General features: G+C 46.4%; 1 protein-coding gene across 1 annotated transcript; it reads left to right on the top strand.

The window, feature by feature from the left end:
- The first annotated feature begins 23399 nt into the window (after nucleotides 1–23399).
- Nucleotides 23400–58048, top strand: KDR (kinase insert domain receptor). The gene is made up of 30 exons (XM_075421983.1): nucleotides 23400–23510; nucleotides 25307–25397; nucleotides 25910–26106; nucleotides 27251–27375; nucleotides 27710–27878; nucleotides 28809–28948; nucleotides 29145–29313; nucleotides 30888–30999; nucleotides 31093–31256; nucleotides 32057–32213; nucleotides 33384–33504; nucleotides 34199–34307; nucleotides 35885–36229; nucleotides 37146–37292; nucleotides 37449–37580; nucleotides 39225–39331; nucleotides 39742–39877; nucleotides 40136–40240; nucleotides 41488–41601; nucleotides 42841–42929; nucleotides 44633–44789; nucleotides 46634–46734; nucleotides 48070–48192; nucleotides 48332–48443; nucleotides 48818–48917; nucleotides 49034–49139; nucleotides 51005–51156; nucleotides 54623–54719; nucleotides 54829–54917; nucleotides 55768–58048. The coding sequence occupies exons 1-30, from the start codon at nucleotides 23459–23461 to the stop codon at nucleotides 55925–55927; spliced, it is 3978 nt and encodes a 1325-aa protein (XP_075278098.1). The 5' UTR covers nucleotides 23400–23458; the 3' UTR covers nucleotides 55928–58048.
- The last annotated feature ends 13132 nt before the right edge of the window (nucleotides 58049–71180 follow it).

Consider the following 71180-nt stretch of genomic DNA (forward strand, 5'->3'; position numbering starts at 1 on the left):
ACACGGATTATAGTCAGAAAACATTGACATTAAAGAATCAGAACCAAATGCTTTCTGCAGAGGAGATTTTTAATTTACAACAAGTAGAGATTCAGGAACTTCTGTTATCGAGAAGGAAGCCCAGGAACAATGGTCCTTTCCTGTAAGTATCAGTAAAGTGATGACTAAACAGGCGCTCAGTAGCCAGACAGTCAGCAAGGCTACCTCCAGCAGGCATGCACTGAAGTTAAGGATGGCTGCTGAGAAAGGTGGTGAAATTAGACACTATTTATTAAAATTTCCTGCCATATTCCAAGAAGGGGAAGGTGACCACGAGGCCAACAAGACACAACAATCACTGGTAAAGTGCAGCGAGGTTATCTGGCAATAAATTATACCCCTGCACGATCCAAGCCTCTCGTGCAGCTGTGTCACAGCTGCATTTCAGATTACGGTCGGGGAAAACAGCTGTTGCCTTCTGCACCGGTCTTGCGGACTGTTGGAGACACTGGTTATCTGGTTCACCCAGACCTGTCCTTGGCCCCGTAGGTCACCTTCTCTTGCTGGAAAGGCTGGCACTTGGGTTTGGCCGTGGCACCTCCCATCAGCTGTCGCCTCATCCCAGGCTTCAGGGACCTGGTGCCAGTCACCTTACCAGAGGTGACCCCGTACCATGAGTGTGAAAGCATCACTTGCTTTCACTTAGTGAAATAAATGCAAGATTACAAAGACTACACCTGGAGAATATCATTTTGCTAAGTGCTTAATGGGCCCACGCTGGCTCTTGAAGGCTCCATTCTCTCTAGGCGGGAGCAGATATGGGCTGTTACCGTGGGAAGGAGACAGCACCGTCCCGTCTCTGGTGAGGAAAGCAAGTCCCAAGGCCACGGGAGCTGCTCAGCGGGGTTCCAGCTAGTGCGAGAAGGAAAGCAGGACCTCCAGACTGGTGTGGGTGGTGTTTGTCAGAAGTGACACGAGATTAATTTGGGCAAGCCTGTGTTCATGCATGACTGGGGAGTATTTTAGTAGAATATGCATTAGGGTAACAGCCTAATTAGCATAACTACAGTTAGTTCGGTCAAGGTCAGCTGAATAAAATACTCTTTTGGTGTCAGAAAGTATGGGGTAGTTAAAATAAGAAAGCCCAAGTTCATTTCATGTCTCCAAGACTTGCATTCTCGTCATGACTTTTCTCGGTTTCTGGTGCTTTCAATGATGATTAAACCTTTTCTCGTCTTCAGATGATCTCCTTTGGACCCAGCCCGTGCTTCTGGCTCTGTCCAACCCAGTGTGCACACGCGTGCACCTGCTCCGGGCACTGCTCTGACGTTCCCACCATGACAGCAAGCAGCTTTTGTTCAGAAACAAAGCTACATGAATTTATTTGAAAGTCTTGTTGAACTGGGCCCATTATTTCCCACAGAAATGACCGGCAAACAGATTTATTTGTCATAAATTTTTAGCTGAGTGATTCCTGCAGGTAACTTCTGACTGCAGACCGTTTGAATGTAGTTTGTGGTTAATATTGGAGATTTGAGATGATTTGCTGTAGGTTGCATGAGAAATTTCTGCTCTCTTGGCTGCATGAATGTAAGTCCTAGCATCAGATTTCTTGTAGAAATTCCTGTGTGTATAAAATCCGTATTTGTTTTCTGCAGATTCTTTGTAGTGTATGGCCGATCCTGCCAGGGGCTTAGCACACTGTCACTGCTCCAAAAAACCACTTATACCTGTGCTTAACTTTAAGGACAAGATTAGTTCCCCAGAAGTCAAGCCAAAGTGAATTTGAGCACGTGTAAGAGAAAAAGCAGTAAAGTTGGTTTAGGATTATATGATCGTGAAAAAATGTGTGTCCCTCCTTTGTCCTGAAAATGATGCCACACGATGGTGATAAAAGCCCTCTGTTTGTCATAGGCTTTTCCAGATTTTTTTCTTCTCTTGGTGCAGGATCACACCAGCGAGCAGCTGTTTTTTCATAGGATGAAACATGACTTTATTTTTTCTGGAGCTGGTAGAAAAAATTACCGAAGCAATAACCTGTTCTGAAGGGGTCTGTGGTTTGTCTTAAGGACAGTGACATTATGAAGAGCCTAAGGTCCAAGGCACTCAAAGAGCCAAGGTTATCAATTTGAAATGCCAAATATTTACAAAACCTCAATGAGAGCTTCTGCAACTCTCCGGAATGAACAAGCCGTACATTTCAGAAATGCTTCTTGCTTTCCAAAACTCCTGTAGCAGAAGGGAACCTGTGTAGATGGGTCAGAGCTCTCTGGAGACTTGCTTCTCTCTGCAGACACCAGCCTTTCCTTCTCCTCTCTGTGTTATAGCATAGCTAGGGCCAAGGACAATGCTTGTCAGCACTGTCACCTTATGACATATTTCTCATTCATGTTTGAGAATTGCTGGGAGAATTTCATAAAGAATGGCCATCCCATAAACAGCAAAGTATTCTGCCTTCCACTTGTCAGCTCTTCTGGTTGAGCTGCCCACTGGCTAACCTCTTCTCTCATCCCTTAAAGGTCAGATCAGTTGGTGTAAATGGAGATGATTTCTGTGACTTTGAAGAAATTATGCCAGTTTATGCCAGCTCCAGCTTTCTCCCACAACATTTCCCTTCCTCCAGTAGAAGTGAAAACTTGCCCCTTTCTGAAACAGATTACCTCAGTACCATCATCTGATAATGGACATTATAAAGCCACATAGGAGCATGCTGTGCTCTGAAGGCCAGTACAGAAATACCCAGGCTAGGGATGACCAATCTGGGAATGAGGATGCCTCTGGAATCCAGCTAGAAGCCCTCTCCTGTGGCAGTACATGAAGACCTGCTCATCGGGGATGACCTGGAGCATTCTGCATCCTTCTTCATCCATCACACAGCCCCGAGATGCTGAATCGTGGTGGTGATGGGTTGACAGTTGGACTTGATGATCTTAGAGGTCTTTTCCAATCTTAATGATTAATTAATTCTGTGATTCTATGAATCTTGCCTAACTGCCACCTGTGTCTTCTAATTCCAGAGCTGTAGGCTAAACAGTTGCACACTTTTCCAGCAACTCAACTTTCTACTCCTGGGCAAAACTCCTTGCTCCAGTGAGTTGCTCATCCTCCAGCCATTCTGTGAGGGAATGATGGTGACGTGTGGTGAAGCCATACATTCATGGATCTGATTCCTGTTACAGCAGGATAGACAGCCACGAGCCCTGCTATAATGGCTGGTGTAGCAAGAGATCGTGTTGGCCCATTTAGTCTAAGTCTGGGAGACCAGACGTCCTGTGATGGTGTAGATAGTCCTGATGTGCAGAAGCTTTCCCAACCCTTCAGCAAAAGGTTTTGTGCTCCTGTCTGGCCTTCACGATTCACAGGGATGAAGGATTTTCCCAGTCTCTCCCTTTTGAGCCGCAGCCCTGGGAACTCATCAGTCATCACGCTGCGGCAGGGAGGTGGGGAAGGGGGGCTGCCCTGCTCCTGTCGGGTGCGGTGGGGTGGAACAACCCAGCAGGGACACGGCTTCGTGCGGGAGAGATCCCCCTTTCCTGTTTGTCCCCTTTTCAAAAGAAACTTGATCCAACAGCAAACAACAGTCCTCTTGCTAAGACCTTTAGGCTTGGGACTGACTTAACACTGAAGCAAAACTTTCCAAACTTTCCAAACTTCCCTTTCCAAACGTGGTCACCTGGATGACGACTCAAAATGCTGGTGTTGCAACAGGGCAAGGCTGCCCTTGTCTTTTCTCTGTTAGCAATCAGAGGGCTTCAGACTTCAGACTTCAAGAGTGTCAGCCTATCCCCCTCTGCAAAAGCTGTTTCTATTAATAAACACATAAAATTAAGGGAGAGCTTGGGGTCCCATCATTCCACCTCGGCATGCAACAACAGTTACGGGTAAGCCCCATGTGAGAAATAAGTCCTCCCAGCTGCTGTCCTGTTACCTTTAGCTATTTGGCTATTTTGGCTAGGTTGTCAAAACGTTCATTTCCTGATGTCTGGGAAACTGGCTGCGCAGCATCCACAGCGCCGGGCTCTGCGGCTCGCTCCTGAGATAGAGCGAGTCTGGGTGCGAGAGCTCAGGCCTTCAGCAAGCCGTAGTGCAGAGAAAGTTCCTCAGCAGCGGTTTTATCTTATCTGCACACATTGCTCTTTCCAAATCAAGACCAGCCTTTTCATTATTATAAACAACTGGAGAGTGGGAAAATATTCCCTGAGGCAAGAAGCAGCACTTGAAGTGCAGCGCTGTAATGGAAGCTGCAGCGCGCAGCAAAATCAATCACTCCTTGAGGCATATTCCTGCTCTTGGTGCAAAAGTCATTTTTCCACCAAATGATACGCAGCCAAATGTCAGCTCTGTGAGTCCAACGAGGCCACATTAGAAGGACAGCATGCCGAGTTGCAGCTTTTAGTCATGCGAGGCTCAATCTCAGGAGGTGCTGCAGCCGAGCGTCCCAGCTGCAGTCCCACAGTGAGTGTCAACACAGCGTGCGTCAGCCCCGAAACGCTCTCCCGGTTCGTGGAAGCCGTGGGAGACACGTATAAGCTTAAAACTGAGCACACATGCTCACACCTCTTCAGGAGTAGGCAGGGCAGGACCTTGCAAGACTCGGCTGAAACGAACCTCTAGTAACTGGATGTGCGTGGGGTCAGAGCACAGCTCTCGTTAGAGGTGATGTCCAAACTCAATTTAGGGAAGAAAGTTGCTATTTGAAAAACAAAGTTTTTTGTCCATAAAATTAAATTTTATCACCTCTCCCACCTCTTCTTCCTTCACTGTGGTGCTGCTGCTTTTACCAGTCGTTATGACCGTCGTTATTGTTACTCCTCATACAGTGGATCTGCTTGTTGCTGACTGTTACACGCAGAGTGCCCGGGTGTTTTGCAGTGCTGGTGCATCGTTTCACCCAGTATTTTCTCCAGCAAAGCGATGTCCTGGAATCGGAAGACGGTGTTTGTGAGAGTGTGGTCAAAGTGCACCGCACAGCACAGGATGGCAGCCCCAAAGTCAGCCCTGCAGCTGTTGTGCTTCTCTGAAAAAGGTCTCAGTCAGCTCTTACAAATTTGCTGATGTTATTTCATTCCCATCGAACAGGTCAGGAGACCCAGAGCTGTCTCTTTCCCCATCTGCTCTTGCCTTCCCTGCACACCTTGCTGAGAGCTTGCTGAAAAGCTTTCCCCTTCGTTTCAAAGCCTGCTGGCACTCCGAGCCAGGTCGCTGCAACGAGGTGCTTCCAAGCAGGCAAAACTACACACGGTCTTCAAATGGGATTGTATCAGATTGGGACTTTGGTTTTTTTTTTTGAACTTATTTTGATCAACAGCTTACGAAAAGGAGAAAGGAAAGCAAAACTTGTATGGAGTCAAGGTTGGTGTAAGCTGCTTGCAGAGCACTCGTCCAGACTCTTTGCCCTCAGGAAGGGCAAGGAGAGCACAAAGAGGGACTCTTTGGATGCGATTCAGTCTCCAAAGGCAAGGGACGCTGCTGCCTGTGCCAGTTCTGGAGAGGGTTTCTTGGAAAACAGGACGCTTTGCAAGGAACACGAACCACTAGACTCCGTTGAGACAGCAGCGTTACGGTGCAATTACAGGATTTACCAAATCTGACCTAGCTGCTCGCTGCCAAGGGGGTGATCTCTGCTTCCCAGTTTTTCTCATGTGTTCCCTACCCTCTAGCAATTGCATGATTATGGGGTGTGTTGGTCCGTTGAGCTGCTCTGATGCAAAACTCTTTCACAGAAGTGGGTTTTGCTCGCTGCCAGACGAGCTCAATGGACCAACTCACTCTAACTGTGCGAGTACGGCTCTAAAGAGAAGCGATGGCAGCTTATGCCTGGGGCTGTAGGAAAGGATTCACACCTTTCAGCGCAGCCTGGATTGTGCTGGAAAAGGTGAAATATTCAGCTTCATTTTCAGAGGCCGTGTCTGAGCCATCAACTGGACCAGTGGTGGTCGGATTAGCCCTAAAACCAGGACTGGGGAGACCAGTGCTGAGGGTGGGAGGGAGCTGTGTTTCTTCTTGCGCTGTAGCACAAACGCTGGCCCTGAAAAAACCACAGGGATGCAAGGCTGAGGCTGGGGGAGAGGCTGGGACCGTCCTTCTCAGAAGCAGACTCAGCTCACCCGGCTTGTGAAGCCACAACATCAGGGCCTGAACCTGCTGCTGTTTGTGGGTAGCGCACGTAAGAGCTGCTGTGTCTAGTGGAGAAAAACAATACTGGTAAAACTAAAATCCTAAACTAATGTTGTTCCATCGGTGTCAGCACGTGAATGTCATGGTGAGTGATACAAGCACAAGATTTTGAAAGCTGACCATCTAGCAGAGTCGGCTGTTTGCCACAGCTATGTGGTCAAAAACCTGTTTAGCTGCCAAAAGACATTAGTTTGTGTTCACTTGCAGTTCCCTTTCGATGGCAGGGAGCACAGTGGCACTTATGGCTCACAAGAAAGACGAGGGACCAAGCCACAGCATCGACAGCACACCTCTGAGTGAACGCAGAGGTCTCTTGCCCGTGTTGGCACCGACTGATCGTTGAGTGTTTTTTTGTTAGCTAATGGTGAGCGTAGCCTGGTATTGGCAACATGTGAGAAAGTGGAAGGGGAAGCACCAAAACATCTTCTGTGTTTGGTGATGCTTCATCTTCCTCTAGATGTGTTTATCTGGATGTGACTGTCCTATGGCTGGAAGGTCTCTGGCCTCAGGAGCAGGACACGTACCTGGTGAGACATGGTGGATTGAGGTGTCCAGGTCCCTATCTGCTCAGTCTTCTCCTTTTCCAAAGGCTCTTGCCCTGCAAGCTGCTGCAGCTTATAGTCTTTTCATGAAACAGGCACAGTCACATTTCTTGTAAAACCAGAGACTGTGCAGAACATTTTGGATCTCTGTGGACTGATTTCCCCAAAATACAGGTACTGAAAGAAACTTGTTGAAAAGGAATTAGATAAATGTTTAGATATATACAGATATATATATAGATATATTCCTCAAATGTTTTTTTCCTCAGATAGTGAGTACTTGGGCAGTAGACAAAATGAAGGAAGGAATAACTCCAAAATGTGGGAAAAAAATACCAAAGCTTTGTGCATAGTTTCTGCCTGGACTGAGCATTAGGGATGTATAGAACCGTTGAAATCAAAGGCAAGATTTCAGCTTGTTCCACCATCGAAAGAATCGAGCCCCAAATGCGTGTAACTGGTTCACAAAATTTAGCCGGTACAGTTGTTCAGGGTGCTGGGTTGTCTGTGCAGAGCCTGATATTTGCTGTAAGTCTAGCTCCACTTCGGACCCTTGAGACACTTTAAATTACGTTATGCCATACTAATTCATTGCTCTCTGATGACTACAAATAGAACGGCAACTCTTAATGAAAATCCAGCTGAAGGAAAATTATATGAGTCTTCCTGGATTTTTCTTTCTTTACTTTTACTCAGAGTTGATAAGTTCAGAAATTTCACCATAAATTATGTTTTCGCTTTCCCCTTACTTAATCTTTAGTCTTGAAAGCACAGCCTGCTTTAGATGATAATGGAGAGGTGTATTATAATCTCTGTGGAGCTGGGATATTGAGCAGCCCCTTCTCTAGAATGCACTGTAGGAAGCGGGAAGGGGTGGAACTCTGCGTACAGAAGAAGGGCTCTGCTTCCAGGCAGTTTATTTTCCATCATTTTATTTTATCTTGGTCTGGGCGTGCTTGCCACTTTCACTGGAAATCCATGTTTGGCTCCGAGTTTTAAGAAGGTATTGAAGAAGTGAAAATCAAATGGAAATATCCCCCATAATTCAGGGGGCTATCAGAGCCTTTTGCTACAGGATCCCTTTTATGTGTGAAATATTTATTAGTCCTTGCCTGTCCATTATTTGAAAGGATATCTGAACCAGTGTATCCTTAGGGAATCATGAGGGGAGCAGAGGGAATGTTTACAGTGAAAATGGTGCTTAATCTCCACGAATGACAGGAAAAGATTAAGCAAACTACAGATAAACCATCTTATCATTCAAAAGTATACACGCTGAATGCATTGTAAAATAAATACACAGCCGCTCGTTAAATCCTTTCTGCATCAAAGGACCAGGAGCACAAAAAGGACTTCTTCACCTCAAACAGGATTTACGTGGACTCTCCATCTGAAGATTTAAAAGAACTTCCACAACACAGAGCCTTTACTTTAGGAAAGGCTGCCCATGGTAGCCTGTTTTATACATGACACCGTGCTCAACTCACACATCCAAGAAGTGGGTGGCTTGGGTTTTGCGCCCTTTCTGGTTAATGGTAGTTCAAAACTGTAGTTGCTAACATTGGGTGATGACTATCAGGCTCTAACTGAACCTATGAAAAACCTAAATACTTAGAGAAAATGACCTCTTGATTGACAAATGGTATATTGAGAAGTGTTTCATAGCTGGAAAATTTTCTGTGCCTATAAAACTTTTATCAATAAGGTGAGAGCTCATGAAGTATTTTTCTCACTAATGTGTTTAGAAGATCATCTAACTGTTCAGATACTGTGTCATTTTCCCACTAAAACATCCTCTCTCACGACTAGAGCATTTTTCTACACTAAAGTTAACGTACCAAACCCAGAGACTTCCAGCCTTCATAAAAGTTCATTTTGTGAAGCCTTTCCTGGCATTTCACACTGAGATGAAAGTTCTTCCTCACGCAGTCCATCACAATTCCTCCGAGGCTTAAAGGCTGCGTTTCCAGAGTGCCGTATGGCAGCAACTAAAGATGATTGCAGAGACTGGGCTAAAGACAGGGGCTGTTTCATCCACCCCTGGAAGAGGATGATGTACAAAACCCTCACTGGGATGGGTAAAGTGTGCTTGATGTGCTGCTGTGCCACGTCACATCTCCCAGAATAAATCTCTTCCAGGTTAAGAGTGTCCCAAATGTCATCTCCAAAACTTGAGAAAAGGATTTTCCTGTGTCAGAAACTCACCTGTCTATCACTGGGTGTTGATGTTCACCTGGAAATGATCTCTGCTCCTGCTGCATACAAAGCCCTGCCACACTTACAGTGGGGGATTAAATGTTTCTCAATTCCAATTGATAAAAGTAATGACTTCAGGTAGGTACTTGATGAAAGCCAACCGTTAAATATGAAATCTAACCTGTTTGTTTTGAAGAAATCTAGATTAACTCCATGGATGGAAATAACCTTACCGCATATTCAAACCAATTGTAGCTGAATTCTACCCTGCAAACACAACGTTTTAAGCTCTGGTTCTTCTTTTTATAAAAGCAACAGATTTGTACAGACTGTGCAAACACTTCGTGATAGACGAAAGTCAGTGTCCTTCTTTGCATAGGTCCTTTCTCACATGTAACACTGACCATTGCTTTTAAGAAAATAGATCTGACACCAGCTCAAGGGCGAAATTCTTTTTACTAGTTGGTGGAAGTGTCCGTGTGAGGACTCTAGATGCTGCAAAGAGAAGATCGTATTTCAGATGAAGAATTGGCTGGCATTTCTTCTTTCATCACATTATTGACTTCAGAGAACTCGAGAGCTGCTGAATTTGGGTTGCTGTCAAAAGGATATACAGCAGAATAAGTTTATCAGAAATGCTGGGGATTTTTTCTCTGTCTTTTGGCACTCTCAGAGTTGGTTAATTTTAAGTGGCATTTTAGACACACTAACATTAACCAGTGAAGGATGTTCATGTGGCGTTTCCCAGTCCACACCAGTGAAAAGGAGGTTGGAACTGGACTGACAGAAGCATAGTTCCTCTGGACGCACTGTGGTTTCTTTTTGGAAGGCACTGGCCTTTCGTTTGGCTATGACGTGCGACAAATAAATCCAAGGTGCTTTGGCATGTGGCACCTGAAGTGCATCTGAACACAATGACACATGAAGACATCGGGTTTTTGAGCAGCAGAGCTTGGTTTCCCATGGACTGCTGTCCTCTCAGCAGTGCCTGCAGTGTCACCCCAGCTCCCCTGCCTATTTCCATGCCCATGGGGCTGGAGCTGTACCTGTACTTGTGGTGTGGCCACTCTGGAGCTAGGAACACGTTGGCTGGCAGGCTGATATGTGTATGGCCTTTTGCTCTCTGGCTGCTGTCAAAGAGATTACCTGTTCACTAGAGGGACAGCGAACTGAGTCTTTCTTCTCAGTCTAGCTGCCAGTTTCCACAAACATAACTATCTGTGCTGTTTCTAACCCCCTTTCATCTTCAACAGAAATTGGCCAATGAATTCAAAAACTCATAAGGACAGTAGGACTTAAAGACGGACAAAAAACCGTGATGGCACAGTTTGTTCCCTTGGGACAACAGGCTAAATCTCTGTAAGCACGGAAATCCCTCCAAAGATGTTGAGCTAGTGTGTTTGTTTCCCAGTTTGAACTGGGTGTGGAAGAGCCACCAAGTCAGCACATATTAATCCGCTTCCAGTCCTGCCAAGGGGAGAGATCCAGCTGTGAGCAGTAGGATTGCTCAGTCAGAGCGCTGAGGTTTGCTTAGAAGTTCCTTGTTCCCATCTGGCCCAAAGGAGACACAGAATGATCTCTGATTTGAAAACCTTCTTGATGCTCAATTTGGGTTCCTTCTGAGTTCAGGTGCTTCATTTATAAAAGTCATTTTGTCCATGTGTGGCCACAAGTATACAAAAGACGTTCTCAGCGTTGAGGGAGACGCAGTCCTAGTCCTCGTGCCTTGGTGATAGGGTTGGAGGGGCTGGAATTAGTAACAGCTTCTATACAAAGGTGCGTTTTGTGGTAAAGCCCTCATTAATGTGTTCTGTGCTCCTATGGCTTTCCAAAGTCACCGTGCAGCTGGAGGCCATTGTGCTACTCCTTGGATTTTTGTGTCCTCTTGGGGAACCCAGCACTGGGGACTCATCTGGGAGGACCCATCTCCAGTGCTATGCCACCGACCATCAACGGTGCAGCCCGAACAGCAGCGAATGGACACTCATTTCGTTTGTTGTAGCACCAGGAGAGCAGCCATCAATCAAGGCAAGAAAAGATCATGTTGAACTTTAATGGGACTGAAGAGGGTTTTTTTCTTCCAAGCCTGACCATCTGAGGATAGATACATTTCTCTTCTTGTATCTGCCTTTGTAGGCGAATTTATTTCTCTGTCGAGCTACCTCTGTGATGATGGCTCCTGCTCACCCTCCAGCTGTGGCTATTCTTTTCTGCTTTCTCAGAAGTATCAACTCATAAGAGAGATGCTTATCCTGGAAAACTTACCAGGGAAAAAAAATGGGAAAAGAAAATGTGATTTGGAATATAGAATGAAGTGCAAATGACTTTTTTTTTGGTTTTTTTCTGTCACTCACGGCAGCATGTCCCTTGAAAGCAGAGGACAGAAGCACATTGCGGTGGAAAGACCGCCTTGTTTTCCAATCCCGAGGATGGTTTTGAACCAGAACGAATTCCTTTCGCACAGCTATCACACGGAGCAATGCAAACAACGAACCCCGGACCCGGGGACGGTGCAGGACGTGGTTGTGCTAGCAGAGCTGGCGTGCAGGTGGCAAGCCCTCTCAGCAGAGCAGCCAAGGGTCAGGAAACATGTGGAGTTAAAGGAGCGGAAGAGAAAGTAGCGAGGCCGGACTCCGTTTTCCTGATGACATGCACATCCAAGAGGAAGGCTGGAGGCGACAGAAAGTGGCTTTCGCTGACAGCACCAGGCCAGCATGGTAAAGCTCCCTGCTTATCTCTGCTCGCCTGGCTGGCTGGGGCCATGCTTGGTGGGTCAAATGGGTAAAGGAAGGGAAGCAGAATGCAAAGTCCTTTAAGAGCTTTTAATCAGGACCTGTCATTTTTTGCCCCCTACTAGTTAGAAACCATATACTTATATTTTCCCACTTGCTTCCTTTAATAACTGGGTAATGTTTTTATATATCGGTAGGCTTGTTACTCCCTTAGCATATTTTGACATCCGTAGCTTGGGTTTGCCTGAAATATTTTTGCACCAGTTCAATCAGAATATTTTCACAGGTTCAGAAGAAAAATATACCTAGTGACTGAAATGATGACAAGAAGGTAGCAAATCCGGAGTTAAATTGGGTGGATAAAGTAAATGGCATTATGGATGAGTCAGAGGGAAAGGAATGAGAAGACAGAGAGGATTATTCAGTGTACTGAATGTTCATATATCTGTGGATGTTAGGAAGATTTGTTCTTCACTGACTCCAGGTTCTACATTTTCTGAGTTAAAAAAAAATTATTGTGATTTTTAAGAATTTAGAAATGGCAGTTCTATGCTTAGATTCTCACCCTTTATAAGACAAATATTCCTGTACTTCTAAGTCATCTTAAAGAAAATAAGTCTGGCTGGCAGGTAGCAGTGACCCTGAGCTCAATGTCTTCCTTCCCTGAACTGCTCAGTTGCCTTTTTCTTGGCACAAGCCAGGCAGCAGATGCCAAAGAATAAGAGGGAGTGTGGTGCCAACGCTTCCATGCTGGCACAATATTTCCTGCAATAAAGGGTCTAATCTGAGGCTTATGGAGAACTCCTGCTGACTCTCATCCTGTGGCATTTTATGGACAAAAGTCCAAAACCAGATCATGTGAGGTCCACGAGATTCCTACAAGGTTTTCACCCTGACCAGTTGCTTGTACCACTCATTTCTGAGTAGCGATAGCTGTGCCTTCAGGAGAAAGTCCTTCCTACTAGTTTAAGCCTGGAGATTTGGCATCCCTGTCTCCTTTTGCATCCATGTAGCTTTCACCCTCTGCATCTGAGTGTCATTCTTGGACTCCCAATTCCCCGCCTCACCTCTTCTCCATTGCCCGGTGCTACTCTGCTGGTCCCAGCTTGAAGAGCTACGGCTGAAGCACAGCGTCTGCAGAGACTGCAGCACCCCAGAGGCCAGCCTGGCCGCGTTCCACCACGTGGCCTCCTCTGCATCACTTTTCCTGGTCTGCGGTGTTTTGTATCCAGGGCTCGCCTGGAAAATGTGATGCCGAGGATGGGAAGGAACAGAGCTGGGACCTCTCCCAGGCTGCTCCCGTGGCTGCAGGATGGGTCTCTAGGAAACCCTCCAGCCCCTCCCAAGGGTCTGGGCTTTGCTTAGAGCTTCCTTGGCTTTCATCAGCTCCCTGTGAGTCCAAGCAGGAGGAGAGGAGCATCCTCACTGCTTCCTACTACTGGTACAGGGAAGGGTCACCTTGCTTACTCCCACAGCCGAAAGTGCGGGGACAGTAATGCATTTATTGCAAATGCTGAATCAGCAATTCAGTGAAATGAAACAATTTCAGAATGCTTATCAGCTGTGTTTACTGCGTAGTTAATGAATGCTGTGCTAGCAGAATTCCAGAAATATTCCTGACCTCCCACAAAGTGCAGATATATATGTATATTATATATACATGCATGTTTATGTATATATCATATATGTGAGCGTAGAGTTATGTTTGTCTTTCTAGAATAACCTCAACACAGCGCTGAGGCTGCTATTATTTATGATCCTAAAATCCTCCTGGATAACGTGCAGGCTCTGAGCCCTTCACAACCTCTTCACTGTCTGGCTCTAACTTCAGTCAGGCTGAGGCTGCTAGTAAATACTCCTTTTCTCTTCTAGCAGAATTCCCACTTAAATAATGACGAATGGTGTCCCAGAGGGCTCCCTGTATTGCCTGCGGTTTTCAAAGGTCAGACTACATGGTCTAATATTTCCTCTTGGCTTTAATGACAATTCTACGGATTTTGTGCATGGCTTGTTCGGGCGTCCCCCTCCAGAAAACAAAGTGCAATGTATTTTTTAACCTTTAGTTGGCTGGCGGATGAGATAAACCCGTCGGGGAATAGAGCGAGTGTCTGGTCACTTCCTTTCCTTTCCTGTTGATGCTTTTCTTCTTGGAGCCACACCGCCGCACAGCAGCGACTAAATGATCAGAGGATTCGTTTAGCTACAGCCCAAGCAGAAAAGAGTGAGGAGGTGGCATAATATTCGTGATGATGTTTCTGCATGGGTGAGAGGTGTGAGGTAACAGTCAGATGTTAGAAAAGAAAAAGTGCAATCAATCTGTTAACTTGTTCATAAAGGCAAAATAGGTAGAAAACAGAGGTTTGGGTTAGGGTTTCTGGTTTTTTGGGGCGAAGACTTTGGTTGCAAGAACTGAAGTAGTTTGCTTTCCCAGGTTGTAGAAAGGGGATTTGCATCCCTCTAAATTGAAACATTCTCCTTGTTCCTTTTCAAACCTGATTAATTTCTGTGCTGGAAGGGGATTCTGAACAGAAGCTGAACTTGCCACTAGTGGAACAGTTCTTTTCTGTGGGACAAATGGTGGCCAATATCTCATAAAAGCATGTATGAAGTAAAACAAGGAAAAACGGTTAACAAGAAAATAATTAGTTGTGATGGCTTTTATACTTTCTAAGAAAAAGGCTTTGGGATTAAAAATCATGTTAAAATCATGTTGTGTATTACAACTTCAAAGTGATTCATCACTTTTAAGGTATCAGCTGTGCAAATAAATTTTGACTGTAGCAAACTTCAAACTAGGCTTCCTCAGGGCTGAGATAAAAATAGTTCTTCAGAAGGACTGTGAGAGCCAGGTGTGCTGGTAGTCCAAAAAGTCTTTAGGAGAAGGGTCTACAGAATAAGTCTTAAGGGTCTAGAGAACAAGTCTTATGAGGAGCAACTGAGGGAAGTGGGGTTGTTCAGTCTGGAGAAGAGGAGACTGAGGGGAGACCTTATCGCTCTCAACAACTACCTGAAAGGAGGGTGTAGTGAGGTGGGTGTCTGTCTCTTCTCCGAAGTATCCAGCGATAGGACGAGAGGAAATGGCCTCAAGTTGCATCATGGGAGGTTAGACTGGATATTAGGAAAAATTTCATTACTGAAAGAGTGGTCAGGCATTGGAACAGGCTGCCCAGGGCAGTGGTGGAGTCCCTATCCCTGGCGGGGTTCAAAGACTGTGTAGATGTTGCACTTCAGGATATGGTTTAGCAGGCATGGGGGTGTTGGGTTGATGGTTGGACTTCATGATCTTAGAGTCTCTTCCAACCTTAATGATTCTGTGATTCTATGATTCTATAAGAATGGACAAGTGATGGAGATCCCACCTGTGTCTGTAGCAGCCCTTGCTGTGCCCTTTTCTGGATCTTATGTTTTGTTATGTTCTGAAGTCCCTACATTGTGGGTACCCTACGTTCTGTCCCACAAGACTATTCCATTGCCATCCAGTTCTCCTGGGTGTGAAAACATTTGCGAAGAAAGTTAATTACCTGAAAGGAACCAGTTTGGACATTTCCCCAAATGCTGTTTGAACGGACTGGCAAGCGTTAGCTGAGAAAGAAGTCATAGACTAATGACACACGCACTGTAAACTGCCGTTGGCACTGGTCTGGCATCATTTCGAACCATCACTACAAAGCGCTGCTGGTACTTTGACAACTATCGACACGTTTCAGACGTCCCCATCAACTTGTGCCCTGAGGTGTCTCTCGGGAGTTCCTAGCTGGAACCAGGGCTATGTGAATAAGGGTTTGGAGACTGGGTGGGGTTTTTTTTCAGTTTTGTTGCTGAGCACAAAAAAATGACAACAAATTGACTCACTCCAAGATACCTTCCAAAGAAAGAAGTAGCAGAGGTGTCAGCTCAGACTGATCGTATTAGTTCTCCCAGCTGAAAAGAAATACTGAAATGTTGTTGTAGGCTGGATGAAATGTTACAGTCGACCCAATAAAGAAGTGCTTCATTTTTGGCCTGTTTTATTAAAGAACAGGAAACCACAAATTGTATTCCCATCAATCATGAATAGGTGGGACTTGAATAAACCTGAGAAGACTATCTAATGCCTACTTCTATTGTAAACCAGAATTAAATTTCACCCCTGATGGAGGTCTGTCAGACCCAGTCTTTTACACAACTCAACTCATGCCAGTCCCAGACTCCCCAGACAACCTTATTCAGTGCTTAACTGCCCTGAAAGTCAGAAAATCTTCCACATTATCTGAGCCAAATCTGCTGTCCAGAAAATTAGACTGATTATTTCCTCTTTACCCTTGGTGGCTATGAGGATAATTGATCAGGGACCTCCAGCCTTTCCCCACTTGCAGGCTGTTATCACACCCGTCTGTCTGATCTCCTCTTCTTCTACACTGAACAGTCTTGAATCTTTCAGTTTTTCCTCGTAGGCTGGGTTTTCATGATTCCTGACAGCACTTTTCTCTCCTCTGAGTTGCCTCCAGTTTCAATTTCTAATCCTGTCCTACGAAGTGCTGGCAGTTTTTTCCAGTTTATGTGACCTGTAAATTTTAAGCTGTTTTCCTAGGGAAATAAGACTTACCTAATCATGATTTATGTCTCTCTCTTTATTTTTTCTATCTACTTGACTCATAATTTTTTAACCCTTTGCCATTTTCAAGCAAACGTGACAGTGGCCAAATATCTCTAAGATATTAAGTCCATATATATTTCCTCTTAAGCGGTAGGATGTAGGAAAAATATCTCATTAGAGCCCTCACCAGCGAAAAGCTTCAACATGATAAAATCCTTAGCAGACATCGAGGCACCTCCATGGCAGAAAGGTGCTGCAGACAACCCAAAAACCTTTAGTTGGAGATCGTTCCTGTTGTGATATGGGAGGGACAAACCCCCTGGGAGCTGGGGTTCATTGCTTCTACTTCTAGTGCAATGACTTGTAAGAATATGCTGGATAGCCTGTCTCCCTGTCAGATACATTCATAATTCTTCTTTATTTCATAACAAACCAATAACATATATTTTTGGCAGGCTCTTTCCCAAGCAGTTGGACTTCCACCACTGTGGAAATTCATCTGTGGGCGGCCTGGCTTCATGTCAGTAGAAAGTCTCAGGCACCATGCTACAGCAGATGGGCATTTCAGGTTTCCTGATGGAGCTGCTCCACATCAAACAAAATCCTTCAATATTTGCAGGCACGAGGGCCAGAATCCAGGTATCTCCTCCAGGACGCTCTGTGTGAATAGTATCATGCTTGCTTTCCTGCTCCTTCAGTGAATATTAAGGGAATTGGCATAAAAACTCAGCTGTGTGGACAAAACAGCAGAGGATGCTGCTCTCCATTCCATGGAGGTGAGGGTACTCTTGTGAAATGCAAATCTCTTCCCAGGAAGGGATGCAGTGAGAGCATGCTGCACCAGTGGGCTACTGGAAAAAAAAAAAGTTTTTATTCTTCTCCAGCAGTTTTGTCTTTGAGACTTTTTTCACAGACCTGTCAGCTTTAAGGCTCCTTTAGAAAAAGGGAAAAAGGACAAAAAGACAAAAAAGAAAAGAAAAAAAGAAAAGAAAAAAAGAAAAAAAAGAAAGGAAAAAATACCACACGTCACTTACTTCTGTCTAAGAATCTGTAGCTTGTCCCTGTCACCAGCTGCCCATCCACTAGCCTGACCATGCGTCCAGGGCTCCAGATGCTGAATTACCTCTGCTTCCTGCTCAGAAAGGGATGCTTCGGAGCTGCTTCCTGCTGCAAGCGGGAGAGATATTTCCAAGCGGGAGAGATATTTCCACATAAGCAAAAAAAGGCGTTTGTCTCTTCCCCACAAAGCCTTTGCCCCACAAAGGATTTGATGGGGAAAACCAGCTTGGAGGGGAAAAAAAGTGAACAGCCTTGATTGAAGGGTGCGTAGGACCCTGTAGTCCTGGCATGAACAGCTATACAGAGTTTTAGGACATGACAAGAAAATAAACAGTGAAAGAAATTTAATTTTTCAAAGATATGTCCCTAAAATTCCACGTGCCTCCAACCATAGTTAGGTGGCCAGGAGTGGAGAGACCTATCCAAGTTAGACGAGTCTGGGCCTTGACAGCAATGAACTTGCTCCTCCAGTTCTGTTACCGTCAGCATCCAGCAGAGGTGTCAACATTTATGGCGTACTCTGAAAACAGGCTAAAGGATCATTCAAATCTCTACCTTTGGGCAACTCTGAGAACGAATGGTTTTACACTTTCTCATTTCTACTTCCATGCCTCTTCTCATCTGGGGCAGTTACTATTTTATTTCTATCTGGAAGGATAGATTTTGTCCTTTGCAATGCCACTTGCAAACCAACTGATTTTCTGCAGCTTGCACGTGGTGCATGTGTCATTGTAAATGTATTTCATAGAATCATAAAATCGTAGAACCTGAAAGGTGTACTTGTGCAGGCTCCCGTGAAGCTGTTCATAGATTAAAAATCAAGATGCTATTTGCTTTCATAGAATCATTAATGTTGGAAAAGACCTCTGAGATCATGAAGTCCAACCGTCAACCCAACACCCCCATGCCTGCTAAACCATGTCCTGAAGTGCCACATCCACACGGTTTTTGAACCCCTCTAGGGATGAGGACTCCACCACCTCCCTGGGCAGCCTGTTCCAATGCCTGACCACTCTTCCAGTACAGAAATTATTCCTAATATCCAATCTAACCCTCCCGTGATGCAACGTGAGGTCATTTCTTCTTTTGCATGTGGTTTATATGAAAAGTGATGGCATTCACAACAAAATTCAATACTGAATGAGTTCCTTCACATTTTCTGCTTGTAGTGGCATCTTGAATGTGCGTCCACACCTGCCTTAGCAAGGTTTATCAGCGTACCAGTGAAGCACAGCTGACAAAAGCCGCGTTAAGGCCATACTGCGTGGCTCCAGTGGTTGTTGCGAGGACGGAGCTGAAGGGAGCTCCCACCCTTGCCTGAGATGCTGAGGTTCTCGCGGCCCCAGATGTGGCACAGAGGTGGGACCGCTAGCTGGTCTGGCTGCTGGTGGCCGCACCCCAGATGCATCCCACATGGGACGCTGACCGCTTGCGAACTTACTGCGCTGCGTGAGCGAGGAAGCACGTAATCAACATTCCCAGAGCCAGCCCTTATCTCCCCCCAGGTTGTTGTTTGAATAATTAAGCAAACAAAAGGCGGCCTGGCTGCTCCTACGGCCGCCGAGTCGTGACAGGTCGGGGAGGAGAGGGGAGGGGGGGTTGTCCAGTTCCTCCGCTGCTTCTTTGTGTCTTGTTTTTAATGAGCTTTTGGTGACCGGAGAAGCAGATGGATAAACAAAAGCTTGCTGGCCCTGTTTGGCCAAGGCGAGTCTTCGTGACCCCCCTCGCACAGACCAGTCCTAGGGACTGTCCGTGGACACAGAGTTTCTCCTGCATGGGGGCTGCAGCAGAAAAAGGCTGTGGGGAAGGAGGAAAATAACCCAGGTGCTGGGAACACTCTGATTTCGGGATGGGAGGTGCTCTCCAAGGGGCTCTGGGAGATGCTGTGCGAGCAGAAAATCGGTCTGCTGAAAGACGAAGTGATGGACGTGGTCTGGTCGCATCCTGCCTCTCCTGGCCATCCCCAGCTCCAGTCCCACACTGGGCAGAGATCTGCTTAGTGTGGCAGGAGGGTTTGTGGAGCTCCTTCCAGTCCCCCATTTCTTTACTGGTATTGCCTGGGCAAGGCAGGGGCAGACTTTTCTGAACTAAGCCAGATTTGAAATGTCTTGAGGAGATCACCTGTATTTAAGGCAGGTGAGGGTGCTGAGGCGGAGGGTGGGGGAAGTTTTGGAAGCCATTGCATGGCTTTTGGGATCCCGGGAAGTTTCCCAGATTAAAACTGTCCCTGGTCACTCAATACCATGAATATATTTGGCGTCTCTCAGTAGCTCCCCATGGTTCTCTGGTGCAAGCTGGCTGTGCTAGATGCTCAACACATCTAAAGGACGGCACAAGGGCTGTGCAGAGATCACACCCTAAAAGGCTGGAGAAGAAAGCTGCTGTCACTTGAGTTACTGGCGTTCTGGTTTTGTAACCAGGCATCTGTTGTCCCATAGCTACCACGGTAGCGATGTATTTAGGTTAATCTTTCTTTTGGAGTTTAGGTGACTGACTGTCTTCTGTGCTCAGGTTGATTTCTCTCTCAGAGGTTCCCCATGGCATCTTCCAGTGACGATCTGCTTGAGGAAGCCCCATCAAAGCTCAAAGTAGAAAAATATCAGTGTAGCAACGCACATGTGATACCATACGTTCTGTCTCGGTAAGGTCACCTCACATCTTTGCTAGCTCTCACCTTCCCCAGATACCTACTATTTCCAAAGGTTCTTGGCTATAGTTTTTACTGGATCTTACCAGAGGATTAGTCCCACCAACGCCATGTGTATAGGTAACTTGATTCAGATGAAAAGCCCTGCATCTACAGAATGACTCTCCAGAGTAAAGTTATTCTTGTGGTTAAATGTTTACGGGGTCGGGGGCCTCGTTCAGGTATCTGGAGTGTAAAGAAGTGATCTTCTAGTTTGCTCATCGGTATCACAGATGTCCCTGCTGCCACAGGGATGGCAACTCATGCAGTGAAGCAGCGGTTCCTGCAGCTTTATCCTAGTTAACAAGATTATACTGATAGCCAGGCAAAGTACTGAAGGATTTTGTCCCGTTCAGGAAGCACAGTGTGAAAACTGAGAGGATTTTGTCCCGTTCAGGAAGCACAGTGTGAAAACTGAGATCTCATTGGGATCACTCGGGGAGGTAAAAACACTTTGTGCTTTCGAACTGTGCATTTCCCGGTGGATGCCCAGCATCCAGAACGTGCAACCTCCTTGCTGCTGGCTGCTCGGTTCGCTGTGTGCACTGACCAGCCGGGAGGTTTGGGAGTTTGAGGGGTCAGCCCCTCTCCTTCCTTTCCCTTCCCTTCCTCAGGACACTGCAGGAGAGAAGGAGGCAAACACCAAAGGGCCTGGGGAGGGCTAGCACTCATCTATCTTTGCTCAGATATGCTTAGAGCCAACAGTGGGTATTTGTTCCCATCAAGCTCAGGCACCAAAATAATTTTCAACACGGAAACCAACTACCCACCTCCAGACCTCTCACTTAATAGCAATGACTGTGCATGAAAATAGAGCCTGAAGTGGTATTGCAGTAAGCTCTAATTGCACATCATTTTGGAAAAGTCACTAGTTAAAATCAATGTAGTGGCATAGTTTCTACAGATTGTGTTTTTGGAAGCTCATGTAGGAATGCAGAAAGCTCTAAAGTAAGCCACCAGTGATGTTACTGTGTTCCCTGGATCTTGTAATAATTTCATGTGAATATTTTTTGACTTACCCTTATAATTTCATTTTCTTTGTTGTCTAGCTAAACTGCTTTGGAGGCAAACAGTTCTGGCAGGTCATCCATCCCCCATCAAAATTTTTCTCTTTGTAGTCAAACCCGACAAAACCAGCATCACCACGAATAAAGTTACCAAAGCTGGGGCTTTAGCAGCAGGTACCCTTGGTTCTCACCAAGTATTTATCACTACCACATAAACCCTACGTGCAGCCTGGTCTCAGCAAGGGTCGGTTGTTTAGTAACCACTGCCAGAATTCCCAAAATCACTTAGAAACACCAAGGACCTGACCTGCAGCCTGATAGAGGTGGGGATATTAAAGAGGGCTGCAGATTTTCTGGTTTAAGAGCTCATGAGAATAGCAAGAACACATTTTACTTGCACATTGCTGACTTGAACCACATGAGTCTTTGACTTTTCGTGGATTTTACTGGATCCCTGGGAAAAATCAGTACAGAAATTTGGCTTCTCCCACTCCCTATATCTTTCTGTGAGCAACAGGGGTGTGATTTCAAAGGAAATTGCACTCATCCCCCAGTACAGTAAAACAGCTGGAATTGCATAGCATGCAAAATAAAAATCACTGCTTCGTTAACTTAGTCATTTGCGGACAAGCTCACATGTGGCTTTGCAAGGGAAGAGAAAAAAGTAGCTTGTAGAAGTACGTGTCTCCATATGCATGCATAGCTGTGTACATATCTGTGTGTTTCTGGCTACCTGGGTATCTCCCTATTTCTCTGTGTATCCATCCACGCAGATGTATTTCTTTCCCCCAGGGGCCTTATGGTTACGTGCATGAGTAAAGCATGAGTAGCCATGTGTTTACTTTCCCCAAAGGACTGCCTCACGAACTTCTCTTTCAACAGCCACTGGTTAATAATTTTGATTAAAAGACACGTTACTAGTTGGGGGTTCATTCTGGGAAAAAATCAATCCTGTGGTGTGAGAGGGGAATGGTTACTGCCACCGGGGAGCATCCCGCAGAGAGCGGGATGGGGATCTGAAGAAACCCCAAACGCCAACGACGAAGGGCCAGGCGATGCTGAATTTCAGTGCTGGCAGCTGCCGGGCAGGGAGGAGAGGTCCTGGGGCCCCCCTCCAAACTAGGGTACACCCTCCAAACCCAGGCATCCCCCCCCAACCTGGGTGCCCCGCTCCAAACCTGGGCACCCCTGTCCAAACCCGAGCATCCTCCCCCAAACCCGAGCATCCCCCCCCAAATCCGGGCCCCCCCTCCAAACATGGGCGCCCCCTTCCAAACCCAGGCATCCCCCCAAACCTGGGTGCCCCACTCCAAACCCAGGCACCCCCTCCAAACCCGGGCACCCCCCTCCAAACCCAAGCATCCCCCCAAAACCCGGCACCCCCCTCCAAACCCGAGCATCCCCCCCCCCAAAACCCAGGCACCCCCCTCCAAACCCAAGCATCCCCCTTCAAATCCAGGCATCCCTCTCCAAACTAGAGCACCCCCCCAAACCCAGGCACCCCCTCCAAACCTGAGCATTCCCCCCCCAAACCGGGGCATCCCCCTCAAACCCGGGCATCCCCCCAAACCTGGGCATCCCTCCCCCAAACCTGGGAAACCTCCCCAAACCTGGGCACCCCCCACAAACTCGGGCACCCCCCTCCAAAACCAGGCATCCCCCCAAACCTGGGCGCCTCGCTCCAAACCCGGGCACCCCTCTCCAAACCTGGGCATCCCCCCCAACCCGGGCACCCTCCCCCAAACCCGGTCATCCCCCCCAAATCCGGGCACCCCCCCCAAACCTGGGAACCCCCCTCCAAACCCAGGCATCCCCCCAAACCTGGGAGCCTCGCTCCAAACCCGGGCACCCCCTCCAAACCTGGGCGCCTCGCTCCAAACCCGGGCACCCCTCTCCAAACCTGGGCATCCCCCCCAACCCGGGCACCCTCCCCCAAACCCGGTCATCCCCCCCAAATCCGGGCACCCTCCCCAAACCTGGGAACCCCCCTCCAAACCCGGGCACCCGCCTCCAAACCCGGGCACCCCCCTCCAAACCCGAGCATCCCCCTCCAAATCCGGGCACCGCCCCCAAACCTGGGAACCCCCCTCCAAACCCAGGCATCCCCCCAAACCTGGGAGCCTCGCTCCAAACCCGGGCACCCCCTCCAAACCCGGGCACCCCCCTCCAAACCCGGGCACCCCCCTCCAAACCCGAGCATCCCCCTCCAAATCCGGGCACCGCCCCCAAACCTGGGAACCCCCCTCCAAACCCGGGCACCCCCCTCCAAACCCAGGCATCCCCCCAAACCTGGGCGCCTCGCTCCAAACCCTGGCACCCCCCCCAAACCCGGGCATCCCCGGCGGGCTCGGCCGCGGGGGCGGGGCCTCGGCGGGGTGGGCGGGGCCTAGGCGACAAGCCCCGCCCCGGGCTCAAGAGGGGCGGCGCTGCTCGCCGGGGTCCCGCATCCCCGCCGTGCGGTGCGGCTGGGATCGGCTCGTCTGGGCTCGGCTCGGCTCCCCGGGATGGAGCTCGGCGCGGCGCGGCTGCTGGCAGTCCTGCTGTGCCTGGGTCCCGGTAAGGCCCCCCGGGGAGCAACGGGACCCCCCGGGTCCGGGGAGGGTCGGGTGCCGGGCACGGCGCGGTGCGGGTTTGCCTCGGGGTTGTCGGGGCTGGTAGAGCGGGTGGGACCGGGCTCCCGGCGCTGCGGGCTTGCTCTGCTCTCCTGCCCTGTGCTCTCCAGTCCTCTGCTCTCCAGTCCTCTTCCCTCCAGTTCTTTCCAGTCCTCTCTTCTCCAGTTCTCTCCAGTTCTCTCCCGTCCAGTCCTGTCCCGTCCAGTCCTGTCCTCTCCAGTCCTTCCCTCTCCAGTCCTCTCCTCTCCAGTTCTCTCTTCTCCAGTTCTCTCTTCTCCAGTCCTCTCCTCTCCAGTCCTCTCCTCTCCAGTTCTCTCCCGTCCAGTTCTCTCCCGTCCAGTTCTCTCTTCTCCAGTCCTCTCCTCTCCAGTCCTCTCCTCTCCAGTTCTCTCTTCTCCAGTTCTCTCCAGTCCTCTCCTCTGCAGTTTTCTCCAGTCCTCCCTTCTCCAGTCCTCCCTTCTCCAGTCCTCTCCAGTCCTCTCCTCTCCAGTCCTCTCCTCTCCAGTCCTCTCTTCTCCAGTTCTCTCCAGTCCTCTCCTCTCCAGTTCTCTCCAGTCCTCCCTTCTCCAGTCCTCCCTTCTCCAGTCCTCCCTTCTCCAGTCCTGTCCTCTCCAGTTCTCTCCAGTCCTCTCTTCTCCAGTCCTCTCTTCTCCAGTCCTCTCTTCTCCAGTCCTTCCCTCTCCAATTGTCTCCAGTTCTCTCCTCTCCTGTCCTCTCGCCCTCTCCTGTCTGTCTGGCCGGTGTTGGCCCATCGGACGGGGCTTGCCCGCCATGGTGTAGCGTCCTGCTCGCTTGGCTCCAGCATCAGCCGTCATTTCCGAGAGCAAAATGTCCCCGGAGCCAAATGTGGGAAACCCATCACCGGCAAAGAGCCTGCTCGGGCTGCCAGTGATTAAAGCGTGGGGAAATACTAGGGAAACAGGGAAGGTCCCGCTCTGGCCGTGCTTGCTTGTTGCCCGTCGTAGCTGGCTGACCTGTCCTGGCTGGGGTGGCTGGCTCGCCCCGGCGAGGTGGGATTCCTGACGGCGATGGGAGCAGCCGGAGCGGGCGGAAAATCTCTCCCCGTGGTCCTCGCAAACATGGTGCAAGCTGGGCTTGTTGCCTGAGAGCGAGCACTGGCACCCAGGTCGCAGCCCTCGCCAGCGCGGGTGGCTCGGGGTGGTCGTGATGCAAGCCCTTGCGTGAATAAACTCTGGGAGAAATAGATTTCTGCCTAACTGCTGAGGAGGAAAGATCTAACCTTAGAAAGTCGTGGGAGAAAATAAATTCATGGGATCTTGAATTGGTGACAAACCGTAAAATAGTTTCTTCATGTAATTCATTGATTAGCAGTCTCGGAGAACCTAAGTATATTCAGTTTATTATAAGAAAAGTTGGTAATCCCTTTCCCCGGGGAGTGAGATCATCAGATGAAGGTTCAGTTCGTTTCAATGTCCCACATCCTCTCGTTAGACCTTGAAGTTGGCAACGCAAGGAAACAGGAACTCCACCCTGGCTGGCTGAATTGTAGTGCTCCGCAGCTAGCTCCTGACCATCTGCCTTGGCTTCCTGTTATGACAGAGTTTTTGAACTTTCTGGGATGTGTGAAAAGTCATTATTTACCCTTCACTGTTGAGTAGGTGATGTGAAAGTGTCCGCTTAAAACATGCCGCGTATTCTTGTGTATGAGGTTTTTCTGCTTGGGTAGCATTTACTTTGCTTATCGCGTTGATTTGAGGGGTTTTTAACATGTTTTTTCAGGTTTATTTATTTCTCTGGATCAGCCAACCCTTAGCATCCAAAAAGATGTCCTCACGATAACTGCAAACGACACTCTAAATATTACGTGCAGGTAAGGGCAGATCTGGTCCACGTGATGTTGGTGGGGCTAATTTACGTCCTGAGTTTTCGTACAGAGTCGCAGGGGATTCGGTCTCTCTCCCGCCATCGCTCCCGTTTCTCCCCGCTGCCTTTGTGCCCCGCAGCTCGCTTTGCCCTGGCAGGCTGTAGGAACGGTGCGGGAAGGTTGCAGGAGGGAGAGGTGGGAAGCGCGGGGTGGCCTGGGGGAGGAAGCATCAGCCGGGTCCTCGTGGAACCCGCTGGTGAGCCGTGCTCTGGACGCTCCCTTTCGGGTACCACGTCCCTTAGATTCAGCACAACGTGAATCTCAAGTAGCTTCCTAAGAGGTATTAACGGTAGGTAGATTGATGTGAGTTTATCCTACGTGGCTTGATGCTCCACGTGACGGGATGAAGCCTGTTCTTCTCCATAGCTGTAGAGACTATCATGGCTGGGGTTCCCCACCTTGGCACCAGTACCGGCGCTCGTCGCATGCTCACGCTCCTCTAACATTTGCTTTCCCAGCGGTCAGAGACCACTGGAGTGGTCCTGGCCAAGCAACCAGAGCAGTGCAGAGAAGCGTATCTCGGTGACGGACTGCAGCGATGGCCCCTACTGCAAGACGCTGACTCTCCTCAAGGTCATCGGCAACGACACAGGGGACTACAGGTGCCTTTACAGGGACAACCAGGCAGCTACAACCATTTACATCTATGTTCAAGGTAAGGGCTTGCATGGTTCTTCGGCGACTCTTCCCTGAAGCATCAAGAGAAAAAAGGGATATCAAGTATCCCAAAACAGGTTTGACCTAAAACTTACCAATCCTAGAATTTCTGATCCTGTGAAATGGTTATTTTTCCTGTTTTTGTGTTGAGTAATTACGTGACAGCGCACTAGCTGCCATCAAGAGAAGAGCCTTTGGAATTTCATACGAGGGAGGGTTACGGAGATTGTATATTTGTTAAAAAAAACAGATCCAATCCCTTTCATGATTTGTACTCTCTGATACCATTAAAAATAAAAAAACAACCCCAAAACATAAACTTCCATGCATTCGCTGCCTGTGATGGTAGAGTCCACTTCTGCAAGAGGTTTCAAACTGGGGCTGTCGGGCACGGCAGCTGAGCATCGCCGGCACCGCAAAGCGCCCAGGTACGCGCTGGGCTTAGGTACGCGCGTTCCTTGAGGCATTGCCTCCTCGCACCGGTGGCTTCGCGCTCGTTTTCTGGTGCGCCCCGTTCCCTTTGTGTTGTTAGCTTCTAGTGACCATTTTGAAAAAACGAGATGTCATTATGTACCTGGGTTAGCTTGTTTTGTAAGATCATGAACTTACTATATTTTTTTTTTTGCTCTGACTTTGGAAAGGACGCTGCCATTGGGGAGCCGATGTAGCATGTCACTACTTTTAACTGATATTTCCTGCAGTGCTTAAGCAAGGCAAGTCATGCTAGGGTAAATCAGAATTTTGTCAGCAGAAAGGCTGCGGCGGCAGGAAGCTGCTCTCCCAAGTGCACCCGTTTTGAGAATGATAACTTTGTGAAGCTAGGGAGGGGACCTGTCAAAATATGTCTCCCCCTACTTAGTCTCATCATTTAAGAACAAAACTTATTTGAGAAGACATAGGTAGGGAAGGAACCAAATTGGAAAAGTTTCCTCCGTGATCCCAGGGAGGTTGTGGAGTCTCCTTCTCTGGAGATATTCCAGCCCCGCCTGGACGCGGTGCTGTGCAGCCTGCTCTGGGTGACCCTGCTTGGGCAGGGGGGTTGGACTGGGTGACCCACAGAGGTCCCTGCCAACCCCGACCATTCTGTGATTCTGTGATCACGTGACGAATAATATCCATTTACCAGCTGAATATTCTTTTAGATTACAGATCTCCGTTTGTGACTTCAGTCAGCGATCAGCTTGGCATCGTGTACATCACCAAGAACAAAACCGTGGTGGTGCCGTGCCTTGGAACCGTATCAAATCTCAACGTATCTCTGCACGCGGTAAGGAATAAAACCCCTGATTATTATAAGAGTTAGTCGAAATCACAGTGAAACAAATACATCGCATATATAAATATATATATATATATATAAATGCATTAGTTAAAAACTTCTGCCCATCCTTGGGAATTTTACAGCCCATGATGGGAAGGTGAGTGCAGTAGCTGTACTCGCCCGTGATCCCGCGCTCTCAGATTGCCCGCGGAAGGGAGATTGCCTGACCTAGGATGTTAAAACTGGGACCCCGCAGCTATGGAAAATGGTGGACTGGAAAGTTCAGAGTTGTCTGATTTTTTTGAAACCTGACTGTGTATTTTATCAATATTTCAAACAGAAATACCCGGAAAAGATATTTGTTCCTGATGGCAAATCGATTTCGTGGGATAACAAGAAAGGCTTCACTATACCCAGTCATTTAATCAACTACGCGGGCATGGTCTTCTGCGAAGCTAAAATAGACGACGAGAGCTACCAGTCTGTGATATACATAGTCGCAGTTGTAGGTAAGCCAAAGGGTTTTGTTTTTTTGCTCTATAGCCAATGTTATTTTCCTTGCTACAACATACTGAACCAATTACATTTGGTTGGACTCTGGGTTATTCAATACTGACAGTGCAGCTAATGCAAAATGGATGTTGTGATATCTATTACTTTTCTTTTAAATGCAACGTATTGTATTCTTGCTGGTTGATCGTTGGGATAAGTGCTTCTATTTTTAGTATTACAGAGATGCCAGGGATTTTTCTTTTTTTCCCTGACAATGCAAGCCTTTTTCCGAAAATCACTGGGTTCTGTCCTTTGTTCACTTACCCAGGGCCCAAGTCGTAGCTGAGGGGAACTAGAGGCAGGCATCGCTCGGCAGCAGACGGGAGGGAATTGCTCTGAGGGGGTACCAAGGGAAAGGGGGAGCTGAAGGTCACGCTGGGAGCTACGTCGCCTCCTCTCCTTCAGACCTATGTCCCAACTCTGACGAGGGTTTATGCTCTCCTGGCGTTATTTTGTCAGTTGTTCAGCGAAACCCAGAAGTAACATGATGATTCTGTGGAGGCTCAAGCCTGAGCTGAAGCTGCAGCTATTTCCCTTTTGGCTCTGAGGATGCAACAGCCTCTTCAAGCAGCTGGTTGGCACCAAGGGGGTCTCGCCTTGCTTGGCAGGAAGGCGTAGCAGCCCTCCACCCTTTACTCTTTGCAGCAGGCTCTTGGTTCTCCACCAAATTCATCAGTCTCCGCTCTGATTTGGAGCAGATTCAGAATTTATGCAGAATTTCTGCATTCAGCATATTCTGCTTTGGAATATTTAAAATATTTTCTTGCACAAAGTAAACTTTGGATAATTTTACCAACGCCAGACTGTCATTCTAAATAAAGTCCCCACTTATTGCTAGGGGTGGGGATGTGTCTCCATGATTTGTGTGTACCTTTTCCTTCCTCTAGGATACCGAATTTATGACCTGACGATGAACCCGCACTACCAAGTAGAGCTGGCAGTAGGAGAAAAACTTGTACTCAATTGCACCGTAAGAACGGAGCTGAATGTAGGGATTGATTTTAAATGGGACTACCCTTCCATCAAGGTAAAGCTGTAATAACTTAAAGGTGCCAGTATCACAATGAAATTTGATTTGGTTCCAATGTCACTGCCCCCCTTTATCATATTGACGAAGCAGATGATAATACACAAAGAAATTGCTAGTAGGTACGGATGTGCAGAGTGTGACAGGAGGAGCACCGATAAAATTCCCAAACACCTCTGTCTTCTATCTGTTACAGGAAAAACGTGCGACCATCAGGGATTTAAAAACCACTGCAGGAGAAGTAAAGAAGTTTGTGAGCACCCTGACCATCGACAGCGTGTCCTTAAGTGACAAAGGTCGATATACTTGCGCAGCATCCAGTGGCCGGATGAACATGAAAAACAGCAGTTACTTCATTATCCATGGTATGGCATCTTCTGCTTCGGTTTTGTTGGTTGCTTGAGATTTGGGATTAATTACTGGGATGCATTGTCAAATCCAATGACAGAAATGAACCAAACTGCAGCTGCAGTATTTCTCTTGCACCAACCATAGGATTATTTTTACACCACAAGCTTAGCTAGTGACAAGATTTTAAAGGGTGCTGTATCTTACTGGAAGCTGTAGAATCCTGTAGGAAAATGAGCAGTGAAATAGACTGAGGTGAGCCTCTGGTCCTCTTCTGTGTTGACCACAGCATTGGAACAGGCTGCCCAGAGAAGTGATTGAGTCCTCATCCCTGGAGGTGCTCAAAAAATGTATAGATATTTCAGGACGTGGTTTAGCAGGCATGGTGGTGTTGGGTTGATGGTTGGACTTGATGATCTGCGAGGTTTTCCCCAACCTTAATGCTTCCATGATTCTATGAGCTCCTTGAAGTCCTGTCAATCTGAATTTGTGTAGATGCCTTTGGAGAAGGGCTGCCTGTTGTCCCTCGAGGTGAACTTACGCTAGATTCTAGTGGCTCTGTGAGACAAGAGTCTGGGTCAGCATGAATGAAGCTAGGAGAATAAAAATTCCAGCTTTTCCATTATGAACAGATGAATCAAATGGAGTTTCGGTCATACGGAAATGATGCAAAGGAAACAACTTTAGCTGAGTGCATGGATAAGTACGGGGCCACATCCTACAGCCTTTTCTCAAGCCGCTGTTGGGCACAGCCCCAGCGGCTCCATTGGCTTACCACTAGAAAAAAATCGCTGGCATGAGAACAGCCCATTTTTAGTCCCTGAGGCAGACAAGGTGTTGTATTTTGAAGGAGGCTGGTTTGCCTGAAATATGATTTCAGGGGCCAGAATATTAATGGCTTTTTTTTAAAAAAAACATTAAGACTTATGATGTGGCACAGTGATTAAAGATAGACTCAATTTTCTACTGGGTTCTTTCTCTTCAGAAGCCAAAATAAGATAGTGAGTGTGCCAGATATTAAGTCCATACCACCCTAAATCTTAGTCAAAAGGCTAATCACTGTCTTAGTCTGAATGCAAGTTTATAACTCATAACAAGTAAAGTAAATCATTTTAAAGTATTCTCTGGCTGCAATGGTTCAAATACATACTTGGGAAGAGACTGAAAGTATCTAACTTTGTCACGTTGTAGTTTTGAATGCTATTTTTTCCTGGAATGTGCAGATTGAGCCAGTTTTATGATATGTATTTATATATATGTGTGTGTGTATATATATGTATATACACACACACAGATCTGACACTAGGTCTGACAGCTGGCACACCATCCTGAGAGCTGGGTCTCGTCTCTGATTTCAACAGCTCCTCGGTGGGGGAACTGGCCTGTTCCTCTATGCAAGGGGCTGGATTTTCATGGTGGGTCCATCTCTCCAGAGTCCAGTTTGGAGCCAACTGTGCTTTACCAGTGACGTCCTGTCACTGGCCTCTATTTGTCATCTGCTGTTAAGTGCTAACCCAAATGGAGACCACTTACACTTTGGTCCACTTGGAAAGACCATTTAGGTTGCTGTTTTTTGGTTTTTTTTTTTCAGAAAGTCCTTTTATTCATCTGGAGAGAATGGAGAATATGGTTGAGACGAGGCTAGGTGATACAGTCAGAATTCCTGTAAAGTTTAAAGGATACCCTCCGCCAGAGGTGAAATGGTAAGAGCCAGGACACAACGTGTTTGAGAAACGGAGCTATTCTTACTCAAGGAGAACCTCTAAAGTATTCAGAGCACTCTGTATTGCCTTCAGGTATAAAAACGGAAAAGCCATCAATGCAAATCATACGGTTAAACTTGGCTACACGTTAGTGATCACTGAAGCGGCTGAAAAGGACGCTGGGAATTACACCGTTGTCCTTACGAACCCTACCAACAAGATGCAGAAGAGACACACGTTTACCCTGCTTGTGAACGGTAAGTGGTGTACCAAAGGGGTACCTTTCTTTCGTGTGTGGATGTGGTCTTTTACCATTCTTAGGATTAAATTAATCCCACAGCTATGAAGATCGGGGGTGGAGACCAGGAGGAGAGTGCTTGAACCTCAGCCCAGCAAGGGCAGAGGTGGCCCATCTCTCTTGGTTCCAGGACGTGCTGCTCAAGAGGCTGCACGCTCCCGGTCTTGTTGTTATGATGATGTTGTGTGTGAGTTTTTTTGTTTTCTGTATATTATTTCTTTGCCTCTGTGTCCTGCTCTTTTCCTGCCCTCCTTGCTGGCTGTACTTCCAGGGTCCTCCCCCACCCCGCTCCATCCTGGCCCTGTCCCACCTCGCTCATCCTTCCTGCCCCACGCTGGCTGTCCCTCCTCTTCTGCCCTGCCCTGTGCAACCCTCCTCTTCCTCCTACTCCTCCTCTCTGCTCCCCAGGAAACAGCCTAGCCCCCACGCTTTGAAGACCACAGGTCCTGGAAAGGGCAGTAAGGCTACACACGGTGGGATCAGAGCTGGGGAATAATATGCATTTAATGGTTGGGCATGGTGCTGGGAGTCCAAGAGCTGTGTTTTAAACCGGGGGGTAGTGAACGGGTATTTTATAGGAGATCCTAAGCATTGCATCGTGAGGGCCTGATCCTCAAGGTTCACCTCTTCCCAACATGTCCTTGGGCATGCTCTGTGTTGCACTCGGACACGGTGCCTGGCATGAATTGGTCGCCGTGGGTCTTGCGTGTGGATGCGGAACCATTGGCAGGAGGTGTCACTTGCTGCTCTCCCCTCCAGTCCCCCCCCAGATCGGCGAGAACGCACTGCTGGCCCCCGTTGACTCCTACAAGTATGGCTCGACGCAGGCGCTCACCTGCACCGTCTACGCCGTCCCGCCGCCCGCCGCCATCCTCTGGCACTGGCAGCTGGAGGAGGAGTGCACGTTCAGCCCCCAGTGAGTCCCAAACCCATGCCATCTTCTACACATTTCATAGCTCTTGAGTTTGGGTTGGGTTGAGTTGGGTTGGGTTGGGTTGGGTTGGGTTGGGTGCATCCCTTGTCCAGGCTCGTTACTGAGCACAAACCCAATGGCCAATGAAGAAAAGATTGTTGTGCTCAATAGGCAGATTGTTGCAGGTAGGATCTGCCAAGGTCATGGTTCTGGGCAGAGGCAAGGGCTGCCCACAGCGAGGAGCCGGCAGCCCCTGCGTGTTGCCACGGTGCCTTCATGGAGGGCATCTTGGCCTCTTGGCTACCTGCGTGCCCTCTCCTCAGATCCCCCCGTAGGCTGCAGGCCCAAAGCTCCATCCTAAACAAAGGAATCTTGCTGGTTTTGCTAATTACGGGTCTCGGTGGTGGGTTTTTTTCCTTGCACTCAAGTGCTGAGTGTGACGGTGCTTTTTATCTGTGTGAAAGTGTATCTCGGAGGAAGTGCACTGATTGATGTTGGGGGATGATAGAGAGAGTGCCTGACTGAGATTCACGCAGCTTCCCTTATCTGGGCCTGCCATAAGCCCAGATTTCCTTTAAAAAAAAAAAAAAGCCAGAAAAAAAAAAAGCATTCTTCTTTCCTGTTGTTGTTTTTAAAATGATTTCCACTAGTTTCTTCCTTTGGTGCCTGGTTGCTTCCTACACAATGGCTACTGTCCTCAAGAAATTCTTGTGGGGAGTTCAGCGATTTCTATGTCTCTCTGTCTTCCTTTGAACTAAATTAACTTGAATCATCCATTTATGAATGGAGGTTTGTTCCCAGAATAGCTGCTTCCCTGCAAGCATCCTGACTGAGCTGACACTGGCAGATTAATTAGGAAATTCACCTTTAGGCTTGGAGGTTCCTTATTTTACAGAGCACAAAGGTCTCGGAAGGTTATAGCGTGCGATTTATTAGAAATGTTTCCAGAAACGTACTCTTCCCTCCCAGATGCAGGCTGTGGCCAGTGGTGCGTCTGATCTATAGATAAATATATGCGTATTATAAAGAGAACACAAAACCTCTCTGTTGAAGGGTGAATATTCATCTTATCTAATGCATACGTTGAAGGGTGAATATTCATCTTATCTAATGCATATGTTGAAGGGTGAATATTTGTCTTATCTAATGCATATGTCTCTACTTATATCTCAGGAAAGTTCGCTCAGGAGCCAATCCGTATGCGTGCAGGAAATGGAAAGTGATCTCGGAGAGAAAGGGTGGGAATCAGGTTGAAATTAAGCACCGCGTCGTTACTATTGCCGGGAAAACAAAGGTGAGCAAATTTTCTTTTCTGTTGGCTGGGGATGACTAACCCTGTTCAGCCGTCCACATATCTGGAAATACATCACTAGAGATGAGACTCTTTTCACCTAGCATTAAACTTGGGGATATACTAGCAGCTAGCCATGAAAGCTTCTGCTGAAGCCAATAGGCAGACGTGGACACTTTCAGGTCCTTTAGACACCGACCCAAAGTGAGTTTCCATTGAGGAACACAACTTATTTAGATTTCAGCGCTTAACCTTTTAGCAGTCTGAAGTTAGGTGAGTTAATCTTGCCAGTTAACTGCAACAGGGAGAAGCCGCAGTGACTGAAGAGCGGAAAAAGTTGTGGGTGTAAGTTTTATCAACACATATACCAAAGTCTGCCTGCTGTGGTCACAGTCAGACTGTGGTCCCACCATGCTGTGGTCACAGTCAGACTGTGGTCCCACCACGCTGTGGATTTGTGGTCACAGACTGTGATCCCACCACGCTGTGGATTTGTGGTCACAGACTGTGGTCCCACCACGCTGTGGATTTGAGCTTTGGAGGGTTTTCTGGTCATGCAGATACCTGAAGAACACTTTGCTGAGCTGTTGGGTGGTCAGGCTCATGTAGATACTTTAGCAGTGACGTTGGTTATTTGTATATCTATGTGTATGTAATCAAGACAGCAGGATGAAATTGCTCGATCGTTCCTTTGTAGACTGTGAGCACCCTTGTGATTCAAGCAGCGAATGTATCTGCTTTGTATAGATGTATGGCTACGAACAGAGCTGGGTCAAGCGAGAGAGTCATCTCCTTTCATGTCACCAGTAAGTATACCCTATCGAGGACAGCCATGTTAAATTAATGTTATTTCGTCTGTTTTGCTAACAATAGACGCCTCAACACCATCATCTGATGCCTGTCCTTTATAAAATCGTTTAATCCTTTAGTGTTTTAGGTTTACCTAAAGTTTTCCTAAGGCAGCTGTTAAAATCGCCGTCTAACATCACAGAATCACCAAACGGTCAGGGTTGGAAGAGACCTCTGTGGGTCACCCAGTCCAACCCCCTGTCAAAGCAGGGTCACCCAGAGCAGGCTGCACAGGACCACGTCCAGGCGGGTCTTGAATATCTCCAGAGAAGGAGACTCCACAGCCTCCCTGGGCAGCCTGTTCCAGTGCTCCGTCACCCTCAGAGTGATGAAGTTCTTCCTCCTGTTCAGCTGGAACTTCCTCTGCTTCAGTATGTGCCCGTTGCCCCTTGTCCTGTCGCTGGGCACCACTGGAAAGAGTCTGGCCCTGTCCTCCTGACACCCACCCTGCAGATATTTATAGGCATTGATAAGGTCCCCTCTCAGCCTTCTCTCCTCCAGGCTGAACAAGCCCATCTCCCTCAGCCTCTCCTTGTAGAAGAGATGCTCCAGTCCCCTCACCATGCTCGTAGCCCTCCACTGGACTCTCTCCAGCAGCTCCTCATCTTTCTTGAACTGGGGAGCCCAGAACTGGACACACTACTCCAGATGGGGCCTCACCAGGGCAGAGCAGAGGGGGAGGAGAACCTCCCTCGACCTGCTGCCCACACTCCTCCTAATGCACCCCAGGATGCCATTGGCCTTGGCAGCCAGGGCGCGCTGCTGGCTCATGGTTAACCTGTTGTCCCCCAGGACACCCAGGTCCCTCTCCACAGAGCTGCTCTTCAGCAGGTCAGCCCCAGCCTGTACTGGTGCATGGGGTTGTTGCTCCCCAGGTGCAGGACCCTGCACTCGCCCTTGCTGAACTTCATCAGGTTCTTCTGTGCCCAGCTCTCCAGCCTGTCCAGGTCTCGCTGAATGGCAGCACAGCCTTCAGCCAAGCGATTAGTTCTGCTGGCATTGGTGGAGTGGCAGACCCCTGAAAATGATGCAAAATGGGCACTTGTTGTCCCGAGAGTGATTGCTGGTGGGCTTTGGCAGTCCCTGAAAAGACCTGCAGAGAAATTAATGTGGTGTCACAAAATGAGTAAAGATGTACTGTAATAGCATTTTTGAAACCAGTAGCAAAGAGCTTCTGTCTTCTGGAAAATCCATCCCCATATGCACATGGCTGAAGTGGTATTTTAATCCAGATCTAGAAGTGAACCAGAAGATAATGCTTAAAATCACTTAGGTTGCTGTTAGTTTCTACAGGAAGGGGAACTATATTCATTACACGGGCCTGCCTTTGATCCATTTTGAATGTATTCCTTTTAATGAGATTGTACTCTTTAGATGATTAACTGATTGATTGATTTTTTCAGTCTTTTTTTTCCTTATTTAAAACCAGATAAGATGAGGATAAGGCTCTATTTTTAAAATGGCTTTTCCAAGTTAATTTTGGCAACAAAATACACAACCTAATAGGAATTTCGTCTATTTTTTCAACTCGTAGGGGGTCTTGAAATTAATCTCCAGCCTCGCAATCAGCTCACAGAGAAGGATAACATGTCCTTGCAATGCACAGCAGACAAATTCACCTTTGAGAAGCTAGCGTGGTACAAACTCAGCGCTCACGCCTCGCAGGCTCCCTTTGGAGGGCTGCCCATGCCCGTCTGCAAGAACCTCAATGCTCTCCAGAAGCTGAACGCGACGGTTTCAAATATGAATGGTGAAAACGTCACCTTGGAGCTCATCCTTCGTAACATCTCCCTCCAGGATGGAGGGGACTATGTGTGCATCGCTCAGGACAAAAAGGCTAAAACCCAGCACTGCCTGGTGAAGCACCTCACCGTCCAAGGTATGGATCTTTTACCGTGAACCAAAATGGGTGGTTGTGTGTGAAAATAATTGCAATAGTGTCAGGTTTTGGTATCTTCAGGCCTTACATCTGTTGGCTGAGTGGTGCACACAGTTTGTTAAATAGATTTAGAGAATTTGTTGTCAAATGCGAGTCTGGGGCTTGTCCGGACAGCAGGGACTTACTACTTCATCAGAACCAGTGAGGAAACACTGACCGAGCCACTGTGCTGTGCACGGTGATGAGTTTGACTTTTGCACAAACAACGGCACGTGTGTGGCTGAACAACTTCTCAATTTTACTTTTCAAAGCATGTTTTTCCCTCCACCTGTAGATGCACATGTGTATTCACAGCATTAACACATAGCTTTGTGTCACTGACTCTGGAGTTTGGAGTGGTGCCTATAATTTAAAACTGTCGTGAAGTGGTGCTGGTATTCAGGTGCAAGCAATGCAAGCTGATAATCAATCAGCTTTTCACACCGATAGTGATGACTTTTCTTTGGGACCTGGATGTCTGGGCTGATTAGGCAGATTCAGGAAAATACCTACGCACATTCACGGGCTGTCCTGAGTGGATGTTTGATGGAGCAGCAGTATCAGACAAATGTGAGGGAAGCAATTTCTCACCTATTCCCTCTTCCCTCAGCAGCCTGAGCAATTACAATTACAGGTTAAACCATCTAGAGCAGGTTACATCAATACCGTTATAATTTTCTTGGCTATTAGGTTTTTTCTCATGTCATGTGGAGGTTTAATTATGATCTTAACATCAACACTGTGGCTGTTGGCGTTATAAAAGGGTTTGAGACTTTATTACTGGGCCAAGCGTGTAGAGTGTCATCAAGTGCTGTTACTGCAAAAATGGATGTTTTCTTCAATGGTCAGTAATTTTGCCATATTGTCAAACCAACAGAGCCCATGGCACCCACACTCATACGAAATCTGGAAAATCAAACGACAAACGTTGGTGAAACCATAGAAGTGTCATGCACGGCGGACGGCATTCCTCCTCCAAACATCATGTGGTTTAAAAATAACGAAACCCTGATTGAAGATTCAGGTGAGGATTGCTCCTTTGCTATGAATTTGCTGTCACCTAAGGGCTTTCTTTCATGGGACTCGCGGCTGATTGTCACCATGGAAAGTTTCATTGTGAATTTGTAACACAAAAAGTGGCATAAAAATATCAGAACTGAGAATCATGATTTTTTTCCAGGTATTGTTTTGAAAGATGGAAACAAAACACTAACCATACGTCGAGTGAGGAAAGAAGATGGAGGTCTGTACACCTGCCTTGCCTGCAACATCCTTGGATGCAGGAAAGTGGTGGCTTTTTTCTCAGTGGAAGGTTAGTGTTAGCTGCTTTCCAGATTGTGCAAGAAATCTTTATAATTACTAAAAGGAAAATCTACTGGTTAACCTGATCGGAGATCTGAAAATACACCGTGAGGTTGGTGACCATTCCTATCAAGCTCAAATTGGGTGCTGTCGTAGCCATCATAATCCCAGCTGTTGAGGCTGATGCTTGCTTCTTCACAATGTTGTTTAGCGCTTTTCAGCAAAAGCTGAATTTATCTTACTTGTGGTGAGAAAGAAAACTCTGCCAGTCTATCTTGCCTGCGAACCTGTACAACAGAGCCTACCTAAACCTGCGGGTATCCTGGGGTATCTCTGTTGTCTTGGTAACATAATTGTCATACCGTGTTTTTTAACAGTGGTAACTTTTTAAATGATGGCATTGCTGTCACAGCATCTGAGGAAAACAGAGTGAAGACTTGGTGCAGTCTCTTGTGATTGCCATCCCATTCCAGTGATAGGAACAGTAGCAATTTTGGGTTAGGGGACTCCAAGCTCTGAAAGCAGCGTTTGTGAGACCCATCTCTCACTTGTTCCAGTCCTATTGCGGCACACTGAAATGCAATTTGTAATAATAAACAACAAATCCTAACAAGAGGTTAGTCTGCAGTCTGAGTAGCTGGAACCATGATGGACTTTCCACCAAGAGTTGCAATGAGAAGTCTGGAATTAAAACATCCTTGCCCTCAATATTTCTACATTTGCAAAGTTTGGCCACTGAATCCTTCACAAACCTCGGTCTTACAAGTCAGGGTGATTGTCCAATCCGTTCCGTTAAGGTAATTAAAGCAGCATCCTGTTACTCTTATAGGTCCCATTAGGATATGAAGATGTTGGGCAATACGTTTACATGGGGTGGAAATGATCTGCAGCTGACATCAATGCAGATTTCAGCTGATGTGGTAAATAGGGCTGGGGCATGCCTGTAAAAGTTGGATATCTGTGTAGGACATACTGTTTCGCTCCAAGAAATTTATAGTGCAGGTCCTTGGGGCCGTGCAACGGAGTGGGCTACTGTGTAGGAAAATCTGCGTGGTCGAAGGGTGAAATACAGGAGCATGATGTGGAGCTGAAGAGGAGAGCTGCTCCTGGGCATTAATAGGTGTTCAGGTGGTATCTGCTGGAGACTGTTTTACTGGAAAAGGGATGTTGTAAAGAAGATCTTATTTTTATGTGTTCTTGCAGAACTGTGTTTTTTCGTGTCACAGTTAAAGCACGTAAAGAGACAAGAGAGAGGTTGTTCTCTGGGTCGTTCTCACAGAACTTTATCTATTGTATGACAGGGTTTTTTTTGGTTTATGGAGAAAGAGTCATTCATTTTGAGTATTGTAAAACAATTATTTCTTTTTAAAATGTGGAATTTTACTTTTTTGTATTTGCCAGATGTCCAGATACTGTCCTTGGAACAAAGCTGATGCTAAGAAATTGGGTGGTGTGTAAAATAGCACGAAACTTAAGCACAATATTCCAACATAAAACCCCAAGTTTTTTTGTTTGTTTTGCTTTCGTTTCCTTGACCCATGTTGCACTTTTAAAATGAACCTTCAGAACAAGGAACTCCATTCTCTACTTTAATGAATGAACAAACCCAATACGCTTCCAACTATCACTCAGATATTCATTTATTTCTTCCCAGGCGCTGAAGAGAAAACAAATCTGGAGCTCATTATCCTCGTTGGCACTGCGGTGATTGCCATGTTCTTCTGGTTGCTTCTCGTAATCATCCTCCGGACCGTTAAGCGGGTAATGAAAAAATGCTCGTACTGTCCTATCAGCGCTGGTCTTGCATGACAAATGAGAGCTGACTTGAGGCCTTTTGTGTTGTTGCTTTCCATTGTTCCTAAATCAACAGACGCATTTTTTCTCTCCATGCCGTAGCATTCTGGCTTGGAACCGGGGCGCGGAAATTTGTTTTTAATTGAGCAGGCCCTCGCACGAGAAAAAAAAGAAATGTTTCAGCTCGTTTTGCTTATTAAAAAACAAAAAAAAGTGCAAGTAATTAACGATGATCACACTCATGATGACATGGTGTAGGGAATTGGTAGCCTGTCTGGCATTTCTGGGAACTAGCGAAACAAAGTGAGAAAATGGCACTTTGCCTGCATGTCACCAGCAAAAAAATCTGTGCAACTACAACCAATGCCATTTTCCAGGCCAATGGAGGGGACATGAAGACTGGCTACTTGTCCATCATCATGGATCCCGATGAAGTCCCTATAGACGAGCACTGCGAACGGCTCCCGTATGATGCCAGCAAGTGGGAGTTCCCCAGAGACCGGCTGAAACTGGGTGCGTGTTCCCTGCACGAGCCCTTCCGTGATGCTGCAGCCAGCCTGGTGCCGGGGTGGGGGGTTCAGACCCTGCTCCTGACGCAGGACCCCCGGGTGGGCTCTGTGGTCCCGTGGGATATACTGCATCCTCTCCCCGTTGTCAGCCCTCTGCTGATTTCTGATGTATAAATCCAGTTTACATTTGCTGTTTGTTTGGCACCTTTTGCCCACTGTGCCAGGTGAATAAATCCGAGTCTGTTCATCTTCTCCCTTCAAGGTAAACCTCTGGGGCGTGGAGCTTTTGGCCAGGTCATAGAAGCAGACGCCTTCGGGATCGACAAAACGGCTACCTGCAAAACGGTGGCAGTCAAGATGCTTAAAGGTAAAAATGGTGACTAAAACTTCCCCTTGAATGCACAATATAGGGATAACTGCCGATCCTATAGCTGGTGGATGGAAAATAATCAAAATGATTTTACTGGTGGTGCATACAAGTTTAGCTGAGCGGTTGGTGTCATGCAGCAATGATTAGGGAAAGCACATGCCTTTACCTCATCGATAATTGGAGCAGTTATTATAAAAAATATTATAAATTAACAAACTGTGGTTTCTTAGCCATTGTTTTATAGATCTACTCAGGTTCATAATATTAATTTCCTCCTGCAAGCAATTTGTGCGTGTCTGTTTTTGCCTTATGCAGCCTGGTAGCTTTCTGCAACTCTCAGACAGTGGCTTAGGCACACTCCGAAATGAGTTATAGTCTGGAACAGCTTTCTCCTCACTTTAAATCATATTATAGGGCTTTGTATTCACCACAGCGAAGTTGAAAGCTGCAGTTCCCAGACACATTGTTCCTGAGGAGGACGTAGGTGGGGCAGCAAAATGGGGCTCCCGGTAGCCAGGGGCTGTACCCCACTGTCGTGTACTGGAGGAAGGGTTGGGAAAGCTGGGGGACTTCTGACGGTGCAGTGTGAGCAGTCACAAGCACAGGCAAGACCTGCAGCAGACTCGCTGCAGTGGGATGAGCTTGCAGCTTGATGATAAAAAATCAGAAAGCGCTGTCCCTCCGGCTTCCCAGTGCTCAGGCAGCATGCAGAGAGCTGCCTCCTCCGCCCCTCTCTCCTTACTTCTTCAGCTCTTTCCTCATCCCCTTCTATCCCTGCGGGATGAGGACACCAGCCACGTCTCCAGGCTTTTGATGAGGCTGTGGGGTCAGGCGTGTTTGGCCCTGGGCTGATCTCCCCCAGTCCATGGACCCGTTGGACCCTTACCCTGAACCCCAGCGATGGCTATGGGACAATGTTTCTAAGGCTGGGAGGGTCAAACAGCAAGAGTACAAACTGCTTGGAAGGTCTGTAGGAAAAAAAGGTGTTTGCTAATCATCTGGATTGTTTATGTCTCAGTTCTGACGTGCTGCCCTTGGCAAACTTTGGAAGATGTTTAAAGGCAGAGGAGAACCAACCCACTCATGTATATGCCTGGCTTTCCTCACTGCCCTGCAGCATAACTGACCCAGGCTACCGAAGAACAAGACTTCTCACTAGATGGGCTGGAAAAATTACGGAGCACAGAGGAGGGGAAAGCCTTTCCGTGCGTGCGCTCCTGATCTGTGTTGTTTTACCTCTGCAGAGGGTGCAACCCATAGTGAGCACAGGGCGCTTATGTCCGAGCTGAAGATCCTCATTCATATTGGCCATCATCTCAACGTTGTCAACTTACTTGGAGCCTGCACGAAGCCAGGAGGTGAGTAGCTTCTCAGTGGGTGGAAAGGTGCTAATGAAAACCCTGTTTCTGCCATTTCTGCTGCACAGAAAATTAAGTGTCAAAATTAAGGTCTGGAAGACATTGTTTTCTTCTTTAAAAAAGAAATTCTGATCGGTGTGGGTAGGTCCAGAGGTGGAATAAAGACGCAGAAGCCCCAAGTTCTACGTTCAGCTCCATTCCTTAGCTGTCCTACCATTGCTTTTCCACACCTCAGATCCACTCTTCCAGCGGACACCCTGTCTGTATCGGACTTTGAGTCCAAGTCTAGCACCAGATTTAACAAGTTGGTCTTATCCTTGTCACTGGCTACAGTGCAGCTGCGAGCTGTGACTTCCCTCCCTGGCTTTGCATGGGCTGTGGGTGCCTCTGCGTGTGTGTAGGAGGGGAGAGTGCAGTTTGGAGTCCAGCTCTGCGTGGATGAACCTATTTTAATTTATAATTGGGGACAGATGTTTCATTTAAGAAATCCAGCACTCCATGCTAATTTGGAAGAAATTCAGTGTAAAAGTAACTCAGTAATAATTTTTCAGGGAAGCTGACTTGTTGGCTTACTGTGGGATCAGAATTTAATTTGTAAAGTTCCATGACAGAAGTGCAGTAGTTGAAGGAAACATAATCCATAAATATTTCTTTCTTTGTTTATTCCATAATAAAATAGACACAGGCAGTATCTGGAACCTAGGATGGAAATTTATCATTGTAGCATATGCCTATATGAAGTAATTTGAGCATGAAATATCAGATTTGGACTGTATATTAAGAATCTGTGTCTGAATCTGAGATTCCTGTTCAAAGTTTTTAGGACTTCAACTGCCAACACAAAAATGCATGGATAACCATGTGTGTACTTTATTGGAGATGAGTGGTTAATTGCACTGCAGTTCATTCCAATACCTGTGCCGCATCCTTACAATGTCAATTAGCATAGGCAGTTATCAGCATTTTAAGTATAAGCTCAGCACTATACATTTTCACATATGAAATTAGGCTTGTGGTGTTCAGAAGTATGTGCTTTCTCTTTCTTCCTTCCTTGTGCAGCAGAAAAGGAATAATTTCCCTGCTTTGATTAGGTTTATTTTTTTTATTACTGGTGTTTTTAAAAACCTCTGGGTAGTAGAATGTTTTTTGAAACGTGTGTATTTCTAGCCACAAATTGTGCTGTGAGATAAGGTAGGATATAAATGGCCGTTCTAAGGACTTGCTGTATGTGTCATACAGGCCCGCTCATGGTGATCGTGGAATATTGCAAGTATGGAAATCTGTCAGCTTACCTGCGGAGCAAGAGGAGTGAATTTGTTCCGTACAAGGTAAGGAGTCGAGGTTAACAGCAGAATGTTTGATTTGGTGGGTTTTTTCCACACACAATGTTTCTGTTTCTAGTGTCGACTATAGTGGCAATCCTTGGGGACGCTGAATATCTAGTTCTTCTCATGGGAATGAGAGATGGCAAAGACATCAGAGGTCATCTAGCCTTTCCCCTGGCCCCTGCAGTGTAGCTCTTTTGTTATTGTTAGCTCAAAATGTGCAAAGGAACTGGGCTTCCACTATTTCCCTTGGCAGATTATTCTACACTTGGCCGTATCTGCCAGGAAGTTTTTTTCTGGTTATCAGCCTGAATTTTTTCCTTTCTTAGCTAGGCTCCAGACCACCTTAAATAACTGCGCTCCCCGCTTAGTGTATATATCCATCAGATATCCTTAGGTATCTTCTGTCACGTGATTATCCTTTCTGCTGTCCCCTTGGCTCATTGCTGAACCAGGCTATACCTTTTTTTTTTGCCTTTAATTGTTTTGTGTAAGTGATGCATCTCATGAGTTTACATTCAGCTTTTCACCTCCCAAGTCCCATTGCAACAACCCTTCGTTGCACCCCGGTTTGAAAGGAGAGTGGGTTTGGCGATTGGCAAAAATTGGCGCTTTCAAACTCATTTCTGGTCTCCTCTGCGAGGGGGTCTGATTTCTGGGGAGGGTTGGGAGGATCCGTCCCCTCGAAGGGTCAGATTGCTGGATGAAGGGCATGGGTGCGGGTGCTCAACGCTGAGCATCACGCTTGGGACCCTGCCCTTTCTGCCCACAGCTGGGAAAGAGGGTTCTGGGTAGACCTGAGCTCCAGTCTTCCTGCAGCTGCCCTGTTTAGATAAGAGCTTCTTCAAACTGCTTGTCAGTTCTCCAGGGGGTTATTTTTCTTTATCCTTGGAGTCATTGTTTACTATTTTATATTGGCAAAGGCAACCCGGTGCATCCTCTTGTGAGGTAAAAAGGATAAACAAATATCTGAGAGGCCTTGAAGGAAGAGGCAGGGTTTCACAAGGGTGCTGACCCTTGCTTACACAAGCGATGGGGATGGGAATCAGCAACGGAAAAAAACAGCCCTAGCAGGGGAGAAAAGTTACCAAACCAAAGCAGGAGAAAATATAAACATGGTGGAGGAAGCCAGCGGGGCTGGCAGCCTCCCTCGAGGCATTTGGCGGCTTAGGGGAAGAAGGAAATAAATCAGATTTTAAGGGCTGTTAGGGTTTTGGCAAAGGTAGAGGTTGAGTGGAAGGGTCTTTGCAGCAGTGGGAGGTAAAGCCATAGCAGTACAGAGAGGCTCAAGAGTAGGAGAGGGGATTTGGCAGCATCCACGCGTGCTTCACAAGCAGTGGGTACCAGAAGGTAGAGAAGGCCATCCCATCAATGTGCTTTTATTCCGTAGAATGTGCAGATGTTGCTGAGGGGTGGCTGGGACAATGCGGGAGCAGGCTAAAGCCGTGCTGTGGGGTGGCAGAGGGTGCTTGGTGAGCCCACATGGCCATGGGTTGGGGTTTGCCGGTGCCGTCACCGCACCAGCCTGGTCCCCCAACCAGAACTGGCTTGGAGCAGAGCAGCCGATCATACCAGCACTGGGCTACCTTCCCTGCCTTCACTGGTGCCCGTGGGACAGACTGTGGGGAGCATCATTGCCTCTCCTGAGGAAGCTTCTAGCATGCTTTCCGCTTCTGATTTCTCACAACCTCCTCTCTCATTTCTAGACCAAAAGTGCCAGGTTTCGGCAGGGGAAGGAGAACTATGTTGGTGAAGTCTCTGCGGACCTGAAGCAACGGCTGGACAGCATCACGAGCAGCCAAAGCTCAGCAAGCTCTGGCTTTGTGGAGGAGCGGTCCCTGAGTGACGTGGAAGAGGAGGACGGTAGGATATGTCTTATCCTGGTGTTGGAACAGCTGTCACTTGTGGTGGGTGGTGAGGGACAGGAGTGATTTCCAAAGCTCCCTCAAAGCTGCGTCAGGGTGTTCCCTGTATGACCAAAGTTTCTGAGCTATGGATCATCTAGTTGACCATCCCAAACCTCTCAGCCCAATCCAGGGTGATGTCCTGTCTGAAAAATGTGCATTTCTAGTGCGCTGCCTTTTGAAGATCTGTCTATTTAACGTCCCAGTGTCTTCAGGGAAAGTCACAGAGCACAGACTCCGAAGGCAGTGCAGAGAGGGATGCACAAGGATGCTAACTGAATTTCCTCAGTTTTTACCCAGAAGTTAAACATGGTGAAACACCATCTGTTTCGCTGCTTATTAACAGAGAGGTTGATTTGCCTTCCCTCTGCGCAGGTGGTCTGTCAGGAACAGGAAACCTGAATTATCCATTCATTCAAGGCCTCCCCTGGATATACCTACCCTCTGCAGCAGTTTCACTGAGTGTTTGCCGTGTTCTCCTTTGGCAGAGACAGCACAAAGTGCTCAGTGCTGCCAACATGTTTCCAAGACCGCTGATTTCAGCAAGCGGTGGGATCAGACTGGTCAGGAGGGAGGCTATAGCTCAACTGCCTGTACCTCGACTCCTACTAAAAATCATTTAATGCAAAGAAAAACATCAGTATGTTGACAGGGAGGATGATCTCGTGGTCTCAGTGTGACCCTAATAGGTGACGTCAGGCATGCACTTCATGAATTTCCATCCCACAGAATCACAGAATCATATCTGAAGGGTGGGTGTCAGGAAGATGGGGCCAAGCTCTTTTCAGTAGTGCCCAGCGACAGGACAAGGGGCAACGGGCACAAACTGAAGCAGAGGAAGTTCCGTCTGAACATGAGGAAGAACTTCTTCCCTCTGAGGGTGATGGAGCACTGGAACAGGCTGCCCAGGGAGGCTGTGGAGTCTCCTTCTCTGGAGATATTCCAGACCCACCTGGACAAGGTCCTGTGCAGCCTACTGTAGGTGACCCTGCTTCGGCAGGAGGGTTGGACTAGACGACCCACAGAGGTCCCTTCCAACCCCTACCATTTTAGTCCTTTTCATACCTCTGTGGTGTAACCACTGACCCTCTGAGCTGGGATGTTGTGAGTAGCGTGTAAACCTGAAGCAGACCTTGAGATGAGGGTTTTAGCAACCAGCGTTGTAGTTTTTGGTAAATTTTCTTCTTAAAATCAGGAGCTGAGCAAAGACATCAAGTTGTGTATTTCAGCGGGAACTAAATGCCTAGGTATCTTTGTTGGATGTTGGAGTACATTATTCCTCCAGGTCACCAGAAGATGAGGTTAGACTTTGATGCTGTGAAAAGAAGTTACAGGTATCAACTTCTTCTAGTCCAAATTAGCGGGGCTTTTTGCCAAACTCAAGCCTTTCTCCCCATGGCATATTCTTCCCCTGTAAGGACTAGGTGGGGCCTCCCTCTCATCGGTTTCCAAATCCATCTGCTGAAGCCACAGCAAGCTTTTCCTGACCTAGGAACTTGCGAGCTGGGTTTTGGTTGTTTTTCTTTTGAGATTGTTTTGCAAATCTTTCCGCTGGTGGATACTCTGGAAATAAGCAAGGAGACCTGGGGTATAAACCCATCATCTCGAAGTTTATTTTACGCAGCACTAGTTTGGTGTGAAATGGGTTGTTGTTAGTGATAATTATACAGCCAAAAAAAAGGGGCTCAGATTGCTCTTCCAGTTCAATGTGGCGTAAGGTTAGGATGGGCATTTACCAAAGGAGCAGTTATGGGTGAAATCAGTGACAAAGGGCATGTTTGACTGTCGTCTGATTCTTTGCAGCTGGTCCTGAAGACCTTTGCAAGAACCCTTTGACCATGGAGGACCTCATCTGTTACAGCTTCCAGGTGGCGAGGGGAATGGAGTTCTTGGCTTCACGCAAAGTAAGGAGCTTCTCAGGAAGAGTGGCATGTTATTTATTTGACTGTAGGAAATACTGCTGTAGGTCTATGGAAGGAAACAGCATGTTCATCTTTGGACTAGCAGTTATCCGTAACATTTTGCCCTAAGACATACCATAATCATTAATATTACAGAGTGAGACAGCCCATGCATTTGTTGACACGAATGTTGGTGATCGGTATTACTGGGTCACCGATTCACGGAAGAATTATTAAGTAGTTGGAGGAGGGGAGCTGACTTATGAGGACGATTAAAGGAATTAGGGACAAATCCCTGCTAACCAGAGCTATACTAGAGTAGAGGAGTTTACTCTGAGGAGGTTGCCTGTAACTTGTGCGGTGGGATTGGAAGGGTGGTGTGAGGAGAAACGGTGCTCACCTATGAAACCTTGTGGATGACTCCTTGGGGAGTCTCTTGCCGAAGCCACTCTGGCGGTCAATAGCAACTCACCCGCTTTTTGGCCTTCTGGGAGTTCTTTGCTGTGGTTTGATCCTAAATATGTATAGTACATATTTCAAAGGACGTAAATTCCAGCAAGAGTGAGGAATTGCATCCAGTTGTGTAGAAATAAAAAGTGCTCAGAAGTGGGAAAAGGAAATAGAAGCGGGGAGTAAAACACTGCTCTAGAACGCAAGCTAGGTGTTGAAGACCAGACTTCAGGGCCTTTTCTGAAAACATGCATTTGTCTACATTTGTTACATCCTGGTGGGTGTGTATATGTAAAAATATGTCTTTCCGGGATCTTCATTTCTGGTCCATGCTAGAAGCAAATCTGCAGCCGCTTTCAGAACTTGCCTTTTTTACTTCAAGCTATCGAGGCTTGAGTTTTGAAGTCTTTGGTTGGTTGGCTAAGGTGTCGTTCTGCATAGGTAAAAGCATGGACTTTTCTCTCTGTAGTCAAGAGTAGTTTGTGTGGAATCAAATCGGTGTTTTAGCATGGTATTTTTTTCAGACAGAGTGGAGTACACAGATTTGAGTGAACCTAAGTCAATTTAAAGGGAATCAGATCTGAACCTGTTTTGTGTCAGCTTCTTAGGGTAATTAATTGGCTAACTTCAAAGGCCCTCTCTGCACAGTGGATAAACAGATGTATGTTTGGACTTGGGAACACAAATCTCCCTGAGCCAAATCAGTAGTGACCATCAAAAAAGCACTTAAAAATCAGCAACTGTCGATGCCGAGGTTTCTTTTTCTTAAAAGGTTTTAAGAGTTATCTGGCCTTTGAGGGTAGGAGAGCACATATGTGAAAGAGATCAGCCCCGTGGACGGAGCTCTGACGACAGGCAGCGTATGAAGTTGTTTACTTCTCTTTGCAGTGCATCCACAGGGACCTGGCTGCTCGTAATATCCTCTTATCAGACAATAACGTGGTCAAAATCTGTGATTTTGGCTTGGCTCGAGACATCTACAAAGACCCAGATTACGTCAGGAAAGGAGATGTAAGTTTCAGATTCTCTGTTTGAGAGAAAATTAACATGAACTTAGGGCTCCTTTTTTTTTTCTCACCTTAAAGGGGTTTGTGGAAACTCAGTGTTTTGCTGAACTGTGACACCTTTTTGTTTATGGAAATGCTTTCAGGCCAGACTACCCCTAAAATGGATGGCACCAGAAACCATTTTTGATCGAGTATATACCATTCAGAGTGATGTATGGTCCTTTGGAGTTCTGCTGTGGGAAATATTTTCGTTAGGTGAGTCATTTTAATTGTATTGAGCCATCTTAAATTTTAAACAACACAGTCAAAGTGTTCTTGGGTCCTCTTTAGCATTTTTTTTACTTTCTAAAAATGTCCTGTTTATTTTCTCCATCAAAATAAAATACATTTGCTTAAAAATGTAAATGTAGGAACATAGATTTGAAATACTTCTTAGTACAATTGCAGTATGTGATTATGTGCCTCATTTACTCAATCAGTTGCTGTTGGAATCATAAATATAAATTATATGCACATCCAAATGTACTTAATTACCCTATTAACCCAGGCCGTAGCGAATTATTTGTTTGAAAATTAATACCAGAATTTAAGAGTCTAATGCATTAAAATTACTGTTGCTCTCATTTCAGGCGCGTCACCGTACCCTGGAGTGAAAATTGATGAGGAATTTTGCAGAAGACTGAAAGAAGGAACAAGAATGAGAGCACCAGACTATACAACACCAGAAATGTGAGAAACTCTTCTTCCAGCTGCCCACATTTACCTCACCGTACTATCAGGTGCTTGAGCAAGCAATAGGTGCTGGTTTTTTTATGCTGATATTTCTATGGGCTTTGTCCTTCTAGGTACCAAACGATGCTGGATTGCTGGCATGGAGATCCGAAGCAGAGACCGACTTTTTCAGAGCTGGTGGAGCACCTGGGGAACTTACTACAAGCCAATGTCCGTCAGGTACATGAAATGTATTCTCTGGTTGCTAAAACCACCAGCTAAACCCTGCCTGTCCCACCAGCCACAATGAAGTCCCATGGCTGGGCACTGTCCACTGGAGCCTTCAGGGACATTCTTCCACAGCTCCCATTTCTGGCAGGAGGTTGGGGCAACGTGCAGAGGAGAATGGCTTGGGAGGGGAAGGATCACAGAGGTCTGTTGTGGTAACCAAAAACCACCTTGCCCTGCCAGCAAGGGCTTCCCGTGACCCCACCGCTGTGGTTAGTTAGCTGTCTTGCTGGGGAGTTGTTGGCACAAGTTCAGTTCCCTGCTCTGCTGCCTCTTTCTCTGCAGAGCATTTTGGCAGGTAGCTCCTGTTGATCTTACTGTGCCAAAGATAGATATCTCAGCATACGTGAAGAGGTGGGATGCCGTGTTTTTAATGACTCTTCTGGGAGACAGGGATACAGGCGTTTCATTGCCTGTCAGCAGCTCCGTGCGGATAGGTGCATGAAGACTTGTCCAATGTGCAGGCATTGTGATAAGAGAGCCCATGGCTTCCAGGTGCCTCCCTCCCTCCTGGGTTCTCCATCTTGTGGCTCCCTCTTCATGGACCACAGATGTGGACAGGGCCAGAGCGATCGATGTGAGCACTCTGGGTGAAGGAGGCTGGATTTTGCCACGTGCTTTCCTATGAGACTCGTTCTCCCTTTCCCACCTATCGGTAGTGATGGGAATTACCTGTCCTTCCAAACTATCATGTCTTCTGTGCATACCAAAATTCGGAAAGGATAGAGTTTATTCACTTTCCTACAGAGCAGCTTGAATCTGATGTATCACAGAGTCAAAAACTGGCCAGGGTTGGAAGGGGCCTCTGGAGGTCGTTGGTCCAGCCCCCTGCTCAAGCACCCAGAGCCACTTGCCCAGGACCGTGTCCAGATGGTTTCTTAATGTCTCCAAGGATGGAGACTCCACAGCCTCCCCTGGGCAACCTGCGCCGGTGCTCAGTCACCCTCACAGCAAAAAAAGTGTTTGCTTTTATGTTCAGAGCATACTTTATGTCTATTTGCCCACAACCTAGTATGGTTGGATTACTAATGATTTAGAGTCTCTCATCATGTAGTGTACTGTGACTGTAAAAGACAAACATGTTTTACTGCCTGATAACTAATAGCTAGTTATACTTGTGTCATGCTGTAGTCCAAAAAGGATAGATGAAAAACAAATTAGAGAAAAGAGGGAATCTATAAAAGGATTTCTTATGGGACTATAAATAGGTAGGCAGTACCAAAAGATGCATAATTCATTTTTTCTCTTCATACTTCAGAGCAGAAATGTAAACAAATGGAATAAATTTTTAAAAATTATATTCTTTTTATTCACATCAAGTTAAATGCCAAAGTATTGATAGAAAACATCCTTTTTTGCTATCTCCATTTCATTCTTTTTTTCATTTACTTTTTATACTTATTTTAGCCTTTAAGATTTGCATGCTGTAGTCCAACTCAATCTCACTTTCAGTTTGAGGTTATTTCTTTCCCTCAGGGTCATGTTCTTTGTGTCACTGCAATTCAAACATCACTAAAATTTAAATTTTTTATTTCAAAGATATCAAGAAAAAGTTCAGTATACACATTATGTTACAGTATGTTGTATACAAATCTTGTTTTTTTAATTAAGAACTACTTGGCAGTGGTGCTGATGAAGTTTCCTTCTTTTAATGAAGCTGTTCCTGCAAGGGTGCTATAATGCTTATAGTTTAATAAAAAAAACAAGGTAGCTCTGTTGGACTGATGCATTCTCCGCGTACGTGTGTGGAGCTGTTTATGTCTGGGTATCTCTGTAGCTTTATTTAATTTTTGTATTTTTTTCACTGCCTTCTATAGGATGGTAAAGACTACGTTGTCCTTCCTTTGTCAGTATCGCTGAATATGGAAGAGGATTCGGGTCTCTCTCTCCCAACTTCACCTGCTTCCTGTAGGGAGGAAGAGGAAGTCTGTGATCCTAAATTCCATTATGACAACGCAGCAGGAATTAGGTATTTTTTTATGGTGGACATCCTACTAGGGCCTCTGGGCAGGTTTTGTTCATGCTGGGGGCAGGGAAAATGAAAGGAAGAGACTTCAGCTGCCTGGTCCGTATTTAACCTCCTCCGTAGGGATAAGAATGAATCTGTCGAGTTTTTGCAGGCAAAACCCAGTTTCTTACCTCCCCAAATTCTAGGGAATCTGGTGGGGGGAAGGAGGGGTTGCTACTCTTTCAAGTTTTGGTATTCTCATTCAAATGAATATTTGTTATTTAGTTTTTAAGAACCAGAACAAATACAAAGTTTTACCGATCCAGTTCAGTTGTGTTCACACCCTTGCGTTGCAGCTCCTTAAAATATTAATGGTGGTAGATCTACCGTTAATAACCTCCCTGGCATTTCCCTTCCTAAAGTGAAAGGTCGGTAAATAGGTCATGTATTGATAGCCAAGGGGAATGAGCCCTAAATAGTGTCATCACTGGATTTTGTCTGCTGCTTGCTGCTGGTGGGCTGCTGGGGCATCCACGGTGGACCAACAGTGGTAGATGCTGTTGGGTGTCGGGGCAGAGGTGACTTTCCTGGTACAGGAGTTTGTACCAAAGCACTTAAGCAGGGCTTGTGTTGCACCTTGTGAGGACCTCGGGCACAGGATGTAAGGGAGAAAGGTATTTTGTCATCCAGTGCTGCCTAAGATCAAATTCAGCCACGTAGATGCTGGGAGCCCTGGGTTGTTTGTTGCAATCTCAGAAGAAGGAGCAGGATAGAAAGAGGTGGATCCAACCGTCAGGGCAGAGATGGGCTCTGTTGGCAGGTTTCATGTGGTTTCCATAACGCGGAGCCCTCGCCCTCACTGCTGCCTTGTCTCCACCAAAGACAAAGTTCCCAGTGGGATCAACTTTTTATGTGGTCCTAGGGAAGACTAAGTAGGCACAGCGCATTTCACACTTCGGTTGAACTTCTGGTCCTAAGGCTGAACTCTCAATCCCAGGTTTTAGTAGTGGGGCGGTCCAAAATATAAATATTTAGAAGACACAAAAGCATCGTTTAACACGGGAAACATCACACTTATTTTCCACTTCTAATGCTTCCTGTGTGGCTTTTCCTGGTCCCCTCTTCCTGTTGTGAACAGAAGCAAAACCTCTCAGTCAACCTTTTAGAAAGACTTTGCACCTCTTTTCTCTTGCCTTACAGAGTGACAGGGTTTGTGAGAAAGCACTTGTGGAAACCATGCTAGGAGAGGCAAAGTAGGGACCTCCAGACGTGTTTTGGGACTTTGTTCTTCTGTTCTGGTAGCTGAAAAGAGTTTTGTAGGCATGGATCTTGTTGTACATGTTTGCTTTGTACAAGTTTGGTCTGTTCAGTTATGTCTCTTTCAGTCTTCACAAAAATATTAGCTATGAGGAGAGGCCGATAAATACAATCTCTAAATCAAAGCTGGAGGAGGAGAAGAAAGCACAGGGAAAGCACAGAGAATATTAAAGAATGTTTAAATTTCCAAGGTAAATTAAAATCAACAGGACCTTCTTGCAGCTGCTGTATTTGGCTTAGGAAATGGATATGCAATTTGTGAACCTTGAAAGATTGTCATTAAGAACAGTCAGGTGAAGTAAAGAACATCTAAGGAAGTGTAAAGATAGTGCCTGTTTTTAGAAAGAACATAAAAGGAGTAACCCTTAATTCAGGTTGTCTTATGAATCATAGGAATGAACCTGGAATAAACGATCGGATAATGATCATAAATGCCCACAGGAAAATGAAGGAACTAAAAAGCATGGGCCAGCATGGGTTTGTCAGGAACAAATCAAGACAAACTAATATAAGTTTCATTTTTAGAGAGAATAATTGGTCTGGTGGATAGCAGGGAAGACAGATTTTGATTCTCTGTATTGCGTTTTTGGCCCTTTTTTTTAATGGGATGATATATTGCAAAATGCAAACACCTGTCAGGAAATGCTGTCAGGGCATCATCTGAGCCCTCACCGGGCAGGAGCTGGACTCCCCGTGTGGCCTCACTGCCTGCACGCTATTTCTGGTCCTGTTTGCACAGTATCTTGGCTTAATCAGGAGGATCTCACTCATTGTAGCCCACGTGGAACACATAGGCTGACCCTTCTCTGGGCTGAGCAGAAGCAGGACTCCCATACCTGGGAGACTGTTCAGATGCTGAGGCTGGGACTCCCAGTCCTCACCATCCTGGTAACCCTGGCCATGTAGTTCTGTGCCTGTGTGGACAATTAAATGCAAGCACGCAGGGAGCTTTCAGACTGAGAAAGCAAATTGAGGAGTGAACTTCTCATCATTCATTGTCAGATAGTCCAGGAGGGTAAGTCGACTAGATGATCCATCAGATGCTTTTGGTCCTGGCAGGGTTGGGTGGGGGGTGCATTAGATACCATTGGAGAATAATAGGAATAGAAGACATGGTCAGTGCAGAGTTCTTCAAATAATTGGTTTTGTTAAGTCTGGGATGAGAAAATGGAGAGGGAACATAGTAACAGTTTTCAGTATATGAAAAGTTGCTTGAAAGAGGATGTTAATTATTGTGTGTCCCCAGCAATAGGACAATTTTTATTTGCAGCAAATACTTGGGTTATGTATTTGAAAAAACATTCTAACGTGTGATTGGGCACCTGAGCAGACTACACAAGGAACCTGTAAAATCCCTGCCAGTTTACATAAATATCTGTTGGAGATAGGCAGGACTCGACATAGCTAGACTCAAAGCTGGGAAGCGGGATGAGCGATGCTCTTAATTGCCTCTAGCTTTGTTCTTCAGGTAGGCTTCTCTTCTAACTCCATGGCTTTTTCCTCATTAGCTGTTAGGATCATAAATTTGTCCTGTTTAACTGGGACAACATCCATTTTGTTCCATATCCCCCTAGACAGAAAGCTGCGGGTGGCTTTTTTGTTTGCTGTATTAGTCCCTCCATGAAAGTCAATTTTTTTTGTTTTGTTTTCTGTCCAATATTTTTGATGGATGTCATCCTGACCAGAGGGCTTCTTTTGGAGAAGAGCCTTCAAGAGAGGTGTAGCACTCCCTGTCCTGATCCCCGTGGCTGAAGGGCGGCAGTCTGCTGTTGTTGTCCTAGGTCCAGCCAGGGCTCTCAGAAGTGCGGTCCAAGGGAAGAGACGCACGCCTGTGCTCTGGGCTCCTCTGTTTGTTATATTTCTCAGCAAAAGCTCGCGGGAAGCGAAGCCCTCCAGTGTCACGGAGGAAAGGAGCTGTTTTCGCAAAGCCATTTCTTAGAATTTGCTCAGAGATCAAGGCTGTCAGGAGCAGAAGGTCAGAAACTCGCCACTTTCTGGGCGGTTCGTCCTTTTCAATAAATGGATATTTTGAGGTTTGCATAATATGTTTTGACAAAAAGGATTAGCTTCTCTGTAGAGAGATGAAAGGATTCTGGTACCGTGGTGCTGTTTGCGGCCAAGTTGGGGATAGTGGACACAAAGCTCTTTTGTTTGCTTCTTTTCTTTTCAGTCAGTACCGACAAGGTAGCAAAAGAAAAAGCCGCCCTGTGAGTGTGAAAACATTTGAAGATGTCCCATTGGTAACCACTGTAAAAGTTGTTCAGGAGGTGAGTTTGTCTGTTGCTTTGGTGTCTTTTCCTTCTGTTGATGTCTTTTGTCGTGGTTTGGGGGATTTTTTATCCCTTTCCATTGAATGCATTTCTAACACTTTTGCAGGAAAACCAGACAGACAGTGGGATGGTTCTTGCATCTGAAGAGCTGAAGACGTTGGAAGAGAGTGATAAACAAGTGAAAATACCCTTTAGGTAAGGCTCAGGCTGCATGTAGGATTGAGTATGACCTTTTGCTTGCAGTATGTCAGACGACCGATTGGTTTGTAAATTTTTTTAGAAGACAACATCTTTTCTTACTGTATTTTTAAAAACACAAAGAAAAATTGTGCATGGAACGCCTGGCATTTGGTACCAGGAGAGGAGAGGTAATGCAGCTGCTGGAAGCACCAGCCGCAGAAAGGACCACCTTGTCGTATCAGCCACCCCTCGAAGGAGCTGAGCCGGTGCACGCAATTGAGTGCATTTGTGAGGGCCTATCCGCAGTGACAAAGAGCTCTTTTTTTTTCCTTTATCTTTCTTTCTTTTTATCAAGCTGACTCTTGAGTTTTCAGGATGTACCTGGGTGTATTTTCAGAGCATTGTACAGGGGTTTCATTGTGCGGTTCACAGGAAGCACAGTGGCCTTCATGGAGCTGAAACCTCACATATGCTCTCTGAGAGCTGCTCAGGAATGATTTTTTCCAGGACAACTTCAGTGAGAGCAAAGGTGTATGGCAGTTGTGATGATTGCACCATGGCTGAAATGTGTGAAGCCTCTCAAAGTTTTCTCTCCGTTTCATCCACAGTCGCAATCTAACTCCTTGTACCATTGTAAAATTAAATACATTTTTCCTGCACTAGTGAAGCTAGGGTGTATAAAGAGGTTTCTCCTTATAATCAAACACCGGTTTAAAAAGGCTTGAAGCTGGTTTTGCTATGTTTTGCCAGTTTTGTATTGGTTGTTGCCGTGATGGAAAGTAGCTGCCAGCAGGAATTGCCCACCTGCCCTCCAGAAGACGGTCTCCACAGCTCTCTCAGTCCTGTTCCTGCTTCTTTTCCACAGCACCCTGGTGCCCAGCAAGAGCAATGAGTCCGTCATGTCCGAAGCCTCCAACCAGACGAGCGGGTACCAGTCCGGGTACCACTCGGACGACATGGACACCACCGTCTACTCCAGCGAGGAGACTGAACTCTTGTGCACCCAGGAGGCTTCACCGCTCTAGGGCGAAGCCGGTGGCTCCGGGTCCCGTCGGGATGTGCCTTCCTCGCCTGGGCTGGTGGTATTCAGGGCTGGTGTGTAGAGAGACAGCATCCATGAGACTAAATAAAGACGTTTATTTTTCCTGAAGAGGATGCAGAAGCATCTGGCAGCCAAACCGCGCCGTGCCAGGCCATGGGGTGCTTTGCTCGAGAGGCGCTGAGGATGCAGAGTCCCGGCTGCGGCACGTGGGCTGTGCTGGACCGATGGCAGAGGCAGCGTGGTGGCCTTTGGGACCCCGGGGACATGCCGAGCGTCTGCCCAATGCACGCAGTGGCACGGCATTCAACTGAACTGTTCCTACTTGTACGAAATAACGGCACAGCCCTGCTCTTTTTTTTGTTGTTGTTGTTTGTTTTTCCCCTCATGGCTGGACTCCAGGAAGGAAACAGCACGGCACTGGCTTCTTGTTTCTCAGAGTTATCCCTTGCTCGCAACTCCACAAACAACAAAAGGAACCTCCAGCTCAAGGTTCTGGCGCTCACCGACGGCTTGAGACCAAACATAGGCTGGGCTAAATATAGGTAGGGGCGATGGTCTCTGTCCTTGGCAGAGGAAAAATGTTGCTGTACCAGAGGTCATGAGCTGCGTTTGCTTGCAAGACTTGGGCGGTGAGGTTGGTTAGCAGGGAGCAGCCAGACCACTGAGCCAAGTGATGGGACATGGGTGCCAGGGGCATGCCTCACCTCTGGGGGTGGGTCTGCTCCCGTCCTCCCCAGCACCCTTGACCCACGCCAGGTGCCTACCTGCTTCCGAGCTAGCCTGAAACGGCTGCAGAAAATAACCCCCCTCTGAATCACCGCTGCAGCAGCCTTTACAACAGGTAGAAAGGGCAGTGTAATCTACCTTGGGACCGCAGGGAGCCCGGAGGCATCCAAAGGGCACCCTGCCTTCTCCTCTCGTCCCCCTTCCCTCAGATGTGGGTCTGAGTCTTTCCCTTCGCAAACTCAAAGTCTGGTTGCGACGGCAGAGATCTCAGTTTGTGTAGTCTTGGGAATCCACGACTGGTTTCACGGCAGCTCCGATCTTCTCCGAGTAGTGGGATTGTGCCTAGTTGATGGACAACTTCTTACCTGTGCTCTTGTAGTCCCAGAGCTCCACTGATAGACACAATGCAGGCTACAAGATTTTAAAATGTAAAGCTATTTCTACTGAGTTCTTTTTTTGTATTTTTATAATTATTTTTTTGGTTTGTACTTACTATAATGTCAAATGCTGGGAACCATGAATATAAGGCATATACAGTATTTATAGCCTCTTTATGTAGAAATAAATGTAATATATTAAAATATAAATATATATATTATATGATGGATATTGTACTATTCACATTTTGTATCGGTGTTCTGTAGCATTACAAGGGTCACAACATTTTTAATAGCTAAAACTTTTCACTTTATTAAAAAGGACTGGAAATTTAGAGGTGGGAGCTATGAGCAGATCTGTTTGCTTTTCTTGCATGTATTCTCTTATATGCTTTCTATTGACAGGGAAATTTATCAAGTGCTACTTATTTCAAGTGCCATTTAATTAATCTACTTCTTCATACTCTTGTATAAATGAACATTTGTTCAGATGTCCATGAACATTCCTGTGGGTACCAATAGTAAAGAAACTGCAGTGGCTTTCAGCAGTTGGCCATAAATGAAATGTTGGCCATGAAGAAATGGTCAGAGGAGTAGACTGCTTGTACAGACCGAGTCTCCTCTGACAGAGTTTATTGTGTTCAGTTAGGGAATGGCTGATCTTGAGCTTTTGCCTGGGGAGTAACAGTTTCCCTGAAAGCCTTGTTCATCTTTTCCCACTCGTGTGTCTTCCATCTCACTTCTTAGAGTTGAAATGCTGTCCCTGCTCTTGTGTAGCAACGTCTTTGTTTGTTGTAAATCTGTATTTAAAGCTCCCACCTTTTCACTCTGCTGTCCACTTCTTGACTTTCTCTTCTGCGCTGTGTAGGCCTTCGTTGTCAGTGCAAGGCTGGCCACTGTTGGGCTATCAGGACTCAAAGAATCGTAACAGCTTATGCTAAAAAAAGTGCAATGGAAGTTAAACCACAGACTGCAGACTTTCATTCAACTCCTCCTTGTTGGAATTTGAAATGAGACTTGCGTTGGCTACTACATAGTGAGAGCACTTGTCTAGGAAGAGAGAGACCTCACTGCTAAACTCTTCTCAGGCTCAATATGGCACTAATACCTTCTCCACACTACGTGCATGCCCCACCTACAAGGCTGTGGGATGTCAAGCTTCAAATGCTTCTCCATTCCTATCTCTGAATCTAAAGCATTTTACAGGCAGGAAAGCAGGTAGAAAAATAAAGGAGAGGCTTCCTAGATCTGCTGTAAGGGCTTCCAGGAAGGGCTTGTATTTTCATGTATGCATTTGACATTCATCTTGCTTCCCAGGGAAGAGTATAGCTCGTAGAGAATGCTCAACAGACAACACTACATTCTTTAACATCCTCCCTCCCCAATATTATTCAATATCATTAATAAAAGTGTTCTTCTATGTATTAATATGCGATGGATGTAAAATACTGGCACTGCGGAGCCACATGTTGGAGAGTCCTGACAGAGAGGTGGAGATGGAGATCTGTCATTGATGTCCATTTGCCTTAGATCTAGAGCTCCCCAAGGTTTGAGATGTTCCATTCGGACATCTCATTTTGTAGTTTTATTTCCTCTCCAGCTTGGTGTAACACATGATATGTGCCACATACACGTAGCCAGATGCTTCCCTGTGTGTTTGTAGTACCTCTAAAACAGTCGTCCACCATAATGCAGACAGATAAAGTTGCAATGTAGCCATTTCAGCTAATGAGTTCTCACTTTTAATACTTGTCAGGCAATGAAAATGTCCTGTGGGTCCAAATCATTTTAAATATGCCTGGAAAATGAGGCAACTAGCACACACCTGCTTTAGGAAAGGAAATTAGCTTCTTTAAAAAAAAAAAAACCACAAACCAAAAAAAACATATATTCAGTTTCAGGAGCAAGCAAACCTTCTATAAATGTGTTCATATACTTGGCATCCAGTAACACAATTCTTTTCTTAGACTGTGGCCCCCTACATCCTTTAAAACACCTGGACTTTTTGTTGCATACTGAATGCAGCACGTTCAGCTAAACCCCAGTCAGGCCACATCTGTCTTGGTAGACGTTTTAATTTCCAAAAAGGGTATTTTCAATGAAATGACAGACATATAGTGCACAGATTTGCAAATGCCTCACTAACCAGTCCAGGCTTAATCTCCAGTCTGCAGCTGTGCAGCAAAGTGTCAGCATTTAGATCAGCATCCTTATCTGCTAAATGCATGGGAGATTCCAGCCTGGATCTGAGCCCAGTGAGCTGCAAACAGAAGGGACACTCTTCAGACTGGGGATCCAAACATATCACTGTGAGCAGCTGGGTGGGAGTGGGGAGAAGCAGTGATGGAGTTGACTCCTTTTGTTTGGAAGAACTGCCAGCACGAACTGTAATTGCTGGTGGGTTTGGATGTGGGAAATCAAGCAGAGCCATGCCTGAAACAGGCAGTTTCAGGGCTTGAAGATGGCTCGTGTCAGCTCTTACCAGTGTAAACGCAGCCCATCTGAAGAATGTAGGGGCACTGGAGGATGGCAGCTAGGTCCTTCTCCCCGCAAAAGATACTGTGAAATGTACCATCACATTCTTTGCATGGAAATGTCCTGGCAAATCCAGTCCTTGCCTAGGATTGTCTTATTAACGCATCTCCAACCACAAGCGAATGTATTTCACACAAGTATAGAAAGCGTTCTGATGATCCTCCAAGTCTTCTTCTGATGTGATTGTCCCCAGGCACTTTGGGGACCTTTGGGACGGAGTGCTTGTAAATTCCAAAAGCAGCGTGTGACTACAAAAGACTACAGTCACAGACCTGTTGAAACTGGGGACAAAAATTTCCTGCTAATTGCATCTCTTTTTGATGGTTCTAAGGCTGGAAAACATAGTTGGGTAGCGTGGATAGACTCCAAGATATAAAGCTGGAATTTGCTATTTTTATGTGAAACATTCCCGAACTGTGAATCATCCAAGGTTTCCCCTCATCACTGATACTTGAGTACACACCCTGCATTGCCTCGCGGTGTGGGACCTCACAAAGCAACAGCAAGGGCAAGGAAAACAAAGTTAACGTTTGTTCTTCCTAATTGACAAATTTATTGGGGACAGAAGTTAACCAACACAGACCTTTTCTTTGGACTTCAGCCCTGGATTTTCATTCCGCCTGGCTGAGCGTTGTATTCTGTGTCATAATATATGTCCTCAGCTCCTCAACCCCTGACATTCGGGCTGATTAAGTCCCAGAAGGTCGTTGGGAAACATAGCGGGAGCTCGTAACATGTGGTGCTGATAAACATCTCGGCATCAGAGATAAGGAGCTGGCCAACATCGTCTTAGGAAGCTCAGGTTTTCTTACCATAGAACCATACAATGTAAAGCCTAATCCCTACACAGTTTTAATTAGCTGCTAAATGTATCAGGTTCATGATGAAGGGTGTTCTGGTTACCTAGATGTTATTCACTGGCATCCACCAGTTGGTTCAGACGTGAAGTATCTCTGCCTTGCAGCTTGTTAGGATGACATGTTATGGTGAATGATGGCTGCTCTGTAAGTCTGGGGGGGCAATAAATCACTTCAGTTTCCAGGTCCAGCTCTAGCATCAGACGCAGACTCTGGTGCCAGGAAAAGCGGCGGTGCAATGTGGTTTCCTGAGTCCTGGTCATAAAGGGCTGTCTTAAAAGGTGGAATATGGGAACTGAGGTTTAATTCTGTTTTCCAGGGCGAGCTGAAGCTGTCCAGTGTCCCACAGAGCTGTTTCCCTGGGCTCCTTGCTGCTCTCAGTTTCGGTCTAATCATGCCAAGTGGCGTGATTACTCTAGCAATGGCTTCACAAAAGCAAGTGGAAGTGCAGCTACTTTTATTTCTCTTGCTCTGTTTTCACGGTACAATCAGGAGCACGACCGCAGCACGTTGTGGATGGACATCAGAGAGTTTTCATCCTGCCAGGCTGAGCTGCGGCACCAGCAAGGGTTCGGCAGCCTGGACAGTGGGTGCACAGCAAAGCCCATGCTGATGGCACCAAGCTCACCAGCAGCAAGCCGGCCGCAGGTCACGCCTCCATACGTGGCAAAGCCACACCTTCAGCTGTACTGCATCCACATTTAGGAATTACCGCAGGGATGCAAGTCATGTTTGGTTACTGGAGTTTCTTGCACTTCTGGGGGTACTGCACTAACCCCGCAGGTGATGGGGACCAGCCATTGGGCTTGGGATGGACACTTCGCCTGGATTCGGCAGTGCTGCATTGGCAAGGAGCAGGAGAGAGGAGCTGAAAGAAAGTTTTAATGATTGTATATGTCCTTTCCAAATATGCATATTTCCTTATTCTGGAGAGTTGTACTTTAGCACCAGGAATGTGGGAAGAGGAAGGGGTTTTGCTCGTCAGAGACCATCAGGTTGCACAGTAGGACTGGAAGACCAGCACTGCTTGCTGCTAGTCCTCCGGAGGCTGCTTTGCGGTGCGTATTTCATGCAGGAACAGGGCTCCTTTACCCCTAAAATTTGCCAGTGATTCAGCTGCAGACTTGCAGAGTGCACTGGTTATTGCTCTGTTCACCATGCTCACGCTACGGTCTAAGAGCTGAGGGCAAGGCATTTGAACCAGCAATGGGCCCTTATGCTTAACATCCTTTGATGGATTTTCCACTTGATTTTTGAAACCATGTAAAACCTGAAGCACCTGCAACACCCTGCAGCAAGGACTTTTTGCATACAGATTTTTGCCTGATGGCCCCAGCTCTTTTGCGGTACACCGATCAAGTATTCCCTACTCATTTTAGAATCACAGAATGGTTTGGGTTGGAAGAGACCTTAAAGAGCACCTGGTTCCAACCCCCCTGCCATGAGCAGGGACATTTTCCACCAGCCCAGGTTGCTTAGAGCTCCATCCAACCTGGCCTTGAGCACTGCCAGGGAGGGGGCAGCCACAGCTTCTCTGGGCAACCTGGGCCAGGGCCTCACCACCCTCATGGGGAAGAATTTTTTCCTAATATCTGATCTAAATCTGCCCTCTTTTAGTTTTGAGCCATTTCCCCTTGTCCTATCACTGCACACCCTTGTGAAAAGTCCCTCTCCGTCCTCCCTGTAGGCCCCTTCGGGCACTGGCAGCTGCTCTAAGGTCCCCCTGGAGCCTTCTCTTCTCCAGGCTGAACAGCCCCAACTCCCTCAGCCTGTCCTCGTAGGAGAGGTGCTCCAGCCCTCAGATCATCTTTGTGGCCCTCCTCTGGCCCCGCTCTAACACATCCATGTCCTTATGTTGAGGGCTAGGATTTTATGGACAGCTGTCCCCTCAGTCATTCCCTTTCAAACCAGACTATTCCTAGCCCATAGTAAAATCTGTCTGCATCTCCCAAAACCTGTACATAGGGCCCTTTGGTTGGTGAGAAGGTGACATCTGCTTGGCATGATTCCCAAGCAGGTCTCCGCAAGATCATAGAATCATAAATCATAGAATCATAGAATCATTAAGGTTGGAAACAACTTCTAAGATCATCAAGTCTGACTGTCAACCCAACACCACCATGCCTGCTAAACCATGTCCTGAAGGATTGAAGGAAGGAGGGTGTGGGACAATCAGCAGAGGATGGTTTTATGTCAACCGATGCATGCGATGGATGTACCGCAGCATCAGCAAACGTCGGTCAACGTCATGATCCGACTCTGCCAATATCTTCTTTAGCGTTGCTATTTTTGGCTGGTGAAATGTGGTCCGAGGGTTGGGCTGGCTTTGTGTCACCCCATTCCCGGGCTGTTCGCGCTGGCTCCGGCTGGCTGCGGGGAGGGGTAAGATGAGGAAAGCAGAGGCTTGGACTAAAGCATAGACTATCTTATCACTGACTTACGGAGTTAAGACTCCGGGGTATAAAAACTCTCTTTAAACTCTGGGTAATACCCATAAACAGAGCCCTCAGGAGATAACTTCGCAAGTGGAACTTTTTGGGTGCACTTCTGTGTAGTTTTAAATTACAGTCACAAAGACATCTTTATATTGTCTGATAAACTTTTTAAACTGGCAACAACTATTTAACATAGCAGTTTAGTGAAGTACTAAAGCAGCAGGGAGTGTGCAGCTAAAGCGACACAATTATTAACGTCTGGTTTGGTAATGCCATCAAAACAATGGCTTTAGGCATTTCAAGGCTGCTTTCAGGCTAATGTCGCTAATTTTTCAGAGGGATTATTAAGTTTTATTAGCAATTTGCATCTCAGTATAATTATATGGATATTAGAGAAATCAATATTGTATAACGTAGAGTCCCTTAATGGCTATGCAGTTTGGTGAGTCTGTTATGGGACCAGCTTTGAAGCCAATTTAAGGAGGAATCTTTATAATTTTGCTGGAATTGGGCTTTGCGTGATGAAATAGGCGCCTTAGACACTGAAGAGAGGATTGCAAAATCTGTCCTCAGTATTGAATCTTTGCATTTAAGTGACAGTTTTACAAGTAGACTACAGAAAATCATTGCTGTATGTTTAAACACCTTCACCATTCTGACTCCTAAACTTCTTTAAAATTCCTTTAAAATTCCTGGCCACTGTAGCTTTCAAGCATAATAATATATTCATATAAATATGTTTATTCAAATCACCAGGCCATAGACACATTTCGTCACGCACTGCAAAAATTCACTGATCTAAAGTGATCTAAGGTGGAGAACTGTCTGCCACAGAAGTGTCTGTGGCAGACTTCTCATCTGAATTGATTAAGTGCTTTTTATTTTTTCATTACATAGTGTCTTTTTCTTTTTTAAGGGTTTTTCCTTAGGTCTGGGCACATGACAGCTAATCAGAGCTTAAATATCTTGACTTTCTTTTGTGTAAAAAAGCACAGGTGCATCTCAGGCAGCTTTCTTTTCGTGAGCTGTACTTGCAGTGTATATGTTTTCAGTATCAGTCAGCCCAGCATTTCTCTGACACTTAGTCTGGCATAAGTGGCAACGTCACCAAAAGAAACTGCCCTGCCCTTCCTCGGGACCCTCAGGCTCAACCCTTACCCCCTGCTGCATGTTTTTTTGGGCCAGAAAAGCAGCTGCTCGACCACGGAGTGAATCCAGTCAAAGGACAGAGCTGCCTGAAAACAAATTGGGGTGGGGTTTTTTTGTTTGGATATTTGGTTTTCTAAGGTTACTTTGAACTGAAATAAGTCCCAGGATGCAGTTTGCGAAGCACAGCAGCCACAAAGGGACGTGGCAGCCGCAGGAGGGCAAACGGTGGGTGCTGGCAGTGGTGGAGAGGCACAGCATCTTTCCCTCCTCTGGCTCGCACCACTTGTGAAACTAAAGGCGCTGTGGCCTTTCCCAGAGGCTGTTGTAGCCTTTTCTTTTTTCACTGCTCCATCTGGAGTATTTTTCGAACCACCGAAAAAGGCAGCTTTCCCTGGCCACTACATGTTGATTTAGCCTCTTCACTAGCTGAAAGGGTTTCAAGTAAACTTGGAGATATTCCTGCAGATACTTAAAGTCCTCAGCAAAACAGTTCTCTGCATTTCTTTTATTTGTGTTACAGAGAAGACGACTGATAACACCTCGCTAGCTCCTCACGTAAGTTGTAAGTATCTCACAGAAGGGGAAGGGTTGTAGGGAAAAGCTGTTTTCTGTCTCCTCCAGCCCAAGAAGTAGTGAGGATCAGCTGAGATTTGCAGGGGATGAGTTCAAAACAAATACAAGAATATAGTTTTCATCTGTGCTCAGTGAACATGTGAAGTTCTTTTCTGCAGGTTGCTGATATTTACATTAGTTCAGAAAACTGTGGAGGAAATCAATGGAAGAAGAAAGCACATGAAGGTACTAAATATTAAGACTCCATCACAAGTTCAAAAAATGTCTGAGCTGCAAACTGTGGGAAACTAGGATATTTGGGAGAAGTTTTCTCCGTGCTTATCCTGCTCTTTTACTCTTCCTTAGGCTTCCACTAATGACTGCTGGAGCTCCTAGCTTTGGTATACTGTTGCATGACCCCCCTGAAGTTTTTATAAGTTAACTTCTATGCTCTTACAGTCAACTAAAGCATTGGATTGACACATTAATTCTCTGTAAGAGTTATAGTTTTCAGGCTGCCTGTGACAGATTCTGTATGTTTTTCAACACACACTTAAGCTGCCCTGCACTGAGCACGGTGTAGGTTGGTAAAGGGAAATGTGCTACAATTGCTCCAAGTGGTCCCAAGCCCCTGGAAAATTCATGTGTCTCCAAGGGGAGAACGAAGGGGTGGTGGGTCGGGCACCATGGTCTGATCACAGCAATGTTTCGGCTCCACCGTGTCCCGGCTGCACAGCCGATGCCTCGTGTGAGCAGCCTGTTGAAGGGTCGTGCAGCCTCCGGGTTGAGACTTCAGACCCTCATTTTCAGCCTCCTGGCTGCAAATAAACAACGCATTCCTGACATTTCAAGTACACAGTCAGAATATCCTCAGCTCCAGCAGGCCGCTGACAAGTTGTGCAGAGGAAATCTACTACAGCCTCAGGAACTGATGGGTTTCCTACTCATTCTCAACAGATTGACGAGTGCTAAATATATATATCCTGTATTTCCACACAGTCTTGGCAAAGAAGTCAACCTGTTTACTCTTTTTTTAAGACAGAGAAAAACATAAGGTAAATGTAAAGCAGTAATTAATAAAGGAGAAACTAAATCAGTTTTTTCTTACCACTCCATGCTTCTAGCTCAAAGTTCACTGAACACCAAACCAGAGCGTGCTCAGCGATGTGGAGAGGGAAAACTCATTGACATCACTGAGAAGCATGTGTAGTCAGTAATTTTACAAGGAATATTTTGCTGGGGACCAAAGCACAGAGGTGCTAAACAACTGCTGAAAGTCCAGAAGAGGTGAACACTGTTTGCTTTGGTGCCTATGGCTGTTCCCTTGCCGTAGTAACCATTAAGAGGTACTCAGATATTCTGGTCTAAGGAAAATCTCCAGCAACAAAACATAATTAAATACAGTGAGCTCAGTCCTGAAGCTGCTGGGACTCGCACATCCACAGCTTCTCTGCAGAGAAATAACTGCCTAGAAATGACCTTGAGCGGCAAAGCCCCGTCAGATCTGAAGCTCAGTATTCGTTGCAGTCGAGCGCCAAATACCTGGCAGCGTTGCTACAGCTCTGCCACCCTGGGCACAGGGGTTAGGTGACAGATCTGGACCCACGGATTGTACAAGCTGCCTGCGATGCGTATGGCCAAGAGACCTCCAAAGGACTATAACACACCAGTTAACTTGCCTGGTTTCTTCCAAGCCTTTCCCATAAGGCTGAAGAAACCGAGCAGACAGGCTGAGAAAGGTGCGCTCTGGAAAGTCCAGCTCCCTGTTTCAGCTTACACCTCGCTGTCTGTGTGCCTTTCCAGCAAGCCCCTGTCTCACTTCAAGTCTTCTCCCATGTGAGAGAGATGATACAAGCTTCTAAACAAGCTTCCTTCTCCCATGTGAGAGAGATGATACAAGCTTTTCAAGAAGCTTCTTCTGCAAGTATTGCTCTAAGTCTGGGGTGGAGCCCTGGGAAATTTCAGAAACAACTGATTTGACTCCCCCTTTAAAAAGACTCTACCTTGAAAGCTGAAGATTAGCCCTTAGCTGTTCAATATGCAAATAGTTTATTTCTTGCTTTCTTACCCCCTTGCTCCATATACACACTGACACATTAACATCTCGGTCATCCTCCCCTCTGTCTTTAGAGCAAGGTTGTATAAACTTGGTTCAGCTTTCCTTAATTATTTCTTGGGATAGATGGAGATGTAAGTGAGACTGTGGATGGCATTGTCAAAGCAGGAGCTAAGCAGCCCCTGGGAACAAATGTTTATCATTCTGCTAGGAAAGTGGTGGGGAAAACTCAAGTTACAAATGGATTTCTCTGAATTCTCCTCATATATGGGCACTTTAAAATAAAATAAAACTTGTTAGAGGAAGAATATGTTAATGTTACCCATCATTGGAATAAAAGGGGAAAGCAGATGGGTTTGTTTGCAGGAACACAGAGAGAAACTGAGTCAAGCCCCTGTTGACGTAGCCTCATCAGACCTCCTTAATTCACTTGGAGCACAATCTGTTTCGTTGCGACTCAGTGGTCTTTCCTGGGAATCTTACCAACCTGTGCACAAAAGCCAGCCCAAATTTGCTGGCCCAAATTTTTCCTCCAGCGAATTTGGAGGGAATTTGCTTTTCCTCCAAAGCCTGTGGTTTGAGCTGGGAGCTGTGGGTCCTTGTGGGCGGATGGAGCTGGGGGCAGGCATGGGAAAACCTCTGAGCCTGGAGCCAGCAAAGCTGAACATGCTCTGGCTCCCGCTCTCGTGGTCAGATTTCTTAGTGCCTGCTCAGTCCCAAACTCCATTTGAAGCTTTTCCCTAGCACTGGAGTATATATAAATAAAATGTTAACCTAATGGATTAAAATGGTCAGTGGATTAAGAAGTCACTGCAGGGAGTGGGAAGGGAGGACAGACAGACAGTATGATTACATTAGAGTGATTTCCTGCCCAGGGTCTGCAAGAACCATCAGAGCGATGTTGTGCAAAAAGTTAAATGCCACATATAACATGCCACAACCATTGAATACCCTTTTTTTTTCAGAGAGTTCAGGGAAAACTTCAGTGTTTTATCTGAAGTTCCCTGGGTTTTTGCCCTTACACAAGCCTTTTCCCGGTGAGGAACATCCTCCTGCAAAAGGAACTGGGTGAAACTCTGTTCTCATTGAAATTCAGGAGTGTTTCACCTTTGATTTTAATCCAGCCAAGATTTTACTTGTTGCTCTCCCTGCCAGATCTCACAAACTGTGCATAGAAAAATCACCTTTCACTGGTCTCGCAGCTTCTGAAGCCCATGGGACAGTATCCGTGGAAAAAAACAAGAAGGCGAATTAGACAACAATAACCCAGGCTTCTCCCTGCAAAACAGCAGTCCCCTCCCAGCGCCACTAAAGGAAGCAACAAGCCAGATGAGGAAGGTAAACTTGGGATCTGAAAGGAAAGAGTCTCTGGTATTTATAAAAGTCAGAGGTTCACACGGAAACTTCGTTACAGCGCTGATCCTCTCCAGTCTATTTCAGGACACGCAGACCTTTTTCAGCTATAGTATTTGACTCCTTAGTGTTGGAATATTTCTCCTCTTTTTAACTCTTTAGGTGGAAAACCTCATACTGGTTTGAAACCATATTGGCAGTTAGAATATATAAAGTAAGAGCTGAACAGTGAAATTCATTGCCTGAGTAAGAACAGAGAGAAAACAGCACGTGACCTGCAAGCAACGGAGCCACTTGACCCATCATGGTCTTCTGTGCTTAACACACCCTTGGCATAGGAAAAGAAAAAGGGAAACTGGCTGCAGCAGGCACTTTAAAGAAGTACAAAGAATGCTGATGTGTACTGCATTTCAAATGCTAATATCCTCTGAAGGAACAGCATGGGTTGCACTTAATGCCTTCGCACAGGATCATGGGGTAACTCCGGTTGGAAGGGACTGCAGAAGGTCTCTAGTTTGGCCTCCTGCTGAAGCAGGGTCAGATCTGAGATCAGATGAAAGCGTGCTTCACCACCCCATCCAGCTCATTGATACAGATGTTAAACACAAGAGGTTCCGAGGTAGATCCCTGTGGTACCCCACTCATTACCAGCCTCTAGGTGGAGGATGACCCATTAACCCCCTAAGTCTGATTATCAAACCGCTTTTTAGCCATCTCATTTTCCACCCATCCAGACTGTAATGTCCTAACTTGGGATACAAGAATGCTGTGAGTGACAGTCTCAAAAGGCTCACTAAAGCCAAGGTAAATGATATCCAATGCTTTCCTCTTGTCCACAAATCCAGTTATTTTATCACAGAAGACAGTCAAGTTGGGCAGACATGACTCACCGTTGGTAAACTCATGCTGGTTCCCAATCACCTTTCTTCCCTTAAATGCCTGGAAATATCTTCCAAGAGGGCTTGCTCCAAGATTTTCCGAGGGATCAAAGTAAGACAGAGTCGTCTGCAGCTCCCTCGATTGTCCTTTTAGCCTTTTTTAAGATGCGTGTAGCATTTGCTCTTCTCCGGTCGTTAAGAGAGAGGCCTCTTCCAGTTTCCATGACTTTTCCAAGATGGTGGAGAGGGACCTTGCAATAACAGCAGCCAGTTCTCTCCGCACATCCAGATGCAGCCCATCTGGTCTCTTGATGTGACCATCGCTTATTTGGCAAACATTTAGGTACTCTATATATTGGTTGTTAATACTAGCAACCTGCAGTAGCTGTAACAGTACCGAGAAACTGCTAAATAGGATGCTAGAACTGGAAAATCTTGCACAAAAGGATTTTCATTGCGACAGTGGGTGAGTGATGATAGCTTTCTTTATCCCTCTAAAAGTCAGGCTGAAGCGAAGGTTGATCTCATCATCTGTTCCTTGAAATTAAGAATGAATGCACTGCCAAGGCTTCACAATGGTGTAAATCTGTAGTGGCTCCACATTTTAATCAAAAGGTTTTTCATGTGTTTTCACCTCATTTAGTGGTATAGATGCCACTGAAATACTCACGTCTATTAAACACAGTTGACGTTGTGAAATTGCCCCTCAGTATTTCATAAAATCCACCTTCCTGACACCAGCTGAAGGCATTGTCTACACAGAGTCTTTTAGATAAGTTAGCTGCTTTTGACCTTCATCTCAGTGGAATGTAGCTACAGCTTCTGGAGGGACCAGAGCCACTTTAATCTTTCAACTGCAGAAAGCCAAGAAAATATTTAGAGGTAGTTGGTCCTCAGCCTTATGAGATCCTCTGGGGCTACCTCAGGGTTCTGATCTCTTACATTTTCTATTCAATGTGTCTGGATGATACTAGATGGGCAAATAAAAGCTCTAGCTGTGGTGGTATATAGATGTGAAACTGCCAGGTTAAAGGATCAAACTATAGATGATACCAGACTCTAAGTTTCTGTTGTTCCTGTCCAGGTTATATACTGACTGAAAGGAGTCACTACTTATGTTTAGCAACTCAATATGAAAATCTGGAAAAGAGCTAGATGCCTCAGTTCATAGAATAGGCAATATACTTTGGTCTACAGCAAGGATGTTAGTGGTTGGAAGGGACCTCTGTGGGTCACCCAGTCCAACCCCCCTGTCAAAGCAGGGTCACCCAGAGCAGGCTGCACAGGATCTTGTCCAGGCGGGTCTGGAATATCTCCAGAGAAGGAGACTCCACAGCCTCCCTGGGCAGCCTGGGCCAGGGCTCCGTCACCCTCAGAGGGAAGAAGTTCTTCCTCGTGTTCAGCTGGAACTTCCTGTGCCTCAGTTTGTGCCCGTTGCCCCTTGTCCTGTTGGTGGGCACCATTGAAAAGAGTCTGGCCCCATCCTCCTGACACCCACCCTACAGATATTTATATGCATTTATAAGTACTCTTTTTTGTATTGACTATCTCTGCATGAATGCAGCTCTCCAGAGTGAATCTGTTGATGCCAAGGACTCAATGACCACACTGTGTGTGGGGAGAGGAGATTGCTCTGGACTATTTATAGTCTGGTCTCATAGCCTGAATGCCCATGAGTGGCTGGGACATGTCAGTTGTGTTTCTGGAGTTCACCCTTCTGTCTGGTGTCTGAAGGGACCCCAATTTGCACACTCTGATAGTGCCCCAAAGCACTGGGCGAGTGGAAGATTCGCTTCAAAAATATTCCTTCAAAAAGGGACATAAATGCTAACGTAGGCGCAGGCTGAATCACCCGCTGTGAATATTGCTCTTGACTGTAGGAGTTTCCATATCGCTGTTAGTCCAGGCCCTCTCCTTGCCCGGACCCTTCCTGAGACTTGTTAATGTAAGCTTTCAGCTTTTCCCAACAAATTGGTTTGAACTTTCTAACCTCAAAGGTTAAGCCTGCTACTCAGGGAGTATCTTATATTATCCGCCTTTACAAATGGGAAGAGGGCCTGCGTCACCCCAGCTGTAGATGTTTGCTCTGCTCCTGGCAGGATTTTACCAGTGCAGGTTACACCTGTTTGTCATCTGGAATGAGAAATGCAACGTGACCCTCTCTGTAGCAGTGCTGTGTTTATCCGAGAGCTCAAGCTCAGGATTGGGAGATCCTCTGGAGACCGCCTTTCAGCTTGGTATCCTGATTTGTGGCCTCTAATTGTTTGTTTTGAAAATAGAACTGTCACCAGCGTCCCTTGAAAACAGAGCTCTGGGCT

Source organism: Opisthocomus hoazin, chromosome 5 (genome assembly GCF_030867145.1).
Source record: "Opisthocomus hoazin isolate bOpiHoa1 chromosome 5, bOpiHoa1.hap1, whole genome shotgun sequence".
In the NCBI taxonomy this organism is placed as follows: Eukaryota; Metazoa; Chordata; class Aves; order Opisthocomiformes; family Opisthocomidae; genus Opisthocomus; species Opisthocomus hoazin.

Bases quoted from the DNA above. Each gene is read 5' to 3' on its own strand.
- KDR (XM_075421983.1), top strand. From the start codon at position 23,459: ATGGAGCTCGGCGCGGCGCGGCTGCTGGCAGTCCTGCTGTGCCTGGGT. The intron at 31,000-31,092 runs GTAAGAGCCAGG...TATTGCCTTCAG, and splicing joins CCTCCGCCAGAGGTGAAATG to GTATAAAAACGGAAAAGCCA. The intron at 31,257-32,056 runs GTAAGTGGTGTA...TCTCCCCTCCAG, and splicing joins GTTTACCCTGCTTGTGAACG to TCCCCCCCCAGATCGGCGAG.